At 40.4% G+C, this 60,218-nt stretch overlaps 1 protein-coding gene and 1 non-coding gene across 2 annotated transcripts; both read left to right on the forward strand.

Moving 5' to 3' along the window:
- Window positions 1–1,400: 1,400 nt before the first annotated feature.
- Shcbp1l (SHC binding and spindle associated 1 like) lies at window positions 1,401–54,085 on the forward strand. Its single transcript, XM_047520899.1, has 10 exons — window positions 1,401–1,924; window positions 3,816–3,965; window positions 16,779–16,993; window positions 17,896–17,982; window positions 18,054–18,272; window positions 22,883–22,988; window positions 47,510–47,663; window positions 49,479–49,729; window positions 51,055–51,177; window positions 53,732–54,085. The coding sequence occupies exons 1-10, from the start codon at window positions 1,508–1,510 to the stop codon at window positions 53,981–53,983; spliced, it is 1,974 nt and encodes a 657-aa protein (XP_047376855.1). The 5' UTR covers window positions 1,401–1,507; the 3' UTR covers window positions 53,984–54,085.
- Window positions 54,086–55,863: 1,778 nt separating this feature from the next.
- On the forward strand, window positions 55,864–55,971 carry LOC124962545 (U6 spliceosomal RNA). The gene has a single exon (XR_007104548.1). It is a non-coding gene; the product is annotated as a U6 spliceosomal RNA (small nuclear RNA).
- Window positions 55,972–60,218: the final 4,247 nt, after the last annotated feature.

Here is a 60,218-nt window from a genome sequence, read left to right on the forward strand (position 1 = left end):
CCTTAGTTTTTGTCCCACTTTGTTCTCCCTACGCTAGTTCAGTTATACCAATCCACCTAGACAAAGTTCTTTCAGTTCTCTATAAAACCACTAATTACCCTCTGCCTGGAATGTTTACCCTACTTTACCCCCCATTTTGCCTCTGCCTTAGATGCCTTACATGGAATTCTCTTTTAAAACTCAAAACTCAGCCCAGCTGGGAATTTTATTGTTAATAAAAGTAGAAATTAATTAATTTTTTTTTTTTTTTTTTTTTTTGGCAGTACCAGGGATTGAACCCAGGGTTTGGGGCATGCTAGGCAAGCATTTTGAGGCTGAGCAACATCCCCAGCCCCCAAAACAAACTATGTGTGAAGAAACACTAGAGTAATAGATCTTAGTTTTGGTGAGTGAAATCTATATAGTTAGGTATAATTTTAAAGAAAGTTCAGGACTCCTGACAAAAGGAATAAATTTAGAGTCAACACATGACCCAGTTTGTAGTTATTCACTGAACTACAGCAACATGATATTAATATTAATGTTTCCCTCAAAATAAACTTCGAGTTTGACCCCGTGTCCTTCCAGATGACTGAGAAGGTGCTCAGGTGTCTTCCCAGCATTCTCGGGGGTTGGGTTGTTCTCAGCCCAGAGCTGTGTTTCATGGCCAGACTGCTCCAGTTGGCTCCCTGTGCGTTCGAGGGTAACATACCAGAGACGAGTGGTCTCTGTCGTTTTCTGAAATATGCTATCCTGGGCAGACTTTCACTGTGAAAATGTCTATGGTTCGCACACATTATTCCCAGCTGGAAGTCTGGGTCCAAGTTTAACAGTTACATAACAATATTTCACGTGAGAATTTTTGAGCAGCTCAACGGAGACAAGAAAACAGACGAACTTGTCCTGCGTGGCATCACTACGTCCTGACGAAAAGCGGGCCTTGTGCTTCACGTGGAAGGGAAACCTTATTTGGGAACCATGTGGACAGAGGCAGGGAAGCCGAGGTGGGCTGGAGCTCTCACTGGCGTCTAGTCTAGCAACAACCAGAAGGTTCCGGCCACAATCGCCTCCCAGTATAAAGGCAGTTTTCATTCAGGTCGCGCTTGTGCAGCTAGGTGTGTGCGGAGTGGGAGGCGGCGCATCGGTTAGGTCAGGGCACTTGGAGGGAGGGTGACACCAGCACCCGGAAACATGTGTGACCCTAAGAATTACCGGCGCGGGCAGGGAATCTGGGGCTGGAGGGTCTGAGCGCGAGGGTGGGTGGGAACCCGGCCGCTGTGGGTCGCGCGAGGCGGGGGCGCAACACTGTCCCCGGCTGCGCGCTCCCTGCGGCCCGCAGTTGCCCGGCGCCCGCGCGCCTCGCGGCGTCCAGCGGGCTGGGGACGGCGGTCCCCGATGCCCGGCTCGTGCAGGCGCGGCCCTCGAGCGCCCGCGCCCGTTGCGGCCCCGGCGCCCGCGCCCACCGGCCGGCGCGGCCCAGCGCGGGAAGCGCGGCTAACGGCTGCAGCTGGCCCGGGGTGCCGCGGGGATGGCGTCGGGGTCCAGGGCTGGCGGGCCTGAGGACTCGGTCCGCAACATCAGCCCCGGCAGGCTAGGCAAGAAGGCTGCCTGCGCGTCGCCCGGGGCCGTGGCCACCCTGAAGGACGCCGCCGCGTCCCCGGTGCGGTCGGTGGTGGCCTCGCCCCGCCCGGTGAAGGGCAAGGCCAGCCGGGAGGCGGCCCGGCGGCGGCTGCAGCTCCCGCCCGCGTCGCAGGCCGAGGCCGCGGGCCGGGCGGCCGAGGACGAGGAGGAGGAAGAGGAGGACGAGGAGCCCCTGCTCTCTGCGCCCGAAGAGGACGCGGAGGAGGCTCAGCCGCTGCCCGCCGTCTGCACGTCCCCCATGCGGGGCATGTGGCGGGACGAGAAGGTGGCGCTGTACTGCGACCAGGTGCTGCTGGGCTGCAAGGTGAGTCAGGCGGGCAGGGCCACGGAGCCAGCCTGCGCTTGGCAGAGAAACGCCCCCCTTCCCAGAGCTAGCCAGACCCTGTCCCGGGACTGGAGTTAGACGTGGAGCAGAGACTGTTGGCCAAGGGGACAGCCCCGATGCTGACGGCTAAGGGGACAGCCCGGATGCACAGGCCCTCTGAGAGCTCCTGCGAAGTCCAAGCCACAGGGCTTATATTGCCAGGCACAGCCTCATTATTTTTAGTTAACAATAAATCATGCTCTAACATAAAGGTGGGATTTACTTAGACTTGAATTTTGCATCACAATACGAAGATGTTTTCTAGAGAAAATACCTGTCAACACCAAGCAGAGCATAAATGGTATGTGCTAAACCTGTTTTTGTTTTGTTTTGTTTCTTTCTTTGGAGTTATAGCAGAAGAATTTGAATGCAAGTATATTCACTGCAGTGATGTTATAAAGTATTTTAAAATAGAAATTAAATTTCCAAAAACAGTAAAGAACCTACAGTGGCTTCATATAAGGAAAAACCATACAGCCATACAAACTGTTTTCAAGAACTGTAAAACGAATTGCTTTAAAAAAGGGGAGGGGGCTGGGGGGCTGGGACTATAGCTCAGTGGCAGAGTGCTTGCCTGGCATGTGTGAGGCACTGGGTTCCATCCTCAGCACTGCATAAAAATAACATAAATAAAGCCATGCTGTTCATCTATAACTACAAATTTCTTTTAAAAAAGAAGATGAGGGGCTGGGGAGATAGCTCAGCTGGTAGAGTGCTTGCCTTGCAAGCACAAGGCCCTGAGTTCAATCCCTAGTACGGCAAAAAAAAAAAAAAAAAAAAAAAAAGAAGATGAAACAAAGCATGATCTGGATGGATGGATATATGCATAGAAAAAATACTGAAAGAAAATACACCAAACTATCTATGGCAGTTATCTTTGGCTGCCAAGATCAGGAATGATTTTTTTTTCTTCACATTTTTTGTATTAGAAGCTTTACCATATGTTAAAATCAGAAGAAAACTTAATTTTAAAGATACCACTAGGACCATGCAAATGACCTATTTACATCTGATATTGAGGGTTGGAGAAGGTCAGGCCTATTAAAGGCAATAGAAAAATATTTACATAAGTTATTGTGTCATTAATCAGGCAGGGTCTATTGACCTAAGTTTCCTACTAGCTTAGATTATCACCCTTGAAGTAGCTGAAATTCAGTTAAAAAAGATCAAACCAACATTTATTGAATGCCCGATACTCATTTGTTTTATAAAATGGATTCATAAAATTTTTATGAATCAAATATGTTTTATTTATGTTGGAAGGAGTAGAACTGGGCACTGAACCCAGAGGTGCTTTAACACTGAACTACATCCCCAGTCCTTTGTATTTGTTTATTTAGACACAGGCCCTTGATAAGATGCTGATGCTGGCCTTCAATTACAGATCCTCCTGCCTCAGCCTCCTGAGTGGTTGGGATTACAGGTGTGCACCACCATGCCCGGCTCTGAATATATTTTAAATATTTAGGTCATTTCATCTTTAAAATTCAGAAAAAGTAATTGCTATGTTTTAAAAGAAAATTGCTATGTTTTAATATGTGTAATTGCATTCCTTCTGCTCAGTGGATTAATAAAACAAATGACTTGAGGACACAGTAATGTAGATAGCTCATCTCTGAATTACTGTGACCAATGAATAGATCTCTTAAATTTATTTCAATTTTTTAAGGTTTATGATACTTTCCATTAAATATAGTTTGAGTTAAAAATCTATAAATTTTTCACATTTTTCACTATTTAAGGTGATATTGGTTCCATTTTTAAGTAGGAGTCAAAATACTTGTTATAAACTTGTAATTTCATATATTTATACATATTTTTCCTTTGTTAGGCAGAAGATGCTGATGAGGCTATGAGTAAATACCTATCAGAAAAATTAAAAATAAAAGACAAATGGCTTGGAGTCTGGAAGACTAATCCTGAGTTATTCTTTGTGAAATATGAAGAAACTTCTATCCCTTTTGTTGGTATACTGGTGGAGGTAAATAATTTTACTTAATCTTTGTTCTTTGAATGAAATTATCTGTCCTTTTAAAGACTATTAATTTGGGAATTTGAAGTTTCTAAGCAAGTTAATAGTAAAAAAAGAAGATAAGGGTGAATATTAACGGACTTTTTCTTGTAAACAGTTATAATTCAATGGAATCTAGTAGTATCGGACAATATTTATTAGCCTGGTTTCAGCTACTCCAATAATGTAAAAACAGCAAAAATAATCTTGAAATTTCAGTAATTTAGCCGTAACAAACTTGGACCATTATTTCCATTTAATCTTCATTTACTGAATTATGAGGTTTTGTTAGTTCAGAAGAGAAAGAAAAATGGATCAAAAAAATTGGCAAAATTTAAATTATGGAATCAGCCTAGGTATCTATATCAGTAGATGAACGGATAAAGAAAATGTGTGGTTTACACACAATGGAGTTTTATGCAGCTACAAATAATGAAATTGTCATTTCACTGAACCAAGGGGAGGGAAAAGGGAGGTACCATAGAACAAAATCAACCTAATTATATTTTGTGAAAGTATGAATGTGTACAATGAATTCAACTATTATGTCTAATTATAATGCACCAATAAAAAAACAATAACCAAAAACTTGGCAAAGTTTGAGATTTTTTTCCCTTTGAAAAGTTTCTTTTTTAGATAATAATCATCTAAGCTGTCATCTAAGATTCTTCTCTGTTAGGTCTATAAGCCAAATATTGTGGCATATTTTATATCATCAGTTTGATTCTTTTAAAGGTCAATTATCTTTGTATAGAAATTAATATCTATAATTACAACTGCCCCAGGTAGATATTTCAAATCTGTAGATTGAATCACAAGAAAAACAAACTCATTGCATCAGACACTACTTGAAAACAATTAAAAAATATATGTTCCAAGGAAAAGTAAGTGAGCGGCAATTTTGCAGATAAAGAATAGCATAATTCCAGCCATAGAGATTAGAAAAGAATAGAGTTAGAATTAATTTTTCAATAATACATACTTGGGCTGGGATTGTGACTCAGTGGTAGAGCACTTACCTGGCATGTGTGAGGCCCTGGGTTCCATCCTCAGCACCACATATGAATAATTAATTAAATAAAGATTCATGGACAACTAAAGAAATACTTAAAAATAATAACAATAGTATGTACTGCTTCTTAGAGGTTTGCTCATCTTCAGAGTTTTGAACACCCTTTTCCTGGATAGCTTCTCTGACTTTCTTCATCTGGATAAAATGAGAGGATAAGTACTCCAGGAGGCTGAGGCAGGAGGATCACAAGTTTGAGCCTGGGCAGTTTTAGCAAGACAGTGTCACAAAGTAAAATAGAAAAAAGGGGGCTAGGGATGTAGCTTCCCCACCTCCGCCCTGCCCGCCACACACACACACACACACACACACACACACACACACACACACACACACGCTCACGCGCACCTGCGAAAAGCAGATAGTATGTTGGCGAGTTCTAATTCTTTTAATTATGTGGTAATGAAATAGGATGAGGGCTGGGGAGATAGCTCAGCTGGTAGAGTGCTTGCCTTGCAAGCACAAGGCCCTGAGTTCGATTCCCGGTACCGCAAAAAAAAAAAAAAAAAAAAAATAGGATGAGCTCTTGGGACCTCCTGAGATAGTGCTGCACAATTCAGACTGCTGTTCTGAGGGCCTTGGCGTCTTTATTCTCACTTGAGTTGAAGCATCAGCGATGCTACTTAATGCTCATCTGAATAATTTATTCCAGTGGATTCCAAGTGCTCTACCACTGAGCTATCCCTTTTATTGTAATTTGAGGTAGTCCCACCAAGTTGCTCAGGCTGACCTCAAACTTGCAGTCTTCCTGATTTAGCCTCAAGTAGCGGGGATTACAGGTGTGCGCCACCACACCAGCAAATTGTTCCCCGCTTTTTTTCTTTTTTTTTTTTTTTCTTGAGAAAAAGGAAAAGTTACATTGCTATGCTAGTGATACCGTGTTTACCGGTGACGAGTCCTGCTTCCTCAGGTGTTTAAGTATAACGCCAGAGAAGCAGGCCAAGGCAAATGTAGAGTAGAAAGTAAGAAGCTTCATTAAAGAAAAGTAAAAGCAGACTTCTCCTGGGTGGAAGAAGGGGACCCAAAGGTGGAATCTATCGGACTGAGCAAATCTTGTCCTTTTTATAGGTTTTGTTTTCCGCGTTCTTTCCCCCTTATCTCTTAACTGTTCTTTCCCCCTTCTCTCCTTCCTGCCTAAGTGATTAGGCCCAGTTTTTGTTTTGTTTTTTGTGGTGCTGGGGATTGAACTCAAGGCCTTGTGCTTGCAAGGCAAGCACTCTATCGACTGAGCTATCTCTCCAGACCTAGACCCGGTTTTGCATAAAGTGAGAAGCCGTGGGCAGGGGGAGACCAAGGTGATGCAGGCAGTTAAGGGCCCAGAGGGCATTAATTAGCATCTTTTTGCCTGTAGTCCCTGACAAGGGCAGGTAAATTTGGTTATCAATGGGCTCTGCAGGTCCTTGACATTCCACTCTCCCGGGGCAGTCTCCAACTTCCAGAGGCTGATGGCTTTCATGGCCTCCATTTCCTCCATCTGACCTGATTCCCTATTCTACACTAACTGCCTGTCCCCAATTCTGGCTTCACTAGCACAGGAGAAAACTCCTGTCCCAAAGCCTGAGATTCTGCCCATCGGCAGGAATGGGGCTTTAAAAGAGGGGATGCAAAGGCTATATTCCATGTGTTCTTTGTTGGAGTTGTAATTCACTTGTCAGTTTGGGAGACAGTCATTCATTTTGTTTGTTTTTTTGGAGCAGGGATAGCCAAGGATTGAACTCAGGGGCATTCAACCACTGAGCCACATCCCCAGTCCTGTTTTTTATTTTATTTAGAGACAGGGTCTCACTGAGTTGCTTAGCACCTCACCTTTGCTGAGGCTGGCTTTGAACTTGAGATCCTCCTGTCTCAGCCCGCCCCCCCCCCCCCCCCCCCCCCCCCGCAACTGGGATTACAGGCATTTGCCATTGAGCCCGACTGGGAGATAGTCATTTCTGAGATCTTCTGGCATCATCCCCAAAGGCTGGATTACTTCATTCCTGTGGTGGGTGTGTACTCAAGGACAGATAAATCTGCCCAAAGTGGGGAAGAAAGAGATTAGGGAGGGAGAGATTAGGGAGGAGCAGGGAAGAGGAAGAGAAAGAAACGTATTTACTTTAAAAATAAATTATAGGGGCAGAGCAGCAAGGGCTATATTCAAAGCATAAAGTCCCCCACTGTCAATTTCTATGGAAAAATGGGCTGTGACATCTCCAAGCTGCTTCCTGTTGAAAGGGCGAGGTTGGGGGAAGTAACCCAGTCCTGTTCATCAGGTGGGGCGTGGGCAGTTAAGGGCATTCAGCATCAGAGTAGTCCAGAGGTCCCCAGTGACTGATGGCAGGTGACTGGACAAGACATACGTAGGGCAGGGATCATGCTAAGTCAACAATAAACCAGACAGCAAAGCATTACTTTTTAGTAAACAATTAGCACAAAAGCAGTTAGTGTAAGGAATCCCATGAAAACCATGCCGGACACAGGAAATCACATAAGGGAGTTTATTAAGCAAACAGAGTGTCTCCCTGCAGGGTAAGAGGGAAAATGAGAGGAAAAGAAAGGGAGAGAGAAAGGGCGCGAGCTAGAGAGAGTGGAAAGCGAGGAGGAGAAAGAAAGCAAGTTGGGGGAGAGAAAAGATGGCGGTGAAACTATTTTTAAGAATCCCGCTGGGCTAACAGGGGACCAATAATGGAGAAGGATACTTGCAAGCTGACTGATGAACCAATAGCTAGCTAGGATGTTCACAGACTGACAAGTAGTTGGGAGGCGGAGAAAATGACTGCACTGGAAAGGGCGGGGAGAGCAGCTTTCAGATTGACAAGCTAGGTTGTGATGCAACGGAAAGGGCGGGGGAGCAGCTTTGTATTACAATTAGTATTTCAATCAGTTTTTGAAAACCATGAGACAGTAACTCATAATCATATCAGTGGGGAAAAAATTGGGTTTATCAATGTAGGAGGTTAGGAAGATTTGTAGGTCTATGTGATCAGGCTCAAATTAACTCAGGACAAACTTGTGACTCTAGAGTCCTTTGTGAGCATTATTATCAGGCATTCCCACACAAGGACCCTTCTTCTGTAGCCTCCAGCTCTACTTACTTTTGGTAGGGCCAACACAAGTGTACATCTTTAGTTACATTAAAAAAAACCATTTTCCTCTTAAATGTCCATGCAGGACTGTACCAAGACTGTACTCTCCTGCCAGGTGTTTAAGACCAAGTTGGTCAAAACTGACCTCATTCCTGTCTACTCTTTAAGAGTCAGCTGAGATTCCTCAGAGATCACTTTTGGGGACGTGTATAAAGCCTCTTGACTCCTTAGCTTTCCTGTACCAGTGGTGCCATCTGCCAGGATGGGTCCGGGGCTTGTAGATTATACGTCACTTCTCTTAGAAGCAACAGGGACATTTCCTCTCCAGTGACCCTCCTCTTTGCAGAATTTACGCTGGTTGACTTCTGTTCTCTAGAGTCTTCTCAATCTCCTTGATGGGCAGATGGGGTAACTCACCAGAGTTGCTGGGCCCAGAGAGGGGTTCCATCCTTCTCTGGGACCTAGCTGACCTTAGAAGTTGCTCCCCTCTTAAAGGACTCCTGTGATTAGAACAGAGCTAACTGGGTTATCCAGGATTACCTCTCCAACTCATTGTCCTTAGCAGTAATTATACCTGCAAAGTCCCTTTTGCCATGTAAGGTGACATAATCACAGGTCCCAAAGACTTGGGCATGGACATCTTTGGGTTCCATTATTCTGCCTAGGCAGATTCATTCAACAAGCAAAAAAACTTGGAAATATAATACTGTATTGGAAGGGAATCTAGCATGTCCTTAAAGTTGGTTAAGAAGTAGTTCAGAAATTAAGGAAACCTCTGGAGAAAACAGTTTGGCAAAATACATCAAGAACTTTAAAATAACTCGCTTTATTTCTAAAAATTTATTCTATGGGAATCAGAAATGCAGAAAAAGATATACATATTAAGAATCACAGCAATATTTATAAAATTTAAAAAATGGAGGATACCATAAAAATTTATTAATAAGATCCGTACCAAAAAAACGATGATCTCTACTCAGGGTAGAATATTATGTAGTCAGACAATGCATGTCTCAGCTGGGTGAGGGGTGGGTGCCTGTAGTACCAGCTCTGAGGAGGCTGAAGTGGGAGGATTCCTGAGTCCAGGAGTTACCAACCTGGTGGCATATCCAGACCCCATCTCGAACTAACAAAAAACAACTTGTGGTAGCAAAATAACTTCTAGTGACTTAGAAAAGACCAAAAGGGAGGCTGGGAATGTAACTAGTGGTAGAATGTTTGCCGAGCATATGCAAGGCCCTGGGTTAGGTCCCCAGCACCAACAAAAAGACAGAGTGTGCAAAAGGTGGTTATCTCTGGGGGTGGACTACAGTTGATATTAAAATTTTGTATGAACTCCATGTATAAGTCACCATCAATAACTTCCCAATGTTGTGTCATCATGCTTTAGAACTTTGTTTACATTCCTTGATGAGGCCTAGAGAATCTTTTTTTTTTTAATATATATTTTTTGTTGCTTTGATTGTGATCAGGTCATATTTTTTTCCTTTGTTTTGCTTTTTTTTTGGTCACATCCATTTATTTACCTGTTTATTAAAATTTGTCCCTATAATTTTATTCTAAGGGTTAATTTATAGTTTTCACTGTTGCAGTGGGTCTTTAACCTATTTTGAGTTAATCTTTGAATATGGAGTGAAGCAGAGGTCTAAATTCTTTTTTTGTGTGGATCTACAATTGTTTCAGCAATATTTCCTGAAGGACCAGGTGAACTTATTTTTTATTTATCATATATACTTGGCAACATGATTAAAAATCAATTGACTATAGATGTGTGGACTTAATAACATGTTTATCCTTATGTTTGTATCACACTCTTGATCCATGTAGTTTTGTAGTGTTGTAACCAAAAGCTCGGTCCTTGTCCCCGATGCCAATCCAATAACAAGGACACGGATTTGAGAAAAAGGAAAAAGAAGTTTTATTGCTTTGCTAGCAAAGGAGAAGCACAGGGGACTCCTGTCCCGGAGACTGTGACTCTCAAGAATCTTTGGTATGGAGGTGTGCCGTGGAACTCGTTGTAGATTCTGGAAGCAGGGGACCTTCCTGATTCTGCTCTGTCCGAGTTCTGAAGAGAAAGGTCATCACGTGGGCTTGTCTCCACACTCACATTTGGCATCATGGTTATGTCCATACTCCCAACTTCAGTAGTGATTTCCTGTGCTTTTTTTTTTTTTCTTTTTTTTCTTTTTTGCTGTATTAGGGATTGATTGAAAGCAGGAGCACTCTACCACTGAGCTATATCCTCAGCCATTTTATTTTTCATTTTGAGGCCAGGTCTCATTATTTTGCCCAGGCAGGCCTTGAACTTGTGATCCTCCTACCTCATTCTCCCAAAAAGCTGGAATTGCAGGTGTGGCCACTGCACCTGGCTGCACTCTGCTTTAAAGCCTGTTCTGGCTACACATGCTGTCTAGCTGTCCATTTACCCAGCTTACTTTCTGGACAAATTATAAGGGACTTTGCTGCCTCATCTCTCTCCTGTACTTTGTTGTAAAGGCAAGCAAAATATATTAAATGTTCCACTTCCTCGCCTTTCATCCCTATTCACTGGTTGTGAAGTGTTTGCCGAGTTTTTTCAAAGTTAAACATGCACACTGTTATGGAGTCAAACAGAGTTATAACTTTTGTTATGAAAAGTTACTGTCACCCAAACCCTATCACCACCCTGCTGCCATTTCTCATATTTCTCAGCTATAGCTAATTTCAACCAGTTTAATTATAATAGTAGTAATTACCTATCTCCAAGTAACATGCTAATATTGGTACTTCTTGATTTCTCTACAGGAAATCAGGATTTTGCCTTTTTACATACACCATACCACCACTCCCGGCCCTACTCCATACCCCTATTTCCACGTGCTCCCATCCTCCCAAAATATTTATGTAGGGATTTTGATTTGATTAATCATAATTTACCTTATTATGACTATGTAAATGTTTCATAGGTAAACTATGCAGTAGGCTGTGCATTTTTCATTTCCTAGATATTTTTTCCACATTTTTTAATTGTTGCATTATAGTTTGCACATAATGGCAGGTCATTTATTAGGTATTTCAAAACATTTTTTTCCTAGAGTCAATAATAACCTTTCTTGTGTTGAATTTCTGGAAGAGAGAGGGCTTGCCTTCTTTGACTTGCAGTCTGGACTGGAGGTCTGTCTGTGGACCTGCTGGGGCTGTCCTCCTGGTCTCCCTTCATGGCAGGCTACGAGTTCCTTTCACCACTCTCTTCTGGCGAATAGTTTAGGTTACCATCTATTCCCTAGATTTCCTGTCTTTGTTTTTTCTCATTTTGGCCATGGATCTTCTTTTTTTTTTTTTTTTTTTTTTTTTTTTTTGTGGTGCTGGGGATCGAACTCGGGGCCCTATGCTTGCAAGGCAAGCACTTTACCAACTGAGCTATCTCCCCAGCCTCTTGGCCCATGGATCTTATTCTGCTGACTTCATGAATTAAGAGTACAAGCAGATAAAATTATTTGCATCTTTTTTTTTTAATTTAGTTGTTGCGTGTGGTGCTTTGTTTTTTAATTTAGTTTGTGTGTGGTGCTGAGAATCGAACCCAGTGCCTCACCTATGCTAGGCAAGCGCTCTACCACTGAGCCACAACCCCAGCCCTTTATTTGCATCTTGTATGCCTAAAAATGCCTTTATGGTAACTTCATGTGTATTTGATAGATTGGTTATGTGAATTCTACGATTGGCTTCATGCTCAGAATTTGGAAAATATCATTCCATTGTCTTCAAGCTTCCATGTTTCTCGCTGAGAAGCCAATGTCATCATCCTTTGCCAAAACCTATACTTTTTTCCTTCTGAAAATTTGTAGTGTCTTTTCTTTGTCCACAGAGTCTTCCACCAAATTAAGGACAAAAAGAATGGGAGAGAAGACAGTGGCAACAAGATTAGAAAGTGTACAGCAGACACAGGGCAGAATTACGCTGGGGGTGTAGCTCAGGGGCAGAGCGCTTACCTAACAGGCACCACAATCCCCAGCACCACACACACAGAACACCACCTTAGGGCTGATGATATAGTCTATCTCGGAGGGTGTTTGCCTACCATGCAGAAGGACTAGGGTTTGAATCCCCAGCACCCCAGAATGGGGAAAAAAAAAAAAGACCAAGACAAAACACCACCTTATTTATATTTCATAATCCCCAAAGAATCGCAAATTTGACTGTACTGAAGACTCCGGAAGTGGAGTTAAGAAAGAACTGCTTGAGAAGCTATTTAAGAAACAGGGAATTCTAGGAAGAAGGAGTAGACAGACTTTTTCCTATTCCTTCTACTAAGTACAACCACTGCCCTGAATAGTTGGCTAGGGACCTTATGACCCAAGGGTGACAAGGCGCTGAGTCCCCTGGGTTTTCCTTTGGCTTCGACTGGGTACAAGAGAAGAGGCAACCTGGAAATACTAACAGTGGTAGTAAAAGAAGGAGAAGAAGAAGGAGGAGGAGGAGGAGGAGGAGGAGGAGGAGAGGAGGAGGAAGAGAGGAGAGGGGGAGAGGCGGAAAAGGGGAGAGGGGGAGAGGGGGAGAAGAAAGATAGAGGAAACTGTTAATGAACTTGATGGGAAAAACAGAAATTAACTACTCCATGTATGCATAGTATGTCAAAATACACTCCGCTGTCAGCATATCAAAAAAGAACAAACTTTAAAAAAAAAAAATGGAAATTACCAAAACTGAGCACCAGAGAGAAAACACGGTGAAAAAAAATTGAACTGAACTGCAGGGACATGCTGGAGTACAATGAAATACTGAGCAATGATGTTTCCAGAGTCCCAGAAGAAAATGAAATGGGGGTGGGGAGAAAGAAGAAAATAACAGAAATAACAGCTGAAAATTCCCCCAATTTGGCAGAAGACATCGATCTCTAGGTTTAAGAAACCAGCTTTGAGGAGAAGGAAGAAGCCGAGAGGAAGGTTTGCCGGGACTGAATCTCGGGTCCTCTACCTTCAACCTCAGCAATCTTCGAGAACACCGGCAGCTGAGGCAGATCCCTCCAGGCATGAAGTTTGGAACTTGTATGATCAGATCAGAAGAAAAGACTGAATGATACTGCGGCGGCATTCCCAGGGAAGAGCCAGGCAGGCCAACCCACCGGGAGGCGCAGAGGGGTGTGTGTTACCCACAGACAAGGACCAGTCACCTTTGTGGTGTTCTGCTGCTAAATATGAGCACATATTCAGGTCAACAAGATATTTGAGGAAACATCTACATTGGTCAAAACCGACATAAGAGGAGACATTTGGAAGGAACGGAAATGATAAGAAAAGAAAAACTAGGTATTTGAAAACTCAATAATAGCTGTGTATGGTGGTGCACACCTGTTATCCCCGCAGCTTGGGAGACTGAGGCAGGAGGATCATGAGGTCAAAGCCAGCCTCAGCAACTTATCGAGGCCCTAAGTAACTCAGTGAGACCCCGTCTCTAAATAAAATACAGAAAAGGGCCGGGGGTATGGCTCAGTGGTTAAGAGCCCCTGGATTCACCGGTAGTACATGCCTGTAATACCAGCAATTCAGGAGGCTGAAGCACGAATCTCAAGTTCAAGGCCAGCCTGGAGAACTTAGCAAGAGGCTGTCTCAAAAGTTAAAAAATTGGGAAGGAAAAATAACAGAATGGATCAAACATCATTACCCTATGTAAATGTATAATTACACAAATGGTGTGACTCTACTTCATGTACAACCAGAGAAACAAGCTGTACCCCATTTGTTTACAATAAAAAATAAATGAAAAATGTTTAGCATGCCTCAGGCCCTGGGTTCAATCCCCAGCATCACACACACACAAAAAAAAAAAAAAAAAAAGAAGAAGAAGAAGACAAAACAAGAACAAGAAAACAGCACCTAAGCGTTCAACACAAAGTGAAATGTGAGAGTACTAGAGACAAAGAGAAGATTGCAATAAAGCAGATTCATGTAAAGAAACAGGCAGAATGGCATTGAACTTCTCAATTTCAAAAGGTTCTGAAAATAGATTATGTACCTAGTCATATTTTAAGTTAAGGTAGGAAAAAGACATATTTGAATATGCTTGGCTCAAAAGTTAGGTCCGACATACCGTTTCACGGGAGGTTAATGTATGTTGTCATCAGATCCTGATCCAGAAAGCAGAGAGGCGGACAGGAGAGAAGCAGAGGGGGTTCCCAGGGTGACAGCCAGGGGCAGCAGTGTGCCCAGGGGGTTTCCAGAGTCAGTTCAGATGGAGCTAGTCAGAGAACTGAAGAAAAACAAAACCAGTACTTCATTTCAAACACATTTATTGTGTTTGAACACACCGAAAAGAGATTTATACAATTTAAGGAATCTGGGATCAGAGTAATGAAAGGCATCCAGAAAATGAATCAGGCTTTCTCTGTGCCTTGTTTCCATTTTTTAAACTTTTATTTGTATTTATTTATTGGTACTGAGAACTGAACCCAGGGGTATTTTACCACTTAATTACCTCCCCAGTCCTTTTCAGTTTTTGAGACAGAGTCTAGCCAAATTGCCCAGACTGACCTTGAACTTGGTGATCCCCATCTCAGCCTCTGGAGTAGCTGGGATCACAAGCATAGGCCACCTCACCGGGGCCTGGCTCCATTTTATTTAAGTCTCTTCCTTTTCTCTATCAATACAACCTACCCGAGTGGTGGGCTGGACTTTATGAACAATTTTTTGTCCAGACTGCTACCCGATTCTAGAATCATAAATAAAATCAGTTAAGATTTGTAAAATAAGATTTGTTGCAAATCTCTTTTGTTTTTTAATAAGGATTTTTTGTCTTTTAATACCTTTCCAGTATATAAAATAAATGCTAGATATTAAGATATAACCAAAAAAAAAAAAAAAAAAAGTACCGTACCATCACCCAAGTGGAGAAACGATTTTGCAACACATAAGACATTCGTAAGGAAAACCACATGATGTCAGTGTACAAAACCATTGAATAGGTTGAGTTGCATATCCTTGGATGGTAAAACTAAGTATTGTAAGGATGGAATTCTTTCTAATTTTTTAATGTGTTTCATGCAATTATAATCCATATTTCAAATTATTTTCTCACTTTAATAAAAATCATTCTGATCTTCAAAAAAAAAAAAAAAGATATAACCATACTGGTTGATGGAAAACCAGAAAAATGTGGGTCTGTGTGGGTGGAGATGGGAGAAATGAATTTTATTTTTCAGAAAGGTAAGTCAATATATAATGCCCAACACAAAAACAAATCAAAACTAAAAGTCTTGCAATACAGGCATATTAGTTAAATAAATGTCAAAATGATCAGCTAGAAGAATTAAAAACTATTGCCTCCGAGGAGTAGGAATAAGAGTCTGGTGGAAGACAGTCAAGAAATTCTTTTTTAAAATAAAATTTTATTTTATTTATAGTTATTGTAAATACTTATGGAATGTAAAGTATGCATTGAAATGTCATTTCTAGTTTTTCTGTCCCTTAACTGCTTTGAAGAGTAGAATTTATATTAAAATTTGTATTTCAAAGCTTGGGTAGTGATTTGAAAATATTTCCGATATGTAAATGGTCATATGGATAAGGTAACACTCTCTAAACATGTTTATTCATGTCAGATTTCCAGAAAAGTGCTGGAGATATCTCTATATGGTGGTGAAAAGGGACTAACACAACATAGCACAGTGTTTACAAAGATGAATTTATTCAACCAGAGGACTTTTCATGTCCTACTTTTAAAAAAAAATCTGAATGACCTGTCCTTTACAAATGATTTAATATAGATAGTAAGGTATTTTTAAACTTAATTTTGTGACAGAATTAATTTAAAAAAATTGTTACTGTTCTGTGAAATCCAAAAGACTGACAATTCAAATCTAGAAATATGTTTAATAAGGTAGGAGGGGATATGCAATTATTTGCATGAAATTTCACATCTCATGTGTTTAAGTAGTAGAGACTGAAAAGTGTTATTTAAACTTGGAATGGAACCGCCATTTGACCCATTTATCCCACTCCTTGGTATAAAACCGAAGGACTATGCTATAGTAACGCAGCCACATCAATGTTTATAGCAGCTCAATTCACAATAGCTGAACTATGGAACCAAGTTAGGTGCCCTTCAATAGATGAATGAATAAAGAAAATGTGGTACATATACACAAAGAAATATTACTCAGCCATAAGGAAGAACGAAATTATGGCATGGTAAATGAATGGATCTGGAGACTATCATGCTAAGTGAAATAAGCCAGTCCTAATATGCTCTCTGATATGTAGATGCTAACACACAGTGGGAGGTGGGGGAGAGAATAGAAGTTCATAGGATTAGACAAAGGGGAATGAAGGGAAGGGAGGGGAGATGGGAATGGGTAGGACAGTAGAATGAATTGGACATAACTTTCCTATGTTCATATGTCAACACATGACCAGTGTAACTCCACATCATGTACAATCACAAGATTGGGAAGTTATACTCCATGTATGTATGATATGTCAAAATACATTCTACTGTCATGTATAACTAAAAAGAACCAAAAAACCTGTTATTTAATATTTATCTACAGTTTTCTTATATGTTTTTATAGAAGTCATAATGAAATTAAAAGAAGAAACTTATAATTAGCTCACATATGAGAAAGAAATCCTTGTAGTCTACTTGTATTTGGAATTACACATTTTATAATATTTATCTTAGGTAACTTGTAAACCACAACCAAATTCATCATCTTGTTTCAAAGTTACTGTTTCTCTGGCTGAGCCCTTTTCTTCCAACATTGCAAATATTCCACGGGATTTGGTTAATGAGATTTTGGAGGAACTGGAGCATAGTGTCCCTCTCTTGGAAGTGTATCCTGTTGAAGGACAAGATGCAAATATTCATGATGTTGCTCTGGCTTTGGAAGTTGTAAGGTAATAAGACTCTCTACTTCTGAAAGTTAAAATGAGGATATTCAACAATTCACTTAATGTGTAAGCTTTGCTCACATAAGCATTTTGTACATATTTATTGACTAACCTTTTACTGATTGCTGGATTAAATTTCTCCTTTTAAAAAAAATCGGGTCTCCCTATGTTGCCCAGCCTGGTCTGAAACTCCTGGGCTCAAGGATCCTCCCACCTCTGCCTTCCAGTGTGCTAGGACTACCAAGCAGCACATGTGCTGCCTCACCAGGCTATCCATTTTTAATTAATATAATGCATTCGTAAAACTTTTCATTACATTTATTTGCAAAAGTAGTAGACACGAGTAATGAAAAGTTTGCCATTTTAAAAAAGTTTTGCATTTTGAAAAAATTGAATTTAAAAGAATTCTAGAAACTTCCATTCATATATAAGTATCTTAAATACATTAAATATCACTTTTTACATGTAAGGACCCTACAAATACTAGATGTCATCATCCTTATTATCATTGCTTCTTATAAGTTGATACAGTTAGGGAAGCTATTCATAAACAAAATACAGGATATTTTCGGCAAGTTTTTGGTTTTCTAATGTCCCACCCACAAATTTTGTTAGATCTTACATGTTATTTCTTGTTGAACAAAATCGAAGTCAAAACTATGAAAATTTAAAAGCAAATTTTGCATTTCCACTTCCAGAAACATTATCTTCTTACCTTCAGTAATCTAAAATAAAATCCAGATTATCTTAATATTTAAAGTTTTGTCTCATTATTAGTTCACTGGAGGGTCATTTAAAAATATTCTTCATAAGAATCAAGATTTAAATAGAGAATGTGACATCAGAATATTTTAAAATGCTGAACACGATGACTTTTTTTATTACTATCATAATGTGGTTCGTTGTAGGTTTTTTTATGATTTCCTTTGGAGAGACTGGGATGACGAAGAAAGTTGTGAGAACTACACTGCTCTTATTGAAGAAAGAATTAATTTGTAAGTACAGTTTAAGAAATTCTTCAGCACTTTATGAACAAGAAACATTGTAACTGGTCGGTACTTTTCAGGTGGTGTGACATACAGGACGGAACAATTCCTGGACCAATTGCCCAGCGTTTTAAAAAAACTCTGGAGAAATACAAAAACAAGCGTGTGGAGCTCATCGAGTATCAGAGCAATATTAAAGAAGACCCGTCCGCAGCAGAGGCTGTTGAATGTTGGAAAAAATACTATGAGATAGTGATGCTCTGTGGATTATTGAAAATGTGGGAAGATTTACGCCTTCGGTAATAATCGACTCTATTTTAAATAGAAGTAAAAGATAATGTGTTTTTTTTTTAATAGTACTTGTCATATATATTGTTTTGATTAAAATAGATTATAAAATTAGATGTCTAATTTGTAAATTAAGCTCAAGATACAACTATATGTATTGGAAAATTATTTTTATATCATTGAATTCATTTGTGTTATTTTTTGCAAAATAATTCCCATAATTCAGTCCTTTCCTTATCTTTCATCTTTATCTTTTTTGATTGTGGTATAAAGGCAAACTGTTTTGATTATGGCCTTCTTAGAGCATAAGAAAGGAGGAGGTGGATTGGCTTCACATATTATATGTGAAGTACACAATTCATTAACTTGCCTGCCTTATAATTTCAGCTTCTCTTACCAACATAAGTTGTTCTTGATAAATAAAGCAGTGTATATTTACTCAGCATCATTCTCCAGAATACTTCAAATGTATTAAAATAATTTTACCCTACCCTGCAATGAAGAAAATCAATATTTCTGTCTTTGTTTTACAAATGAAAAAAACAGAATCTTGCTCATGGTCCAAAAATTGATGGGAAATCTTGCACGGACCCAGGGGACTATGTCATACTGGATTATGTAACCCCTTCTCTGTGTTCACTTTTGCTTATTCATTGCCCTTAGGAATTCTGAGCCACTTTTTTTTTAATATATTTTTTGTTTTTTTAGTTATAGGTGGACACAATACCTTCTTTTTTTTTTTTAATGTGGTGCTGAGGATTAAACCCAGGGCCTCACACATGCTAGGCGAGCGCTCTAACCACTGAGCCACAACCCCAGCCCGATGAGCCACTTTTTATTCATCTACAATTAAAAGCCTAAATCTTTTCTTTTTGCATTTTTCTCCAAACTTGACCTCTCTCTCTCTCTCTTAATCATTAAGCATCTCATTTTAGTGCCTGTGTTTGATATTTCATTGTTACTGGTGTTCCTGTGACAAATCATGGGACTGCTTTGGGAAACCAATATAGATCTTTTAAAATCCATTTATCTACAAATTCATTTAGCACAAGCTGCATTTGAATACGAGCTCTCATCACTAGGTGTTAAGACGGCATTAAGATTCCTCTCATCTCAAAGGTTAAAATCACAGACAGTTTGGTTCCAGGATTAAAACAAGTGGCTTGGGCTGGGGAGATAGCTCAGTTGGTAGAGTGCTTACCTTGCAAGCATAAGGTCCTGGGTTTGATCCCCAGAACCACAAAAACAAACAAACAAAAAAAAAACAAGTGGCTTGGTCAAACCCTGCTACCAGATAGCAATCTGGACAAACTATATTACAAGTATCGGACTCTTTGAAGGAACTATGAAGTTGTCAAGGCAACAATGAGGAAAAACACTTTATCCTTGAAACTGGTTTATCCTCAAAATGGTAAGAACAGGAATCTGTGGCTTCTTGGCCTGGGAGCGATCTCAAATTCCCCTAGCTCTGGCAGCAAAAGATACTGTCTTGGTTTTTTTAAGGTGACCAAGAGGAGAGTTCAGGACTGGCAGAGTGACCAGAAGGTTAAGGAAGACATCCTGAGAGCAAGAGACCTGCAAGAGGGCGAGGTCCAGATCGACGCCCCCTGGAGTCTCAGCTGCGGACCACCACGCTGGCACCAGAGAGGACAGCCGCTGTGCCCCTCACCGGAACTCGGGTCGGCAGAGAACTTCCTTCTAGAATACTGAGCTGACAGTCCTCACATAAGTACATGACAACCTTTCATGATAAAACTTTCCAAAAAACTTGGAATGGAAGGGATTTTCCTCCTCCTCGTTAAGACCGTCTACAAAAACCTGAGAGCCTCGTGGCCAAAGAATGGATGGTTCCCCCCACCCAATCGGAACCAGACAAGGATGTGCACTCTTGCCACTTCTGTTCAAACTGTGCTGGAGGTTCTAGCCAGAACAATGAGGCAAGAAGGCAAGCAGAATGCATCCCGATGGGAAAGGAAGAGGTAAAATTATCAATTCACAGATGAAAGACCTTGTGTACAGATAATTCTCCAGTGAAATACTATTCTTCAATATAAAGAAACAAATTGCTGATGCACACAGTAACTGGGGTGGAGATGAAAAACAGATTGAGGCAGGGAGAGGGGGTTGCCAGACACAAGAAGGTCTGGGATGTGACTCAGTGGTTAAGTGTCCCTGGATTCAATTCATTCCAAGAAAGATGTAGGGCATTTCCGGTAGAAATGCAAAACGGTGTAGTCATTTTGGAAGAGAGTTTAGAAGTTTCCTATAAACCTAGACGGACTCTCACCACATGATCCGGCAGTCATGTTCCTTGGTATCTACCCACGGGAGCTGAAAATTAAGTCCACACAGAAACCTGCACATGGATTTTTATGGCAGCTTTATTCATAATTACCGGACGTGCAGGCAGCCGAGACGCGCTCCAGTGGGTGAGGTACAGGCGAGCCGTGGTGCATCCAGACAAGTGACTGGCATACAGCACTGAAAGGAAGGGACCTGGGAGCCACGGGAAGATCCAGAGGAAACGGAAACGTGTGACATCGTTAAGTGAAAGAAGCCAATCGGAAGAAGCTCCACGCTGAGGAGCGCAGCCACCCGCTGTTCGAAGGCGCAGCAAGACGAGCGCTTGCCACCGGCTGGCGCAGGGGCCGGTGGACGCAGAGGACCCAGAAAGTGGAGTCCGCCCCCTGAAGAGCCGAGACCGAGAGTCAGCCCTGACGCAGATCGTGGACGCGGGGCGACAGTGACGTCAGCGGAGGCCATTCACTGTGACTGCTGTGCCACTCTGGTGCTGGGTCCTGATGGTGGGGAAGGGGGATGGGTGGGGTGTGGGGACTCGGGTTGCCTTTGGCTTAATGTTGCCGTGAATCTAAAACTTGCCCCAGAAGAGAGTCTGACTCTAAATTCCAAGGAAGGGAGCTTGATAATGACGGAGAGCAGGTGGGTGTTCACCTGCGGGTGGACATGGAGGACTGGCGGCCACCGTGCACGAGGGACGGGTCACCCTGACGCCAACACTCTGTGGCTTCGTCGTTATCATTGCGTTAAGTGGGTGTGTACGTTTGCGAGGCTTCATGGCGTGCTTTGCTTAAAATGAGTATTTTGTATGTAAATAGACCTCAATAAATTTCATTTTTTATAAAACACATATATGCCTTTGATTTTAACGCAAGGACGGAATGATAAACTACTGCGGCTTCCCAAATGTTTAGGATGCTTTACACTTGGAGCAGCTAATAATCTGGTGTATGGTAAAAACAAATATGCCAGACTTTTTTTAATCTCTCAAGATCAAACTACTTGCTTAAAGTGATATAATGAGGGGGCTTGATTTGAAATGCTTAGTGAAACTTTTTATTCAGAGGACATTGCTAACGTGATTACTTGCACAATACATTGTTGAAACTTTCCTGAAATCATGTGTTTCACAAAAATATTTATTATTTAAGATATAAGTTTAAAAATATTGGCACCAAAGCTGCGATCCCTCCGCATGAAGCAGTAATCAAAGTGCTGCAGGGTCCAGGAAGTTGCCAGTACACGTCTGTCTATTGGGAAAGGAGCGTGGGGTTGACAGCAGGGGTATGCCCCAAGAGTTACCCTCCATGTTTTCTGACTTTCTTTTGGAGATAATGATTAAGATACAGGAACAAAAAGAGAAGTAGAAGAGAAGAATGAAATTAATTAGAAGTGCTGAATGGCAAATAGCATCATAAAATCACCTGAGAAACTAAAATGATTCTGCTAGGATGACAATAGCCAATTATTCTACAGAGACCCTAGCCTATAAACGAGACAACTGTTACTGAACACAGCACTTCAAATTAGGTGTGTCCCTGTTATGGTCTGGGTGTGAGTTGTCCCCCAAAAGCTCACATGCAAGACAATGCAGGACGGTTCAGAGGAGAAATGAGTGTGGGTTGTAAGAGTCTTGACCCATCAGTGAATTAACCCCTGATGGGATTAACTGAAGTGGTGGGGTGTGGCTGGAGGAGACTGGTTTGGGGCATGGCTATGGGGTATATATTTTGTATCTGGAGAGTGGAGTCTTGTCTCTTGCTGCTTCCTGATGATGTGAGCTGCTTCCCTCTACCACACTCTTCCGCCATGATGTTCTGGCTCACCTCAAGCCCCAAGGAATGGAGCCAGCCTTCTATGGACTAGGACCTCTGAAACTGTGAGCCCTCAAATAAACCTTTCCTCCTCTATAATTGTGCTGGTCAGATCCTTTAGTCACAGCAGCTGAAAAGCTGACTAAACAGTCCCCAAATTTTCTTATGCCTCAGTAGCACAAGGACATCAGCCACCTCTGCTCTCTGGATTATGAAAATATGATCAAGAATTTCTCTAATTTATTGAAAAGTCAAGGTGACTGAAACACTGGTTGTTGGGGTTGCGTGCCATCTGCCAGGGACAACCCACTAAAATGAAAAGATTTAGAGCTGAAGGGTTTAAACACAATTATCCAAAAGACCTTAGTCACTACATTGCTCTCAAGTTGCTCACTCAGAGAACTTACAATTAATGAAACATATTTCTCAAAAATGCTTAGTCTTTTTTCTTGTAAGTAAGGATAGATACTTCTCCATATTAATCTAATCACAAATGTTTTCAACTATAGAGTTCATGGACCTTTCTTTCCAAGAATTCTGAGACGTAGGAAAGGAAAAAGAGACGTTGGAAAGACTATAACACATATTGTAGCCAAGGTGATGACTACTGAAATGGTAAGAAATATACTTTATTCTTTTTTTTATTGTAACAAATGGATACATGTTGTTTCCCTATTTGTACATGGAGTCAAGGCATACCATTTGTGTAATCATAAATTTACATAGGGTAATGTTGTTTGATTCATACTGTTATTTTTTCCCCTTTCCCCCCACCCCTCCCACCCCTCTTTTCCCTCTATACAGTCCTTCCTTCTTCCATTCTTATCACCTTCCTTATCCCTAACCCTAAACCCAACCCTAACCCTAACGCTAACCCCTCCCACCACCCCTGCTTTATTCTTATTTAAGTTTTAGCTGCATGTGATCAGAAAAGAAGCTCCCTGCAGGTAGAGATCTTGCCGGCTCATTACTGCCTTGTTCCCTCCACCACACCCAGCTCAGTGGCATATAGGTGCTAAATAAATAAATGTAAACAACTCTTTACTGATACTCACCTTGTTGCCAGATACATGCTAGTTTCCATGGTGTCTTAAGGATAAGACACACATGTGAGCAAGGCTGCATTTGGGGGAGAGGGAGCATTGAACCAGACCACAGTCTTAATTGTTTGTGCAAATTTCAAGTAGGTAGAGGTACAGACAAGAAAATAGGCAATTACAAATGCCTATTGAATGATAAATGCTACAATGGGGGTGTGTACAGGCACACAAAAGGGGTGCTTAAGACAGAATCAGGAATTGTGGCAATGCTAGCTGGAGAAATAACCAAGATGACACTTCACAATAGCAAAAGCTATGGAACCAACCTAGGTGCCCTTTGATAGATGAATCAATAAAGAAAATGTGGTACATATGCACAATGGAATATTACTCAGCCATAAAGAAGAATGAAATTATGGCATTTGCCAGTAAATGGATGGAACTGGAGGCTATCATGCTAAGTGAAATAAGCCAATCCTAAAAAACCAAAGGCCGAATATCCTCTGTGATGTGAGGACACTGACTCACAATGGGTAATGGGGGCAGGGAGTGGAGGTTCACCAGATTGGACCAGGGGGAATGAGGGGAACAGAGGGAGGATGGGAATGGGAAAGAAGATGAATCGGACATAACTTTCTATGTTCATATATAATGACCAGTGTAACTCCACATCATGTACAGCCACAGGACGGGGAAGTTACACGCCATGTACATATAATACGCAAATACATCTACTGTCGTGAATAACTAAAAAGAACAAATTGAAAAATAACTGAGCTGAAACCCAAAGGATGTGTTCAAGAATGGCACATTTCTAAAAGCACAGATTTCCATCTCACTTGACCTCTTAGAAGCATTTCACAACCCTCCTTTTGAAATACTGTCCTTTTCTCGTTTTATGTCACAGTATTTTCCTGTTTTTAATTCTTTCCAGTTGCTCCCCCCCCCCATTGTCACCTGAATGCGGGGCACTTGGTCTGTTTTCCACACTCTCCTGTCCTGAAATGACGTGTCCCTCTTCTCCTTGGCCTCGTGTGTGTCGGCTTACATTCCAGAAGACGTCCCCGAGCCTTCACGTGCGACCGCGCGTTGCTCGTCGCCCCTCTGCCTCAGAGTGCTCCAGCTCACGGGCCTGCCATTGAATCCCCCGTCTTCCCCACCCACTTGCTTAGGGTCAAGAGCCCTCTGTTCTAGTGAGTGGCACCACTGTCCACCCGGGCGTCAATCACCATTTCGTGAGAGTCGTCTCAGCCTCCCTGTCGCCTGCGCTCACTGGCTAGTTTCTCTCACTAGCGCTCTATTCTGCTGTGAGCCAAGTTGTTTTTGGTGTGCCCAGTCGCACACCAAATTTCAGTTTAAATGACATTTCCACTGCGAAGGGCCTTCTCAACCTTTGACCTGGGCCACCTTAGACTGCTGCCTGCGGTCATGGCACCCTGCGCTTCTCCTGGTTGGCACCTTCCCTTCTCATGACTGTAGTAACACTTTGGCGGCTGTGCTTTGAATGTGTCTGTCTCTTCATTTTTAACATGAACTTCCTGAGAGCAAGAATGCGCCCTTCCCACTCAATCCACCACCAAGCGTGATGACTGGCACATGGCAGGTGGCCACAGTTTTTTGTTGACTCAATAAATGAAGTACATGTGGCAAGAGAACGTGGTTCCGGCCAGGAGCCGGGGCGCACACCCATGGTCCCAGCAGCTCGGGAGCTGAGCAGGAGGATTGCAAGTTCAAGTTCAGCCTCAGCGAGTTGAGACCTTCAGCAACTTAGTAAGACTCTCTCTCAAATTAATAATAATAATAATAATAATAAAAAAAGAGCTGGGGGATGTACTCAGTGGTACCACGTTCCTGGGTTTAATGCCCAGTACAAACATATATATATAGATTACACATGAAAACTAAAAGAAGTTCACCAAGGCTCAGAGGAGTGTATGAGAGCGAAAGCCGTCTTGTCTAATATCCTATTTCTATTATTTTCAACAAAATTGGATTTTTAAACTTGCTTATTGAATGAGATCATTCATAATGTTAATGATTCTACCAACATCCTTTGTAAAAAATATAGATTTCGCTTTTTCCTCAGCCTTATTTTCTCTCTTTTATCTCCCACCTTGTTTTTTTATCTGTTCAGGCTTCATTTCTTAATTTTCCTACAGTGTGACAATGAGAAATTTCTTTGATTTTTATCCAAACTCTTTGCCACCCTGTCTTCATTTTGGATGCCGTCACCTTGAACTTCAGAGGCCAACAGAATGAGAGGAAGGCCACCGAGAGGAGGCAGCAGCACTTCACTCAGACCTTTGCTTTTAGAGCTACCCTTGAGCTGACAGGAGATTTCAGCCTGTCAGACATGGGTGACCCCAGGGCCTTTACCAGCTTCCTCAGGTTATGAAGAGTCTTCGCTCAGAATTCTTGCTCAGTACCTCTGAATACCTACCTCACGCCCATCATCCTGCGTGTTGGGTGATGAGCTCACGCCGTAGAGAGGAAGGAAGGGCTTGGACTTTGCAGTCAGGCAACCCGATGTTCAGATTCACCATCTCAGACCACCTAACATCTGTGTGACCTTGCAGCAAACTTTAAAAAGAGAGAGATAAAAAATGATGTACTAGCGGGCTGGGGTTGCAGCTCCGAGGTAGAGGGCTTGCCCAGCACGTGTGAGGCACTGGGTTTGAGTCTCAGCACCGCATGTAAATAAGTAAGGTCCGTCGACAACTAAAAATAGATATATAAAAAAAAAACATACTTTATTGGTTAAGAGCCCAAGCTCTAAAGCCAAACAGCCTGGATCCCTGGCTTTGCCCCTTATTATGTGATTTTCAAGAAGTCATTTAATCCATCTTCAGTTTCTCTCATGTAAAATGGGGATAATAGTAACTACGTTGCATGTTTTACAGAGTCCTCTGAAAGTTAAATGAGTGTCTGTCAGTAATGCTCAGCACATGCTTGCTACTTGTTCTGGGGCATGCACTGGACTTGAACTTGAGCGTCCTCCTGGGTCTGTCCCCTTGCGGTGGTGTCCCTTCTTTAAGTCTGGAGACACATGGTCAGGAGGCGAAGGCCCTCAGCTCTGAAATCATAACAATCTGCTTGATTCATTTTGCATCTCAATATTTGTATGAATTAAAGAAATCACATGGTTTCTCATTTCCTGATCTTGTAAAAAGGAGTCATGAAATCTGTCCCCCAGGGCGTTAGGCTTAAGTGAGGTGACTTATGGAATCTTCTAACAAAATGCCTTGACTGAACCAGACATCGGCTGCCGTCACTGTCGCCTTTTGTCATCCGTGTTCCAACCGCACAGTCGTCACTGCTCTGGGATTTTCCCTGCATTGCTCCAAAGGTGACAGCTAGGTGGGAAATACACCAGGTGCGAAGAACCCAGTCAGTTCCCTCCCACCTGAGCCACAGGTTCTGTTGCCACCTGTCTCCTCAGAGATGCTTCTTGGTCATCCCTTCTCTTTCTTGTATCTTTTCCCCCCTTTTTTCCTAAAAAATCAAGGCGACATCTCCATAACAAATGAACCATTATAGAGCGGAGAGTTCAGTGATATTCAGTCCTTTCCCAATGCTGTGCTGCTCTCTTGTCACCAAGCATTTTTAACACCCCAGAATGAAAACTCATACCCAAACATTTTTATCACATCCAGAATGAAACCCAGACCACCCCGCCTGCTGTCTCTACAGGTGAACTCAAACACGGGCCCTTCACCTCAGCTGCTTTCTCAGGACCACGTGCGATCACTAGTCAGCACTGTGCTCTGCGTTAGGTTGACTAGTAGCCCGCTGCCTGTGTGAGCCTCATCTGCTCAACCTGGTGATTGGATATTTGAGTTGTTCTACCTGTTTTTTAATTCCCAGTGCTGGGGATGGACCTGGGGCACTTGCAGGGCAAGCGTGCTGCCCCGAGCTGCATCTCTAACTCGTCTTCCCCCTTTGACCACCGCGATGGGTGCTGGTAAGAAACGTCCCACCGACCGACAAGGGTTCGTTTCACCCGTCTAATTTCAATTCTTTTGAGTACATCGTGAGTGGGATCAGCAGTTTCATATGGCGATTCTACATTTAACTACATGAGGAGCCACTAATGGTCTGCACAGCCCCAGCCACTTTACCTGTCCTCTGCAACCTAGGAGGGCCTCCGATTTCTCCAGTGTCACCACAGTGGCTATGCACAGTCCTTGTTGTTATAGCCCTCCTGGTGGGTACAAAGGCATCTCATTATGGTTTGGTTTTCATTTCCATAATGAATAGTGATTTGAACATGTCTTCATGTGCCTGTTGGCCATTTGTATATCTTCTTTGGAGAAATGGCTTTTCAGTTTTTAGAAGCCATATTTTAATTGGGTTCTGTATCTAATTCTTGTTGATTATAAGAGTTCTTTATATATCCTGGAAATGAGACTCTTACCATGTGCATATTTGCAAATATTTCCTCCCATTCTATAGACTTTTTCTCAATGGTCCTTAGATGCACAAAAGTTTATAATTTTGAAGAAGTCCAATTTATTTTTTCTTTCGTTATTTTGTTTTTGGTGTCATGCCTAAGAATCTCTTACCAAATTCAAAGTCATGGAAATGCATCCTCATGTTTCCTTTCAACTAGTTTTAGCTCTTAAATTATTTGGTTATCGATCCATTCTGAGTTGATGTTTGTATTTAGCAGGAGGTGAATATCCAACTTGATTCTTCGTTCTTTCATATGTAGATATTCATTTGTCCTAGTGCCATTTGTTAATGAGGCGGTTCTTTCCCCCATTGAATGTGTAGACATTCTTATTGAAAATCACTCTGCCATAGCGGGATGGGTTCACTCCTGGACTTTCAGAACTGTCCCATTGGTCTGTATGACTATCCTTAGGCCAATACTACACTGCTGGATTTCTACAGCTCAGTTCTAAGGCTTGAAATCAGAAGTGTGAGTCTTTCACTTTGCTCTTCTTTTGTGGTATTATTTTAGCTACTCAGGGTCCCTGGACTATGAAGATGTGCTCTTCCATTTCTGCTAAACAGGCTGTTAGAATTTTGTTAGAAATTATATTGAACCTGTAGATAGACTTGGGTGATCTCACCACTTGAGAAAAAATACCTTCCACTTCATGAACAGGGGATGTCTTTCCATTTATGTCTTCAATTTCTTTCAGCAATGGTTTCATTTCAGCATGCAAGTCTTTCACCTCTTTGATTAAAATCATTCCTAGAAACTTTATTCTTTTGGATACTATTGTAAATGGAATTGTTTCCTTAATTTCCTTCTCAGATTGTTCATGGGGGGTCGATACACAACTGATCTTTGCATGTTGATCTTGTACCCCCAACTTTTCTTGTTCATTGGTGTCATACATTTTTTGGAAATGTTTTTGGATTTTCTACATATAGGATCACGTCATCCACAAACAGTGGTAGCTTTCTTCTTTCTTTATAATTCAGATGCCTTTTTATCTTTTCGTTTGGGTACTCTTGTCCAGAACCTCTGGGATAGTGTTGAATGCAAAGGGTGAAAGTGAGCAGCGTGTCTTGTTCCTGATCTTGGGGAGTATTATTGGCAGAATTGTCCCCTCAAAATTTCCCATGTTGATGTCCTAACCCTTGGCACCTTAGAATGTAGCATGTTTGGACATAAGGTCTTTAAATAGGTGACAAAATTAAAATGATGCCACTAGGGTGGGCCCGAATCCAATCTGACTGAGGTCCTTGTAAGGAAAGGAGATTCAGGCACATGAGGAAACACCAGGGATGCATGTTGCACCAAGGGATGCCAATGAGGATGGCAGCAGGGCAGCCACTCCCGGTCAGCTGAGGAGGACTGAGGAGAAACCACGCCCTGACTGTGGCCGTCCGGCCTCAGGACCGTGAAAGCACACACCTAGGTTGTTAAGCCTCCCAACTGCAGTATGTTGTTATGCATCCCTAGCGAACTAATACCGGGCCAGTCTTCGTCCTTCACTGTTGAGGGTGACGTTAGCTGCGCGTCTTGCATGAGTTCCCTTTACAAGGTTGAGGAAGCTCCTCCTACTCCCAGTTTTCTGAGTTTTTTTTTTTTTTCCATGAAAAGGTGTTGGTGTTGTATTTTGTCAAATGCTTTTCTTCTTTTTGCATCAATTGAGATAATCATGTAGTTCCCCCTTCGGTTTTTTTTGTTTGTTTGTTTGTTTTTGTCAGGAAGAGTTTTTTTTTAATTTTATTTTATTGTAACAAATGAGATACATGTTGTTTCTGTTTGTACATGGAGTAACAGCATACCATTTGTGTAATCATACATTTACATAAGGTATGATGTTTGATTCATTCTGTTTTTGTTTCCTTCCTCCCCACCCTTCCCACCCCTCTTTTCCATCTATAACAGTCCCTCCTTCCTCCATTCTTGCTCCCCTCCCACCCCCCATTATGTGTCATCATCCACTTATCAGTGAGATCATTCATCCTTTGGTTTTTTGAGATTGGCTTATCTCACTTAGCATGATATTCTCCAATTTCATCCATTTGCCTGCAAATGCCATAATTTTATTCTTCTTTATAGCTGAGTAATATTCCATTGTATAAGTATGCCACAGTTTCTTTATCCATTCATCAATTGAAGGGCATCTAGGTTGGTTCCACAGTCCTGGCTATTGTGAACTGAGCAGCTATGAACATTGATGTGGCTGTATCTCTGTATTATGCTGATTTTAAGTCCTTTGGGTATAGGCCAAGGAGTGGAATAGCTGGGTCAAATGGTGGTCCACTCCAAGTTTTCTGAGGCAATCTCCACACTGCTTTCCAGAGTGGCTGCACTAATTTGCAGCTCCACTAGCAATGTATGAGTGTACCTTTTTCCCTACATCCTCTCCAACACCTATTGTTGCTTATATTCTTGATAATCACCATTCTAATTGGGGTGAGATGGAATCTTAGGGTAGTTTTGATTTGCATTTCTCTTATTACTAAGATGGTGAACATTTTTTCACATGTTTGTTGATTGCTTGTAGATCTTCTTCTGTGAAGCGTCTGATCATATCCTTAGCCCATTTGTTGATTGGGTTATTTGTGTTCTTGGTGTAGAGTGTTTGAGTTCTCTATATATTCTGGAAATTAGTGCTCTATCTGAAGTATGAGTGGGCAAAGATATTCTCCCACTCTGCAGGCTCTCTCTTCGCATTGCTGATAGTTTCCTTTGCTGAGAGAAGCTTTTTAGTTTGAATCTATCCCAGTTATTGATTCTTGCTTTTATTTCTTGTACTATGGAGTCCTGTTAAGGAAGTCTGATCCTAAGCCAACAAGTTGAAGATTTGGACCCTACTTTTTCTTCTATAACTGCAGGGTCTCTGGTTTGATTTCAGTCCTTGATCCATTGTGAGTTGATTTTTGTGCAGGGTGAAAGATAGGGGTTTAGTTTCATTCTGTTGCATATGGATTTCCAGTTTTCCCAGCACCATTTGTTGAAGAGGCTACTTTTCTCCATTGCATATTTTGGGCACCTTTGTCTAGTATTAGAAAATTGTATTTATTTGGGTTTGTGTCCGTGTCCTCTATTCTGTACCATTGATTTACAGTCTATTTGGGTGCCAATACCATGCGGTTTTTGTTACTATTGCTTTGTAGTATAGTTGAAGTTTGCGATAACCCCCTGCTTCATTCTTCCTGCTAAGGATTGCTTTAGCTATTCTGGGTTCCTTATTCTTCCAGATGAATTTCATGATTGCTTGCTCTAGTTCTGTAAGGTATATCATTGGGATTTTAATTGGAATTGCATTGAATCTGTATAAGCACTTTTGGAGTATGGCCATTTTGACAATATTAATTCTGCCTATCCAAGAACATGAGAGATCTTTCTATCTTCTAAGGTCTTCCTCAATTCTTTCTTCAATGTTTTATAGTTTTCATTGTAGAGATCTTTTACCTCTTTGGTTAGATTAATTCCCAAGTATTTTATTTTTTTTGAGGCTATTGCAAATGAGTTGTTTTCCTCAGTTTCCCTTTCAGCTGTTTCGTCGCTTGCATAGAAAATGCTTTAGAATTTATGTGTTTGATTTTATAGCCTGCTATTTTGCTGAATTCATTGATGAGGTCTAGAAGTTTTCTGGAGGAGGTTGTTGGATCCTCCTAAATATTGAATCATGTCATCAGCAAATAGTGACAGCTTAAGTTCCCTCTTTTCCTATTCATATCTCTTTAATTTCTTTGGTCTGCCTAATTGCTCTGGCTAGAGTTTCGAGGACCATGTTGAATAGAAGTGGTGAAAGAGGACATCCCTGTCTTTTCCCATTTTTAAAGGGAATGGTTTTCAGTTTTTCTCCATTAAGAATGATGTTGGCCATGGGCTTAGCATAAATAGCCTTTACAATGTTCAGGTATGTTTCCTACTATCCCTATTTTTTCTAGTGTTTGAGCATGAAGGGGTGTTGTATTTTGTCGAACACTTTTCTGCATCAATGGAAATAACCTTATGATTCTTATCCTTAAGTCTATTGACATGATGGATTACATTTATTGATTTACAGATGTTAAACCATCCTTGCATTCCAGGGATGAACCCACTTGATCATGGTGCACAATTTTCTTAATATGTTTTTGGATACGGTTTGCCAATATTTTGTTAAGGATCTTTCCCTCTATATTCATCAAGGATATTGGTCTAAAATTTTCTTCCTTATGTGTCTTTGCCTGGTTTGGGTATGAGGGTGATATTAGCTTCATAGAATGAGTTTGGTAGGGTACCCTCCTTTTCTATTTCCTGGAATATTTGAGAAGTATTGGAATGAGTTCTTCTTTGAAGGTCTTGTAGAACTCGGCTGAGAATCCGTCTGGTCCTGGGCTTTTCTTGGATGGTAGGTTTTTAATGGCTTCTTCTATTTCGTTGCTTGATATTGATCTGTTTAAATTGTGTATGTCCCTCCTGGTTCAGTTTGGGAGGAGCATATGTCTCTAGAAATTTGTCAATGTCTTTGGTAGTTTCTATTTTGTTGGATACAGATTTTCGAAGTAGCTTCTCATTGTGTTATGTATCTCAGTGGTGTCTGTCGTGATATTTCCTTTTTCATCACGAATTTAGTAATTTGAGTCTTCTCTCTCCTCTTTGTTAGTGTGGCTAAGGGTTTGTCTATTTGGTTTACTTTTTCAAAGAACCAACTATTTGTTTGTCAATTATTTGAATTATTCTTTGTTTCAAGTTCATTGATTTCAGCTCTGATTTTAATTATTTCCTGTCTTCTACTACTTTTGCTGTTATTCTGTTCTTCTTTTTCTAGGGCTTTGAGCTGTAATGTTAGGTCATTTAGTTGTTGACTTTTCATTCTCTTCTGGAATTGCGCTCCATGCAATGAATTTCCTCTTAGTACTGCTTTCATAGGGTCCCAGAGATTTTGATATGTTGTATCGGCATTCTCATTGACCTCTAAGAATTTTTCTATCTCCTCCCTGATGTTTTTTGTTATCCATGTGTCATTCAATAGCATATTATTTAGTCTTCAGGTGTTTGGAGTAATTTGTTTTTATTTTGTCATTGATTTCTACTTTCAGTTCATTATGATCTGATAGAACACAAGGCAGTATCTCTATTTGTTTGCATTTCCTAGGGCTGCTTTGTGACATAACATGTGGTCTATTTTGAGAAGGTTCCATGTACTGCTGAGAAGAAAGTGAATTCGCCTCGTTGATGGATGGATGGAATATTCTATATATGTCTATTAATCTAGGTTATTGATTGTGTTATTGAGTTCTATGTTTTCTTTGTTTGGTTTTGTTTGGAAGATCTATCTAGTGGTGACAGCAGTGTGTTAAAGTCACCCAGAATTATTGTGTTGTGGTCTATGTGATTCCTGATATTGAGAAGGATTTGTTTGATGTACAGGGAATGCACCATTGTTTGGGGCATAAATTTACTATCATTATGTCTTTCCTGATTTATGGTTCCCTTAAGCAGTATGAAATGTCCTTCTTTATCCCTTCTGACTACTTTGGCTTGAAGTCCACTTTATCTGATGTAAGGAGGGAAACCCCCACTTTTTTACTGAGTCCATGTGCCGTGGTAGGTTTTTTCCCATCCTTTAGTCTGTGGATGTCTTTTTCTATGAGATGAGTCTCTTGCAGGCAGCATGTTGTTGGGTCTTTCTTTTAATCCAACCTGCCAGTCTATGTCCTTTGATTGATGAGTTTAGATCATTAACCTTCAGGGTTATTATTGATATATGATTTGTATTCCCAGTCATGTGGCTTGTTTTTGGTTTTTAACTTGACTTGGTTTCTCCTTTGGTTTTTCCTTTAAGGTAGTTCCTCCCTTTGCTGACCTACATTGTTGTTTTCATTTCCTCCTCATGGAAGATTTTGTTGAGAACATTCTGTAGGGCAGGCTTTCTATTTGTAATTCTTTAACTTTTGTTATCATGGAAGGATTTTATTTCATCTTCAAATCTGAAGGTTAGTTTTGCTGGGTATAGGATTCTTGGTTGACAACCATGTTCTTTCAGAGCTTGAAATACATTGTTCCAGGCCCTTCTAGCTTTAGGAATCTGGGTTGAGAAGTCGGCTGCTATCTGTATTGGTCTCCTCCTATATGTAATCTGATGCTTTTCTCTCGTGGCCTTCAAAATCCTATCTTTATTTTGAATGTTAGGCATTTTCATTATAATGTGCCTTGGAGTGGAATCTGTTGTGATTTTGTGCATTTGGTGTTCTGTAAGCCTCTTGTATTTGATTTTCCATTTCGTTCTTCAGGCTTGGGAAATTTTCTGATATTATTTCATTCAATAGGTTGTTCATTCCTTTGGTTGTATCTCTGTGCCTTCCTCAAACCCCATAATTCTTAAATTTGCTCTTTTCATGATGTCCCATAGTTCTTGGAGATTCTGTTTATGATTTCTTACCAATCTTCTCTGTGTGGCCAACTTTATTTTCAAGATTAAATATTTTGTCTTCATTGTCTGAGGTTCTGTCTTCCAAGTGGTCTAGTCTTTTGGTGATGCTTTCCATTGAGTTTTTTATTTGTTTATTGTTTCCTTCATTTCAAGATTTCTGTTTGTTTTTTTCCGAGATCTCTATCTCTTTGTTGAAATGATCTTTTGCTTCCTGCAGGTGCTCTTTCAGCTTATTGGTATTATCATTCATTGCCTGCATTTGTTTCTCTAATCTCATCCTTTGCTTCGCGAATCATCTTAATCATGTATATCTGAAGTCCTTTTCTGACATTTCTTCTAACATACTGTCATTGGATTCTATTAATACAGAATCTAGATTTGTTTGGATCATTTCTTCCCTTGTTTTTTCATGTTGTTTATGTATCTTCCCTTCTAGCAGTGCAGATCTGGGTATTGCAGATTCCCCCTTATAGGCTTAGAGTGGCCCTATAGATTTCCACAACCTTTTCTTTAAGGGAAGATCAATATTAGCAGTGCCCAATTCAGACACTATGCAATCCTAGACCAAATAGCCCCTCTGAGGACAATAACAATATTGTCATAATAAACAGAGTGAGTTCAAATATTATCTGCAGTAAAACCAATCAGATTTGCATAAGGTATGCAGTTTCGAATGGAGGACAAAGAGATGCAGAGGGATGTAGAATGTAGCTATTAAATGGGGATAAGAAAAGAATATACAGAAGTTCTAGATAATAGAAAGAGTGAGAGTATAATCAAAAGAAATTGGATGTTAGCATGCAAAAAAGGAAGAAAGAGCTTCTGAGGAAACAGGTAAACAAAAGGAAAAGAGAGCCAGAAAAGTAAAGAAATAAAAACTTAAATTTTTTCATAAGGAGAAAAAGAAAATCTACAGTATAACAGTCCTATAGTAATGAAACCTCCCAGTCTTCAGTAGCCTGATGCATGAGAGGTATGTGACAATGAGCTCAAGTGTCCAGCAGGCGACTCAGGATGGATTTGCCCCACCTAAAGATCGGAGCTAGCTTTCCAGGATTATCCAAGATGGCCACTCTGGCTCCAATGTGTGGGGCAAATGGGGAGCTGCAGCTCAGGGTGTGGACGTGGTCAGCTGGAGGTCCTAGAGGCGGGATGCGGTTGGTCAGGCAGGGGTCCTGGAGGTTGGGTGTGTTTGGTGTGGTTGTGGAATCCTGAGGCTGGGTGCAATAGTTGGTCTGGGGTCCTGGTGATAGGGTGCAGTCAGTTGTTCTGGGGGGTCCTGGCAGCAGGGAGCGTCAGTCGATGTGAGGGCCCAGAGGCAGGGAGTGATTGTTGGGCTGAGGGATCCTGGAGACGGAGCTTAGTCAGTCCAGCCAGGGGTTCCTACGGGCCTGGCTGTTGTCTCAAAATGGCGGCAGCCACGTGTAATCAAACCTGCAGGTACTGTCACAGTGACTTCCAGGCACAGCAGGCAGCTGGTGCTCCACTGGCGGTTGGGGATCAGTTTGCTGACTGTTGTCAGACCATCGGGATGAACCTCGGGCAGTGGGTGATGGATAGGTGTAAGGCAGGGCGATGGACAGGCGAGAGGCAGGCAAATGGCGAATGATAGGCACCTGAACTGTGAGCAATCTGCACTCAAAAAAGGCGTCAATATGCTGGCAGACTGCAGGTCATCACAGCAGACAAATGGGGTAAACAGCAGAGAATCGATAAGCAGCAAAAACTGCCTCACCAAGAAACAGATATCCTCTGCTTGAAACCGGAGTTACAGAGCAACAAGGAACACAGCCTCCCTCTAGTCCGCCATCTTGGATCTCCCTCGTTCTTTTATTAATGCCTCGTTATTATTTAGAATAGTGGTTTTCATTATGGCATATTTGTACATACACATATTTTGATCATTTCTACCCCCCCATGTCCACTTTACAATCCCCTCCCCCTTCCCTCATCCCCTTCCTCTTTCCTGATTTACCTTTCTCCCTAACCCCCGGATTCCACATATGAGAGAAGGCTTACAATACTTGTCTTTGTTAGTCTGTCTTATTTCCCTTAACATGGTGATCTCTGATTTCATCCATTTTCCTGAAAATGCCATGATTTTGTTCTTTTTTGTGACTGAATAATACTCCATTGTGTATATATATGCCACATTTTCTTTATCCATTCCTCTGTTGATGGGCACTTAGGCTGCTCCATAACTTGGTAATTATGAATTGTGACATAATCATCATGAGTATGCAGGTATCTCTATTGTACATTGCCTTTAAAATTCTTTTGATTATATAGACTGAGGGGTGGTATAGCTGGATCATATGGTGACTCTATTTTAGGAACTTCCATATTGATTTCCATAGACAATGTACTAATTTACATTCCCAACACAGCGTATAAGGATTCCTTTTTCCTTTTTCCTCAGCAGTGTGTATTTTTATTTGTATTCGTATGCTTTGTTTTATTTATTTTTATGTGCTGCTGAGGATTGAATCCAGGGCTTCCCACACATTAAGCGAGTGCTGTGCCAGTGAGCTACACCCCAGCTCTTCTCTTTTTAGTTTTTATTTGAAGACAGGGTCTGCCTAAGTTAGCCAGACTGGCCTTGAAGTTGTGATCCTCCTGCCTCAGCCTCCTGAGGAGCTGAGATTACAGGCGTGCACCACCGCACCTGACTATGTTATTTATATTCTTGATGATTTCCATTCTGACCAGGGCGACATGGAATCTCAAAGTAGTCTTGGTTTGCATTTCCCTAATGGCTAAAGATATTGAATAGTCTTTCATGATTATTGGGCCATTTATATTCTACTTTTGAGAAGTGTCTGTTCAATTAATTTGCCCATTTATTGATTGGTTTATTTGGGGGGTTTTTTTGGTGTTGTTTTTTTGAGTTCTTTATATATTCTGGATATTAATCCTCTGTCAGAAGAGTAGTTGGCAAAGATCTTCTCCAATTCTGTAGGCTCTCATAATTGTTTCCTTTGCTGTATGAAAGCTTTTAAATCTGATGCCATCGGTTTGTCAATTCGAGCTCGGGGGTAGAGACTGCCTGGCATGTGCCAGGCCCTTGCTAACTCTCTGTTTCCTGTCTTTATTATTTTCTTTCTTCTGCCTCTTCCATCTCCAGTACCTACCAACCACACAAAGTGTGTCATTTAACTTCTGTATGTCTCTGAATTTTCTGGTTATTATTCTGGTTTTGATTTCTACTCTATTTGATCATAAAATATACAATTAGTATTAGCCAGTGACCTGACAGAGATTTCCTTAAATAATAATTACAACTGGGAAAAAAAAAAGTCTGCAGATGCGCCAAAGTTTCAAAACCTTTCTTCAAGGCTAAGCCAGACGCCCTAAAACTGTGCCGTATGTGTGGTGTCAGCTTGCACAGGGCCCAGAGATCTGCCAGAGGTGCAGGTCCGCTGAGGCCTCCTCCCAGCGTGCATCCAACCCCGGCCGTGGCACTGCCTGCAGGCTGCAGGTTCCCTAGTTGGTCTGATTCCTCCGCAGCTCTTCCTGGGCTTGGTCCTTTGGCTCGCCCTTTCCCTGCCCCTTGCCCTAGGCGGGTAAGTCATATATGTCGTCTTTCTTTATTTTTGGTTCTGGAGACAGCATCCAAGAGCACCGGAAGATGAAGCCAGAGTGAAGCTTATCTCTGGTCTACCGGCAGGTGGGGTCTGCATCCCGCTTCAGGGCGGTCACGCCCTGCAGGGTTGAGCGGAGCCCCGCAGCTCACCGCCAGTCTCCTCCCTCTGGGTTCTTCTCTCTGGTGAATTTGCAAAACCAAACCCTCAGGCGAGGACGAGTGAGTAAGACCAGGATTTATTCACGTGTGAACACAAACGGCTCGCGAAGGGCGAGCGAGCGGGGACTCAAGAGGGGCGCTGCCCGAGCGCGCCGCTCTAGGGTCAGTGCCACCGGCCCAGACTCATGCTGACCAGGGCTTGGAAAAGAAGCACCCGGTACTGCTGGCTAGCCCCGCGGTCCTGGCAGGACTGCCCACTTGTGTTTCCCCAGGGCTCCCGGCAAGATGGGAAGCCGAGGTCGGGACGATGGATGCCTGGGGCTCAGAGCTGCGGCACTGTGCAGAACGGGTGTCGGTGCTGGCCTGGGCGGGATGACGGCTGCACCCGTGGCGCCCGTGCGCCTTGCCTCATGCCCCACCGGCATGGCAGGCTCAGTGCTGCCAGGCGTGCGGTGGCCGCCATGCCAGCCCTCTGCGGCTCTTCTCGGCAGGCATCAGCGGGCCGGCTTGGTGACTGGGGAACTTGTCACTACCATTGAGCCACACCCCCAGCTTTTTTTTTATCTTTTGATAGGGTCTCACTAAATTGCTGAGGCTGGCGTCAGGGTAATCCTCCTGCCTCGGCCTCCAGAGTCGCTGGGATTACAGACATTCCAGCCTGACGGGGGCGGAACAAAGAGCAGCTCTTTGCCAGTTTTCAGGGAATTGCCAGGCCGGTCAGAATGCACAACCACAATATTTTGACAGGGCCTATAATGCACCCCTCACCGACACCCCAACCCGCTGCAGCTGCAAGCCCACAAAGAACACGGGCTGTTACTCCACTTCTGCTGCCAAACCCAAGAACCCGGATACACACAAGCACCCGCTTTGTCACTGAATTTTAGCAGCCTACTCATTAAACCTTCACTTTTTGACTATTTCTTGTCAGATTCCAGAGTTCCAAAAAATTGATTCTGTTTTCGCCAACTTGATGTTTGCTTTAGTGGAAGAACCAATTCTTGCAGATCTACTCCACCATTTATTTCGGTGACATGACTTATTTTTGGTTTTTGTTGGTACTGGAGATTGACCCCAGGGCCTTGAGCCTGCTGGGTAAGAGCTCCACCTCTGAGCTACATCCCTAGTCCTTTTTATCGTATCTGAGACAGGGTCTCATTAAATTGCTGAGGTGGGTCTTGAGCTTATGACCCTCCTTGACGCCATCCAGCAGAGTCAATTTGGCGTGGGGGACAAAAGAGTAGCGAGGCTCTTGAATTCAGAAGGGTTTATTGATGAATCAGGAAACCCGGGAGCTGGAACCTCCAACCTGGAACCTCCAAGCTCGAACCTCGAACCTCTAAAAAAAAAAAACCCTTTTTTCTTCTTCTCTCTCAGTGCTCAAGGAGAGCCGAGCTGGCTTATCTCCCCTCCAAGAGGCGGAGGGTAGGGCTGACACCAATCATGCAAAGATTAGGTGAGAGCTAGCTGCCCAATCATGGCAAAGGTCAAAAGGAGCAGGCATGAGCAGGAGCACCTATGCACACGTTGTGTGCATGGACTTAATTGGATACGGCCAATGACAAATCACCTGGGTGTACTTATGCCAATCAACCTCCTCACCCCCACCATGTGATCAAAGCAACCTCTGGCTGGCTGTCAAGCGCCATCCTGGCGCCTTCCACACCACATAACCCCCAACATTCCTGGCTCAGGCTCTGGAGTAGCTGGGACTACAGGCATGTGACACAGGGTCCAGTTTCTTACTTGGATTGTTGACCTCTCCTCTCCATCATCTTCTTCCAGAATACACAAAGACACATTCAATTTTGTTCTTAACCAATAAAACACTATCTACCCTAAACACCATACCTATAGTTCTTCCCTTGCAGAAACAATCTACTTGAAACACTTGTCTGTACTCACTTACACGTTTTTCACGTTTGTGCCTCAACTGACTATAATCTGGATTCTGCCTCCAGAATACCACTGAAAACGCTACTGTGGTCACACGGAACCTCCCTGTGATGACATGAAATAGAAAAACTCAGGGCTCACCATCTTGTCCAGTCATGGGGCAGCATCTGACACTGCCAACTACTCATTCCTGACATGGCATCTTGGTGTCCTGGTTTTCTTAGCACCTCTTGGACCACTCCTCCGTTTTCTCCGTGAGATCTTGTGTTTCGGCCTATGTCTTAAATGTTGCCCCTCAATGCTCTGTCCTAGGTGCTATCTTTCCCTCTTTACGTGCTCTTGTGGCTAATCCCATCCATTCCCATGCTTGAACTATCATGTAAGTAAATGACTGAAGATCTCCACGACGAGAGAGGTCTTAGTCCTGTGTTCTAGACCTTTAATATCCATAGTCTACTGACATGTCTACTTAATGACTCCACGGGCACCTCAAATTTAATGGAACTAAATTAAACTCTTCTTTCCCATCTCAGTGTTTTCACCCACCTGTTTCTAGTATCAGTGATTGTTTTAGTCAGCTTTTTTGCTGCCATGACCAAAAGACCTGACAAGAACAATTAGAGAAACCGACACGTAGACCAGTGGTACAGAATAGAAGACACAGAGACATAAATACAGTTATCTCATACTAGACAAAGGCGCCAAAAACACTCACTGGAGAAAAGATAGCCTCTTCAACAAATGTTGCTGGGAAAAATGGAAATCCATATGTAACCAAATGAAATTAAACCTTTTTCTCTCACCCTACATGAAACTCAATGTGGATCAAAGACTTAGGTACTAGAACAGAGACCCCGTGCCTACTAGAAGAAAAAGTAGGCCTAAATCTTCAGCATGTCAGCCTAGAGTCTGACTTCCTTAACAAGACCCCTAAAGTGCAAGAAGGTAAATCAAGAATCAATAAATGGGATGGCAATAAACTAAAAAGCTTCTTCTAGCAAAGGAAACAACCAATAATATGAAGAGAGAGTCTACAGAATGGGAGAAAATCTTTCCCACATACCCCTCAGATAAAACGTTAATCTCTAGGATATATAAAGAACTCAAAAGACTTAACACCAAAAAACAAATAACCCAATCAATAAATGGGCTAAGGAACTGAACAGACACTTCACAGAAGAAGATATACAATCGGTCGATAAATATATGAAAAAATGTTCAACATCGCTAGTAATTACAGAAATGCAAATCAAAACTACTTTCATCTCACTCTAATCAGAATGGCAATTATCAAGAATATGAGCAACAATAAAGTGTTGTTGAGGATGTGGGGAAAAAGATACAGTCATAAATTGCTGGCAGGAATGCAAAATGGTGCAACCACTATGGAAAGCAGTATGGAGATTTCCTCAGAAAACTTGGAATGGAGCCACCATTTGACCCAGCTATCCCACTCCTCAGTTTATATCCAGAGGACTTCAAATCAGCATACTACAGTGGCACAGCCACATCAGCAGCTCAATTCACAATGGCTAAACTATGGAACCAACCTAGATGCCCTTCAACAGATGAATGTATAAAGAAAATGTGTATATATACAAGGGAATACACTCAGCCTTAAAGAAGAATGAAATTATGGCATTTGCTGGTAAATGAAGGTGGAGAATATCATGCTAAGTGAAATGAACCAAACCCAAATAATAAAAGGTCAAATGTTTTCTCTGTTATGCGGATGCTAATTTACAATAAGGGCAGGGACCGCTAAGGAAGAATAAAGTTACTTTATATTAGGGTGGTGGAGAGAAAAGGGAGGGAAAGGCATATGGGGATAGGAAGGATACTGAGTGAAACAGACATTATTATCTCATGTACATGTATGACTGAGTGACCTATGTGATCCTATGTGATCCTATAATATGTACAATCAGAAAAGTGAGAAATCATACTTCATTTATGTATGATTTATAAAATGTATAAATGCATTCTACTGTCATGTACTACTAATTAGAACAAATAAAAAATTAATTAAAAAAAAGAGCAATTAGAGCAGGAAAATCCTATTTTGGAGCTCCCTGTTTCAGAGGTATCAGTTCATAGATGGCTGACTCCATTGCTCTTGGCCTGAGCAAGGCAGAACATCATGGTGAAGAATGTGGGGGAGGAAAGTGGCTCGAAATATTGCACCAGGAAGCAGAGAGTTCTGCTCAACAAGGACAAAATATAAACCTCAAAGAAAATGCCTCCCAGGGACCCACCTCCTCCAGCCACACCCTGCCTGACTATAGTTACCACCAAGTTAATCTCTACCAGTGGATTAATGTACTGATTAGATTAAGCTTCTATAACCCAATCATTTCATCTCTAAACTTGCTTGCATTGTCTCACACATGAGATAATGGGGGACATCTAATCTAAACCATAGTAATGATTAAGAAAAAAATACAAATGGAAGGGCTTCAGAATTCTTTCAAATTATTTATTATAGATAGAATCATTGTACTGTCTACCTACAGAGTATTTAGACTGTGTAAAGATGGATTATATGAGCTTCATATATATTTGGAGAAGGTTTTCACTCTTGCTTACAAAAGGAATGAAAATCAAAATGAGGCACAGTGAGGATCTTTGTGTATTAAAGCAACAAATATTTTAGAAATTTAAGAAATACCCCATGTTGATGAGTTTGCAGCAAAAACAAGCTTTCTCAAACCAAATTTTAATTGGTTAAACTTTTTTGGAGGCCAATTGGGTAATGTGTATCCAAAAAGCTTAAATGTTTGCCTTTTTTTTTTTTTTTTTTTTTGCTTGAACCCAGGAGTGCTCTGCCACCAAGCTATGTTCCAAGCCCTTTTTATTTTTTGAGACAGGATCTCACTAAGTTGCCATGCTGGCCTTCAGCTTGTGATTCCTTCTGCCTCAGCTTCCAGGGTAACTAGGATTACAGGTGTGTGCTACCATGGCTGGCAAAATATTTATAGCTTTTGATACAGCAATTCTACCTAGAAATTTATCCTGAAAGAAGTAACTAGAGATATTATAATGGTTAATTTGAACTGTCAACTTGATTGGATTAAGAGATGCCACTGATTAGTGTGTCAATGAGGGCGTGTCTAAGAATGATTGGAATAGTGAATGGAAGTGGAGCCCCTCCCTAAACTTTGGCAGTACCGCCCAATAGGATGGAATAAAAGTTGGAAGAACAAGAAAGCAGGTGCAGATGCAAGCTCTGCTCTTCTTGAATGGGTTCTTGATTGCCGATTGCTGCTTCAATCGATCATCTGAAGATACTGAACTCTGCCAGGGACTCTCCAGGTAGTTTCCAGAAACCTTGACCTTGGACTGGGGTAGCACTGTTGATCCCTCTTGTTCTGGGGCTTCCATCTCTTGGACTGCACAGCTGCTGGTTCTTTCAGCTCTCTAGCTGTAAATGGCCATTGTGGACTACCTAGCTTCTGGTCGTGTGAGCCAATCTAAAAAATCCCTTTTTATAATCATACTTCCTGTTGATTCTGTTCCTCTAGAAAACCCTAATACAGAAATATATAGGGGAGAGGGCTGGGGATATACTCAGTTGGTAGAATGCTTGCCTCACAAGCACAAGACCCTGGGTTCAATCCCAGTACCACAAAAAAGAAAAAGAAAAACAAAATTGTATAGGGGAGAAATCCAAGATGGTGAACTAGAGAGGTTGCATTCATTGTCACTCTGTAACTGGGGTTTCAAGCAGAAGATATCTGTTTTTCTGTGAGGCAGACTTTGCTGCTTATCAATGCCCTGCTGTTTACCTCATTTGTCATATGCGATCAGCCACCATCTGCCAGTATATCAACTACTTTTTGAGTGCAGATTGCTCACTGACTGGCACCTATGATCCATCATTTGCCCATTTGCCTGCCTCTTGCCTGCCCATCGCCTGCCTTTCACCTACTCATCACCCACTACCTGAGGTCCATCTGCTGATTGTCCACTGGTACCCTGCAGACCAACCACAGACTGCCAGAGGATCACCAGCTGCCTACTGTTGCCTGGAAGTCCCCTGTCACAGTACCCACAAGTTTGGTTACAGGTGGCTGCTGCCATTTTGAGACAATAGCCAGGACCTGCAGGACCACTGGCCAGACTGACCACACCATGCCTCCAGGACCCCTGAACTGACTATGCCCCACCGCTAGGACCCCTTAATCAGACTGACCACACCCCACCTCCAGGACCCCCGGACAACCATGCCCATGCCCTGAGCTTCAGCTCCCCATTTGCCAACACATTTGGAAGCCAGTGTGGCCATCTTGGATTATCCTGGAAGTGGAAGCTCCCATCTTTAGGTGGGGCAAATCCAATCCTGAGAAACCTGCTGGAGACTGGAAGCTCATTGTCAGGTCCTGTCATGCATGAAACAACTGAAGACTGGGAGGTTTGAATACTATATGACTCTTATAGTGTACAATTTTTTTTCTTTTTTTTTCTCCTTCTTGAAAAATTTTAAATTTTTACTTCTTTACTTTTCTTGCTCTATTTTCCTTTTGTTTACCTCTTTCCTCAGAATCTCTTTCTCCCTTTTCTTCTGCTAAAAACCAACTTCTTTTGATTACACTTTCACTCTTTCTATGATCTAGAACATCTACATACTCTTTTCTTATCCCCTTAACAGTTACATCCTACACCCCTCCCCACTCTCTTTGTCCTCCATTAGAAACTGCAGACCTTATTGCAAATCTATTTGTTATAATGTAGATAATAATTGAACTCATCCTCTCTGTTTATTATGACAATATTGTTAACGTCTTCATAAAAGCTATTTGGTTTAGGATTGCATTATTGTCTGTACTGGGTGCTGCTAATATTGATCTCCCTCTTAAAGAAAAGGTTTTGGAAACCTATAGGGTCACTATAAGCCCATAGGGGGAATGTGCAGTACCCAGATCTGCACGGTTAGAGGGGAAGATACATGAACAACATGAAAAAACAAGGGAAGAAAATGTTCCAAACGAACCAAGATTCCGTATTAATAGAGTCCAATGACAGCATGGTATGGTAGAAGAAATGTCAGAAAAGGAGATCGGAACATATTTAATTAAAATGATTCATGAAGCAAAGGATGAGATAAGAGAACAAATGCAGGCAATGAATGATCACTCCAATAAACAGTTAAAAGAGCAACTTCAGGAAGCAAAAGATCATTTCAACAAAGAGAGAGATTCTCCAAAAAACAAACAAGACAAAACAAAAAATGAAACAAAAAACACCAAACATCCTTGAAATGAAGGAAACAATAGACCAAATAAAAAACTCAATGGAAAGCATCACCAACAGAGTAGATCACTTGGAAAACAGAACCTCAGACAATGAAGACAAAATATTTAATCTTGAAAATAAAGTTGGCCACACAGAGAAGATGGTAAGAAATCATGAACAGAACCTCCAAGAACTATGGGACATCATGAAAAGAGCAAATTTAAGAATTATCGGGGTTGAGGAAGGCACAGAGATACAAACCAAAGGAATGAACAACCTATTCAATGAAATGATATCAAAAAATTTCCCAAGCCTGAAGAACGAAATGGAAAATCAAATACAAGAGGCTTACAGAACACCAAATGCACAAAATCACAACAGATCCACTCCAAGGCACATTATAATGAGAATGTCTAACATACAAAATATAGGAATTTGAAGGCTGCCAGAGAAAAGCATCAGATTACATACAGGGGGAAAACAATACAAATAGCAGCAGACTTCTCAACCCAGAATCTAAAAGCTAGAAGGGCCTGGAACAATGTATTTCAAGCTCTAAAAGAACATGGTTGCCAACCAAGAAACCTATACCCAGCAAAACTAACCTTCAGATTTGAAGATGAAATAAAATTCTTCCATGATAAACAAAAGTTAAAAGAATTTACAAATAGAAAGCCTGCACTACAGAATGTTCTCAACAAAATATTCCATGAGGAGGAAATGAAAACAACAATGTAGGTCAGCAAAGGGAGGAACTACCTTAAAGGAAAAACCAAAGGAGAAACCAAGTCAAGTTAAAAACCAAAAACAAGCCAACATGACTGGGAATACAAATCATATCTCAATAATAACCCTGAATGTAAATGACCTAAACTCATCAATCAAAGGACATAGACTGGCAGGTTGGATTAAAAAGAAAGACCCAAAAATATGCTGCCTTCAAGAGACTCACAGAAAATGACAGTACTAAGAGGAAAATTCATTGCATGGAGTACATTCAAGAAAAGAATAAAAAGTCAACTAAATGACCTAACATTACATCTCAAAGTCCTAGAAAAAGAACAGAAATAATTAAAATCAGAACTGAAATCAGTGAAATTGAAACAAAAGAAACAATTCAAAAAATTGACACAATGAAAAGTTGGTTCTTTGAAAAAGTAAACAAAATAAATAAACCCTTAGCTACATTGACAAAGAGAAAGAAAACTTAAATTACTAAAATTTGTAATGAAAAAGGAAATACCATGACAGACACCACTGAAATACATAACATAATGAGAAGCTACTTTGAAAATCTATACTCCAACAAAATAGAAAATGTCAAAGACATCGACAAATTTCTAGAGACATATGATTCTCCCAAACTGAACCAGGAGGACATACACAATTTAAACAGATCAATTTCAAGCAATGAAATAGAAGAAACCATCAAAAGCCTACCAACCAAGAAAAGCCCAGGACCAGATGGATTTTCAGTCAAGTTCTACAAGACCTTCAAAGAAGAACTAATTCCAATACTCCTCAAAGTATTCCAGGAAATAAAAAAGGAGGGAACCCTTCCAAACTCATTCTATGAAGCTAGTATCACTCTGATACCAAAACCAGACAAAGACACATCAAGGAAAGAAAAGTTTAAACTGATATGTCTGATGAACATAGATGCAAAAATCCTTAATAAAATGCTGCAAATTGCATACAAAAACATTTTAAGAAGATAGTGCACTACGATCAAGTGGTGTTCATCCCAGGAATCCAAGGTTTGTTCAAAATCCAGAAATCAACAAATGTAATTCATCACACCAATAGACTTAAGGTTAAGAATCATATGATTATTTCAACAGATGCAGAGAAAGCGTTCAACAAAATACAACACCCCTTCATGCTCAAAACACTAGAATAAAATAGGGATAATAGAAACATACCTCAACATTGTAAAGGCTATTTATCACGGCCAACATCATTCTTAGTGGAGAAAAACTGAAAGCATTCCCTTTAAAAACTGGAACAAGACAGGGATGCCTTCTTTCACCACTTCTATTCAACATCATCCTTGAAATACTAGCCAGAGCAATTAGACAGACCAAATTCCTTGGTGTTATAGCAGGCTATGAGAATGAAAGAAATGTTGTAAGGGCTAGGAGGTAATATGTATTTTCAAAATGTGGCTGACTTCTGGCATGGCTCAAACGACAGTACTTAAGAGCTATAAAGTCATTAGTGGCTAAAAGAAAATTTTATTTCATCATTCCCTTAACTGATAAATGGAAAGATCATCTGAATAAATACTGTATAGGTAAGTCTTTAAGGAAAAGTACATGTCCAATGAGTGATTAAAATGCCATGTTTCAGTTAACCCTATTGCTAAAGGTACACTCCTTTCTTTCTTTTTAGGTAAAGGACTTGTCTTCAGACACACTTCTCCAACAGCATGATGATTTGGATTTGGCTTTGGATAGTTGTTACAGTGGAGATACAGTAGTTATTTTTCCAGGGGAATATCATGCTGTAAATCTTGCTTTACTGACAGATGACATCATTATAAAGGGTTAGCAAGCTGTCCTTTGCAGTATTTTACAGCAATATATACTAGATACATTTTCCAGTATAATCTGTCCAGTATATAAACAGATAAGAATGTTTAATGCTATTAGAAATTACATGAGTTTATATTTTACAAAAATCCTGTTAGTGTCTTTTACAATTAAAACCTGTTTATCATATTCTTTCTATTTTGTGATGCCAGGAATTTAAAAAAAAAATTTTTAGTTATCAATGGATCTTTATTTTACTTATTTATATGTGGTGCTGAGAATCGAACTCAGAGACCCACACATGCCAGGCAAGTGCTCCGCCACTGAGCCACAACCTCAGTCCCTGGTACCAGGGATTTAACCCAGGGCTGCTTTACCATTGAGCCACATCCCCAGCCCTATTTATTTATTTATTATTTATGGTCAGGATTTTGCTAAATTGCTCGGGGCCTCACTAAGTGGCTAAAGCTGGCTTTGAATTTGGCAATCCTCCTGACCCGACCTTCCCAGCTGCTGGGATTACAGGTGTGCACCACCGTACCTGACTTCCTCCCCACACCTTTTAATCTCTCCTCTCTGAGACAAGGTGTCAGTGTGTTGCCCAGGTTAGTCTTGAATTCCTCAGCCTCCCAAACAATGGGGACCAAAGGTGCGTGCCACTGTACTTGAAACGTCCATTGTATTTCCTGTGTGTGTGTGTGTGTGTGTGTGTGTGCACGCATGTATCTTTTTTTTAACCAAAAACTGTCTTTTCCTTATCCATCTTTACTGCACATCACTTAGTGATGTGAAGAAAACCCAGATGGAGGGCTATACTGAAATATATGCAGCATTTTCTCAAAAAAATAATTCATGTTATGAAAAACAAACAGAAAAAAACAGGACTTATGAAATTGTTTTATGTTCTCAACATGTTCAGTAATTTTGATTTTGCCCTTTTAATTTTTTTTTATACCAGGGATATTGATACCCAGGGTGCTTAACCACTGAGTCACATCCCCAGTCCTTTTTATGTTTTATTTTGTTAAATTGCGTAGGGTCTCACTGAGTTGCCGAGGCTGGTTTTGAACTTGAGATCCTTCTGCCTCAGTCTCCCAAACTGCTGGGATTACAGGTGTGTGCTGTGAGACCCAGCTGCCCTTTTAATATTGAAGTAAGGTGTCCCCGCCATCTGGCCAAAAGAAAAGAAGAGTTGACTTAAACTTCACCCGTCATTTAAAAAAACAAAGCAAAATTTTCACTATATTCCCAATTGTCGTCAGTAGTAAGTAGTAAGCATCATAGAAGTGACTTGAGACATTTGTAGTCTTCTTGATGTTAACTTGAGTGATTGCTTTGACAGTTCTAGAGCAAAATTATTGGTATGATTGTATAAGCTAATTTAAGAGTCAGTCTTTTAGTTACGGTATTTAATTACTATTTGAAACCAAAAGGTATATATACACCTAAAATACAAATTACACATACATATATAATTTGTATTTTATCATAATTATATATATTTATATACATATATATAATTTGTATTTTAGACATTTGTATATGACTGCTGATTATAAGATTTATAAAATTTAGGGAAATATTTGTGGAATGAATATATTGAATAATACTATAGGTACATTTAAGTTGATTATAAACCCAGATTTTCCCATCATGGCATCAAAATAAGGAATAAAAGATTACATTCTAGTTAAATATCTACTTAGTTAACAACTGAGTAGTTTATCTTGTTAAAATACGTGAAAGGAATAACAGGGGTTACTCAATGACTAAAGGGCTTTAAAGGTTTGGATCACTGATTCAATTGTATTTTTGTCCCTATGTACTAGGAGTTGGAAAGCGAGAGGAAATTATGATTACTTCTGAACCTTCTCATGACAGTTTTGTGGTGTCCAAAGCTGACAATGTGAAACTAATGCATCTGTCTTTGATACAACAAGGGACGGTTGATGGTATTGTGGTGGTGGAGTCTGGTCACATGACTCTAGAAAACTGTGTGTTAAAATGTGAAGGAACAGGAGTGTGCGTTCTTACGGGGGCTGCTCTGACAATCACAGACAGTGAAATAACTGGTGCCCAGGTACTTCATTCTATAAAATATGGGTTTATAGGCTGTAGGTAACAACTTTGGGTGATCTTAACATACAAAGAACAACAATTTCTTTTTTAAAAATATTTTTAGTAGAAGATGGACACAATACCTTAATTTGTCTTATTTAGTTTCTTTTTTTTTTTTTTTTTTGGGGGGGGGTGCTGGGGATCGAACCCAGGAACTTGTGCTTACAAGGCAGGCACTCTACCAACTGAGCTATCTATCTCCCCAGCCCCATTTAGTTTCATGTGGTGCTGGGGACCAAACTCAGTGCTCCACACATGCTAGGCAAATGCTCTACCACTGAGCCACAACTCAGTCCCCCAAAATTTCTTTATCTTTCTTTTTGAATGGAACTATAATTCAACTTACAAACTGGTAGAAGTTAACAAAGAGAATCATTGCATACTTCAGAAAAGTGAATTGCCCAAGTGTCCAAGGTAAAGACTTATCTTTGAATTTAGAATTATTTTTTTAAAAATTAGAAATCAGCATCTATGAAACAGATTATGGGTCAATTGTTTGAAAATTCAAGAAGAAATAAAAACTTACAAGCTAGCAGAAATTGCTTATAAGGTATTGAGATTAGTCTGACAACTTACAAATAATTGGAACCTAGAAAACCCTAATACTGAGATATTAATCACAAAGTTCATTAAAAGGATTGGAGAATTGAATGAGAAAAATGATGAAACAGAAAGCAAGCAATTTTTTTTAGAATGACTTTTTGTTAATTTCTACTCAAACTAGGAATATACTATAGAGCATTATTAGGGATGTATAGTAGAAATAAATGTTTCCAACTATTAAAACAATTGCCTAAAGAGGTTTGTCTTATTTTCTACAGAATTTATTTGGGTGGAAAAGTAAGGCAATGGACTATAGTACCTTAACCTTCTTTCTAGGCCTCATTCCCTAACACAAGCATTCACTTCTCAACATTTTTAAAGCATTCTCTAGGTTGGTTATGTGGCATAGGCGTTAATTCCAGCTTCTGAGGAGGCTGAGGCAGAAAGATGGCATCTTCAAGTCAGCCTTGGCATTTAGTCCCTAGTACCACACACAAAAATTGCTACAATAAGTTGCTGCATGCATTATCATGTATTTTCATGTAGCTTAGTGTTTAGACTGCTAATACAGAATTAAAAATTTAAGCTAGGGGTGTTGCTCAGTAGCAGAGCACTTGCCTAGCATGTGCAAGGCCTTGGGTTTGAACCCCAGAACTGGAAAATAAATTACAATTTTCAAATCTAAAGAAAATTTCATCGGGGACCTTGTCTATGTGTACATGATTGTTTGATTTTAATTTTTAGGGTGCTGGTGTTGAACTGTATCCTGGGAGCATAGCCATTTTGGAAAGGAATGAAATTCATCACTGTAATAACCTCAGAACTAGTGACAGTTCAAAAAGCACCTTAGGTGGAGTTAATATGAAGGTATTATCTTAGTTCTTAATGTAGAATTGTTATAGGAATTTTAAGTATTAGATAAATAATAAAATATTAACTGTAGTCTTAATATTTTATCATTGATTTGGAAAAGAATAGTTCAAATAATAAAATATGTTTTAATGATGACTGATGGGAAATAAGTTAGCCCTGTAGTTTAATAATTTCAACTTAAAGTCTTAGAAAATATGCTGGAATATGAGAAAGTAGATATGCTTTTATATTATCAAATATTGAGATTTTCCTTTCATTAAGTATATCTACAATATATTTCAGAAAGTAAAACAAATTAATAAAAGAATAATGTATTAACTATTTTAAGTCTTTCAAAGTTTGTAAAGCAATACAATGAACATATTAATAGCAATAATTTATAGGCAAAATGTCTTCCCATTCCTTTCTGGGAAACATCTTTTTAGGTTTCTCTAGATATATGTAGTTAATGATGTTTTACATTGATAAAAATTTGCCTAAATTGCTATAATTCTATTTTGTGAATGCATGTTTTGTTTCCTCAAATAGCTTTTTTTTTTTTATTGTAAACAAATGGGATACATGTTGTTTCTCTGTCTGTACATGGAGTAAAGGCATACCATTTGTGTAATCATAAATTTACATAGGGTAATGTTGTTCGATTCATTCTGCCATTTTTTCCCTTCCCCCCCTCCCCTCCCACCCTTCCCCTCCATCTATACAGTCCTTCCTTCCTCCATTCCTGCCCCCCTCCCTAAACCCAACTCCAACCCCAACACTAACCCTTCCCACCCCCCATCAAATAGCTTTTAAATTACACATAAAAGCAGGTACAGGTTGTGTATCCGTTACCTGAAATGCTTGTAACCAGAGGGTTTCAGAGTTCTGATTTTTTTAAATTTTAAAATATTTACATATACTACATATTGGGTATGGAACCCAAGGCTAAACACAAACTTCAGTTGTTCTACACACACTTTACAGGCATAGCCTGAAGGTAATTCTTAACATCATTTTAAATAATTTTGTGCATGGAAGAAGAATTATGGCGTGGAGAATTCCACTTGTGGTATCTATCCTTTCAGCACTCAGAAAGTCTTGGATTTTAGAACATTTCAGATTTGGGATTTTCAGATTAGAGATGCTCAATGTGTACTAGTAGACCGCCCTGCCCTAATTTCCCCACCATCAACTTGATCTTGGACACTAAGACAGTTAATTAGTTGAAAGTAAGGTACGAGGGCTGAGGATATCCCTCAGTGGCAAAATGCTCATCTAAGCATGTGAGAAACCCTGGGTGTGATCCCCAGCACCACAGAGAGAAGAAAAAAGAAGAAGAAAGGAGAAGTGAGAAAAAGGAGGAGGAGGAGGAGGAGGAAGAGGAAGAGGAGGAGGAGGAGGAGGAGGAGAAAAAAAAGAAAAAGAAGCTACAAATGATCATTGGAACACCATTAGGGCAATTTTGAAATCTTTTGCTTATCTTAAAACATTTTTTCTGTTCTTAAATATTTTTCAAATTTTCAGTGGTTCTTAAATGTTAGCACACCCCAATTTCCAATTAAGTCTGGGGGTTAAGCCTCAGAATTTGTTCTAGTAAGTTCCCAGGTAATGCTAATACAGCTGGTCACACACAATTTAAGAACCATATATATCCTGCCATTCAAAGCGTGAGCCATGGGCCGGCGGCACTGGCATTACCTTACCTGCTAGCTTGTTAGAACTGCAGAATAGCGAGCCAGGCGTGGTGGTGCGGGCCTAGTATCCCAGCTAATCAGGAGGCTGAGGATTTCGAGTATGAGGTCAGCCTGGGCAACTGAGCAAGACCCTGTCTCAAAAATAAAAATAAAAAGGAGTGGGGCTGTAGCTCAGTAGTAGGGCACCCCTGGCTTCAGCCTCTAGTACAATAAACAAAAACAAAAAAACTGCAGAATATTGAGCCATACCTCAGAACGATCCCATTGTTTAACAGTATCCTCAGATGATTTAAATATATGCATCAAAGTTTAATAAACTTTTATAAATGTCTATAAAATCCGACAAGATGTTCCCTTGTCTTCTCTGCACACTCCTCCTCTGATGCCTTATATTCAAGCTACACTGGCTCTTTTTGTGTTTCCAGATATTATTTACCTTGTTCTTTCTGGCTATTGCCTTTACTTGACAATTCTTCCTATAGATCTGAAAATAATGAGTGATAATCTTATTATTTATATCTGAACATTACTGTAAAGAACACCAGCGTAGTGACCACTCCCACCAAGTCATGCTATATTACACTACCCTATTTTATTTGTTTCATATTATATATTATGTTAAATTATGTTCATGCTTTATCTATTATATTACAGGTCACTTTTATGGACCATTGCTGTATTCCCAACTAGAATCAATTCTTTTTTTATCAAAAACTGATAAAAATAAACTGACAACTTCATTTAATATCTTAACGTTAATCAATATTAGGAAAACACACTTGTTCAAACTTGCCTTGCTGCTATACAGTTCATTAGTTCATATTTTCTTTGTATCAAAATTATTTAAGAACTAATTTCCTCAATTAATTCAACAGGTTCTGCCAGCACCCAAATTGAAGATGACTAATAATCACATATACAACAACAATGGCTATGGAGTAAGCATTCTTCAACCCACTGAACAGTTTTTCATTGTAGCAGAACAAGCTCTCAACAAAGGAGCTGCTTCAGGAGATAAAAAAGATGATAAAATGCTCTCCAAAGTAATGCAAAACCTGAATCTGGAAATGAATAATAATAAGATAGAAGCAAATTTAAAGGGGGATATCAGAATAGTCACCAGTTAAAGCATCTCGATGAATATTGAAGTTTTATATTTTAGGAATTTGTTTAATAATTCTCATGTCCCACAGAAATGGTACTTTAATTAAATTCAAAGATGATTTAATTAAAAATATTAAAACATTTAAATGCTTTCATTGAATGATTCATTTTAACACATTTTAAAAATAGCTTTATTAATATGATTCACATACCATAAAATTTACTTTTTTTTTTTTTTTTTTTTTTTTTTTTTGCGGTGCTGGGGATTGAACCCAGGGCCTATATGCTTGCAAAGCAAGCACTCTACCCACTGTGCTATACCCCCAGCCCCAAAATTTACTCTTTAAAGTGTATAAATCAGTAGTTTTTAGTGCATGTGGTATAATCACCATTTAACTTCATAAACATATTACTTTAGTGTTTTTTAGTGCCCACTCCAAAAAACAGTGTTCCAGGCAGAGTAGATAAAACTAATTTTATAGTTAATTCCCAGCGATCTGTGCTAGCAACTACAACACAATAATATGGCACTGTATTGAAATATTAGGTTTTGGCTGGGGTTGTGGCTCAGTGGTGGAGTGCTTGCCTAGCATGTGTGAGCCACTGGGTTTGATTCTCAGAACTGCATATACATAAAAGAAAGGTCCATTGACAACTAAAAAACTATTTTAAAGCTTTTCACTATAGATCTTGTGGAGGTAGGGTGTTCTTTTGTGTGGGGTTGGGTGTTGGCAGCAAGAATGAAAAGAGCTAGATAGAACCTTTTTGTTTTTTAAGAAAGATGTTTCTGGGAAGGTTAGTGGAAGGGGCAGCTGTTGTAACAGCGCTTCTCCGCGTCGCCTGTGTCCACGTGAGTTTTGTGGCTGACGCTGCGGCCGCGTGCTGGGCATCTCGCTGAGCAGAATCCGGCCGCCGTGGACCGAAGGTCGCGGATCGCGTGTTTTTCAGGCAGGGCCATCGCGGCAGGTGCCTGGGGTCCGCAAAATTAAGAAACCCGGAACCCCTGCCCGCCGTGAGGATTGTGCAAACATGAGGAAACTGGATGGTCCATTTAATACAGAATAGCGAAGGGAGCGGCCTATCATAAGGTTGCAAAAGGATCACCTGCAGCTGAGTATCGGAGCCTGCAACATTGGCCTTCCATGAGGTTTGGAGCACCGAGCACTGAAGCGCAGGTTTCAGACCTAGTTGCAGCACTTCAGCCCAGGGTGAACTGTATCCCCCATAGGAGGGTCAGTTCCAGGGACCAGTAACCACCATCAATTTGGATTCTGAAAACGTAAACGCTTCAACATTTGGAAACATGCTCATCTATGTATCAGGCTGTTCTCAACAGTCAAGATTATCTGGCAACCTTATCTAGGACAGGCCGTTTGTTGTTCTTCCCTGCCCAACAAGAGCTTCTATACCTTTTAATAAATTTTATGTGTACAAATTAGTTGCCCTTATATTGGAAGGGTGAGATCTTTAAGCTGGAAACTGTTAATCTTGCTTCAATGTAATGTCTGTAATTACCTTCAACTAGTACCGTAATAAACAATGGTCTTTGGTGTCGGTTTAAAAAAAAAAAAAAAAAAAATATATATATATATATATATATATATATATATATATATATATATATATATGTATATATATATATATATTTTTTTAAATATCTATATTTAAAAAAAGAGAGATTATTAGGTTCAAGTTGAGGAAACAAGGAAATCCAAAATGACAGAAATGAACAATATAGAAATGTATTTCTGGACTGGGGAGATAGCTCAGCTGGTAGAGTGCTTGCCTCGAAAGCACAAGGCCCTGAGTTCGATCCCCAGTACCGCAAAAAAAAAAAAAAAAAAAAAAAAAAAAAAAAAAAAAAAAAAGAAATGTATTTCTCCCTCATGTTTAAGAAATGCATGTGCTTGCTTTGGCGGCACATAAAGTAAAATTGGAATGATATAGAGAAGACTTAGCATGTGCCCTGCACAAAGATAACAAGCAAATTTGTGAACTGTTCCAAAAAAAAAAAAAAAAAAAAAAAAGAAAGAAAGAAATGCAGAGGGTACTCAGTGCAGGTCTGATAGGTAGGTGTTTAATATTGTCACAAGTTCAAACTTCCATCTTGTTTCACCACTGTGTGGTTTCTGTTAAAAATCACCCCACGGTCCAAGATAGAGATTGTCGCTCAAACCATTATGTTCAAATTCCAACCAAACAGAGAGAGGACATTTCTATTAAGCTGCACACATTATTTCAACTTTGAATCCTTGAGCTAGAACCTAATTACATGGCTACACTTAGCTGTAAATGGGACTAAGACATAAAATCTTTATATGAGATAACCACTTGTCCTTTAAAATAGGAGACTGAACATCAGTAGACTTAAAGACAAGAATCACATGATTATCTCAATAGAAACGCATTTGACAGAATTCAGCATCCATTCATGCTCAAAACACTAGAAAATCTAGGGATAATAGGAACATACCTCAACATTGTAAAAGCTATCTATGCTAAGTCTAAGGAAAAAAATTGAAAGCCTTCCCTCTAAAAACATAGTCCTTGAAACCCTAGCTAGAGCAATAAGACAAAAGAAATTCAAAGAATATTAATAGGAAAAGAAGAGCTCAAACTATCCCTATACGCCGATGACATGAGTCTATATTTAGAAGACTCAAAACACTTTACTAAAAAGCTCCTAGAACTCATAAATGAATTCAGCAAAGTAGCAGAGTATAAAATCAACACCAATAAATCAATTGCATTCCTATACACAAATGACATGTAAAGAGAAATCAGGAAAACTATCCCCTTCACAATAGCTTTGGGAAAAAAAATACTTGGAAATCAATAACAAAAGAGGCAAAAGACCTCTACAATGAAAACTACAGAACACTAAAAGAAATTGAAGAAGACCTCAGAAAATGGAAAGATGTCCATTGTTCTTGGACACACAGAATTAACATTGTCAAAATGGTCATACTACCAAAAGCGCGCTACACTGAATTAATGCAATTCCTATTATAATTCCATTGACATTCTTCATAGAAATAGAAAAAGAAATCATAAAATTCATTTGGAAAAATAAGAGGCCCAGAATAGCCAAAGCAATCCTTAGTGAGAAAAGTGATGCAGGAGGTATCACAATAGCAGACCTTAAATTATACTATAGAGCTACGGTAATGAAAACGGCATGGTATTGGCACAAAAACAGACATGAAGACCAATGGAACAGAATAAAAGACACAGAAAACACATCCACATAAATACAGTTACCTCATTCTAGACAAATGTGCCATAAACGTACATTGGAGAAAAGACAGGCCCTTCAACAAATGGTGCTAGGAAGACTGGAAATCCATATGTAGTAGAATGAAATTGACCCCATCTCTCACCCTGCACAAAACTCAAAGGACCTAGGCATTAGACCAGAGACCCTGTGCCTACTAGAAGCCCGCCATGTTGGCTTAGGAACCAACTTCCTCAACAAGATTCCTGAAGCACAAGAAGTATAATCAAGAATCAATAAACGGGATGGTATCAAACTAAAAAAGCATCTTTACTGCAAAGGAAACCAGTCAAGAAAGCGAACGGAAAGCCTACAGAATGGGAGAAAATTTTTACCACCTGCACCTCAGATAGAGCATTAATCTCCAGGTTATACAAAGAACTCAAAAAACTTAACACCAAAAAAAAACAAAAAAACAAATAACCCAAACAATAAATGAGCAAAGGAACTGAACAGGCACTTCATAGAAGAAATACCAATGGTCAAAAAATATATGAAAAAATGTACAACATCTCTAGCAATTAGAGAAATGAAAATTAAAACTATACTTAGATTTCATCTCATTCCAGTCAGAATGGCAATTATCAAGAATACAAACAACAATAAATGTTGGCAAGGATGTGGGGGAAAAGGTACTCTCATACACTTCAGATTGCAAATTGCTGCAACCGCTTTGGAGCAGTACAGAGACTTCTTAGAAAACTTGGAATGGAAACACCATTTGATCCAGTTATCCCACTCCTTGGTATATATCCAAAGGACTTAAAATCAGCATACTACCGTGACACAGCAGCATCAATGTTTATAGCACCTCAATTCACAATAGCCAAGCTATGGAACCAACCTCGGTGTCCTTCAATGAATGAACGGAAAAAGAAAATGTGTTACATAGACACAATGGAATATTACTCAGTCATATAAAAGAATTAAATTATGGCATTTACTGGTAAATAGATGGAACTGGAGACTATCATGCTAAGTGAAATAAGTCAATCACAAAAAACCAAAGGCCAAATGTTCTCTCTGATATGTCAATGCTAACACACAATAAGGGGTTGGGGGAGAATAGAAGTTCATGAGATTAGACAAAAGGAAATGAAGTGAGTGGGGAGGGGAATAGGAAGGGACAGTAGAATTGGACATAACTTTCCTAGCCTTTTATTTGAATACACAACCAGGGTAACTCCACATCATGTACAACCACAAGAATAGGATCCTAACTAGAATAAGTTATACTCCATGTATGTATAATATGCCATCCTACTTCATGTGTAAAAAGAATTAAAAAAAAATACTAAAACGGGGTTGATTTTCTGGGAAACAACAGTTGGTCTTTATCACAAAGCAGAATTATATTGACTTAAGGACATTAAAAAGAGCACTCAGGCACAGATATTTAATCCTTTGACTTTTACAGTAACTGTGATACTGGGGTTTAAACCAGGGGTGCTCCATCACTGAACTACATCCCCAGTATGTTCTTTTCCTGAGACAGGGTCTAAGTTGCCGAAGCTAACCCTGAACTTGCGATTCTCCTGCTTCAGCCTCCCAGGTAGCTAGGACTACAGATGTGGAGCAATGCACCCAATTGAGAGATTTTGCTTTAAAAGGCCCAATTGTTCTCAGTGTACCCGCCTCCCTGAAGAACATCTGAGGGCAGTCTGTAAATTTTGTTTATACAAGGTCTTTGTTTACACAAGGTCTTATGAGTTTGTTATAATTCCAGGGATTGTTCATGGGACCCTTAACAAAATCAATCTCTCTATAAAGAATTTGATGAGCAATAAGAGTAGGGACTTTTCTTTCCAATCCTCTTCCACCTTCCTCGGTTTTTTGCCTCAGAAGAAGAGATGATAGGCAAACCTCTCTGAGGGTGAGTAAAAAGGAGTGAACTTGTGCCATCAAACCTCTCACTCACTGGTCATCCACCTCCATTCTATTGCTACTGTGGGTTTCTTTTTTCCCAAGCCAACCTCAGACCACAGTAATACTTTTTCCTATTCTTATATCCCTAAGGCATGCACAAAGCATTTTTAAGATTAAGAATTCGGATAAATTTTTCCTCTCTCACCTTCCCACCTCTTCCCCCTGCAAGTTCTATAATGAGAGACTGAATTTATATATTATATTAGTGATGTTGTCATAAATTACCACAAACTTAATGGCTCAACACAAAGTATCTCAGTTCTGTAGATGCAAAGTCTGACATGCATGGGAATCACTGAACTAATGCAAGATGTCAACAGGTTTGGGTTTGCATTACTTACTTTTTTTTTTTTTTTTGTGGTGCTGGGGATCAAACCCAGGGCCTTGTACTTGCAAGGCAAGCACTCTATCAACTGAGCTATCTCCCCAGCCCTGCATTACTTACTTGATACTCTTTGGGGACGATGTTTCCTTGTTCAGGTAAATTGACAGAATTCAAGTTCCTCAAGGTTGTAAGGTAGAGATTCACTTCCTTGATGTTTGTCAGAGGAGGGTCCTAGCTTCAGGAGGCTGACCGCCTTTCCTTCCTCTAAAGTCATCAACGGTGGATCAAGTCCCTCCCCTCTTACACTTTTAAGGACTCATGTTGAGATTGAGGTCACCTGGATAAACCAGAATAATTTCCCCGTCTCAAGGGCCTTAATCTAAATCACATTTGCAAACTCCCTTTTGCCATGTAATTATGTACTCACAGGGGTTTGGGGGATTAAGACCTGGAGACCTTCCACCAGGGCCAGCTATCCAATACACAGCTTACATCTATATATTTTTTGGAGGGTGCTGGGGATTGAACTCAGAGCTTTGCATGTGTTAGGTATGGACTCTGCCACTGTGCTACACCCATGGGCCCAAAGTGTGGCTGCATTTAAGACTCTAATTTAGAAACGAAAGCAGAGATGATTCCCTGTTTCTTTATTGCTACATAAAGATGAATGCACATTATCTGGTAGTGTGTAAACTTCTTGTAGTATAGGCACTGGATCTAAGTAATCATTGTG

Source organism: Sciurus carolinensis, chromosome 12, assembly GCF_902686445.1.
Source record: "Sciurus carolinensis chromosome 12, mSciCar1.2, whole genome shotgun sequence".
Lineage (NCBI taxonomy): Eukaryota > Metazoa > Chordata > Mammalia > Rodentia > Sciuridae > Sciurus > Sciurus carolinensis.

Coding starts and splice junctions, on each gene's coding strand:
- Shcbp1l (XM_047520899.1), top strand. CDS start 1,508: ATGGCGTCGGGGTCCAGGGCTGGCGGGCCTGAGGACTCGGTCCGCAAC. Junction 18,273..22,882: donor TGGGAAGATTTACGCCTTCG/GTAATAATCGAC, acceptor TTTCAACTATAG/AGTTCATGGACCTTTCTTTC. Junction 51,178..53,731: donor TAGGTGGAGTTAATATGAAG/GTATTATCTTAG, acceptor TTAATTCAACAG/GTTCTGCCAGCACCCAAATT.